Below are 72,089 nucleotides of genomic sequence, written 5' to 3' on the forward strand. Positions count from 1 at the left end.
CTAAGAGTAATCCCCAGGGGTGTTAAAATACAAACAGATTGTGGCCCCTATAATTAGACGTAAATTCCTGGAAATGTGCTATCATTTTAGGATTAACTGATAATGGTACCTTCTGTATGGAAAATAGTTATAAGTCCACGACATTTTTATCCATCACAAATGATCTTTCTGGACTACCAGCACTCTTATTTAACATCATCTACTAGTGGGTCTATGCTATACTAAAATCATTGTCATAAATTTTTGGCAGGTGTCTTTCAGCACATAACAAGGTTATGGTTAAGAATGCCATGTAGAAAACTAACTTTTTATTTGCTTACCGAGATGAATATTTTCCATGTACTCTTTCATTTTAAAAATACAAGAGAACATTACATTGATCACAGGCTCATGTTTTATGGACACTTGAATGAGAATTATTAATGTCTGAATTTGTTGTTTTAGTACACCAGTTTTATTACACTTCTAGAATAAATTCATTTCCCAATGCTTTATAACATAGAAATCAAGGGTGTTAGCATTCCATGTGTCTTAACTTCAAAGTAAACTCACAATGTATTTTTAGTACCTGATTATTCTATGGAATAAAAACATCAACTAGTTGTAGTCTCGGTGCTTGTCAGGTATATAGTCTAATTACTCTCTCCCAGTGCTTTTCAACAGCACTTCTGAGAGAACTAGTCTTTATAGAGGCTTACCTGAAACATTAAATCTAATTATTTTTTCTGATACTCTAAAATCTATTGCTAGATTCATCCAAGTCTTTTGAAACAGTATTTAGCCTGATTTTTATTGACTTTTGGTTTAATTACTTTGGCTGAACTATACTTTGAAGCTGTAGCTGATACTGTCATACACCTACATATTAAAGCATGGTGATTTTTTTTTAAAAGTCGACATTGTTATTTACAAGAATGCTTATAGAGATATACTGAATATGGTACACCTTTCAATCTCAACCTTTCAATACTCATAAAAATGTTTCCAACAACTTATTTTCATTATGAATAATATACCCTTGTGCAAGTACTATCATTTTTACTTGACTGAAATTTTAGGGTACCACAGACACAGGCAATAGTATGGTGATTGCCATAGACAAAAGGGCATGCATGGGAAGGTAGAAGGGGGTACAGGGGTGCTAAATGTTAATGGGAGGAGGCTTGACTTGCAGTGGTGAACATACAATACAATATGTATAGATGATGTATTATAGAATTCTACACTTAAAACCTATATAATTTTATTACCAATGAAACCCAAACAATTCAATACTTATTTATTTATTTTTAAAGACATATTTAAAAAATTATTTATTTTTAGAGAGATGGGAAGGGAGGGAGAGAGAGAGTGAGTGAAACATAAATGTGTGGTTGCCTCTTGCACACCTCCTACTGGGGACCTGACACGCAACCCAGTCATGTGCCCTAGACTGGGAATCAGCCAGTGACCCTTTGGTTCGAAGGCCGAGGCACTCAATCCACTGAGCCACACCAGGCAGATCTCAATACTTTAAAAAAAATAGATAAAAATGCTATGTTTGTGAATTGAATAATCTAAAAATCTTGAATATATATCTTTTCAGGTAGCTTTTGGGAGATATAAAGTCTTTTACCTATCATATGCTAATTTGACACATACACCCATCTTATTTTTTTCCTTTATTAGATTTATTGGGGTGACATCAATTAATGAAATTATATAGGCTTCAAGTCTCAATTCTATGACATATCCTCTGTATACTTCATTGCAGTTTTGCCTACCACCCAAAGTCAAGTCTTTTTCTGTCACCATATATTTGACCCTGTTTACCTTCTACTACCCTTTTCGTCTCGCTTCCCCCTGATAACATCATATTGTTGTCTTTTTCTATGAGTTTTTTGTTCATTTGTTGCTTTCATTTTTATATATCCTATATGAATGACATTATATGATTCTTGACTTTTTCTGTCTGACTTATTTCAGTTAGCATTATATTCTCAAGTTTCATTTGTGTTGTTGCAAATGACAGTATTTCATCTTTACTTATGGCTGAGTAGTCATATTCCACTATATATAGATACCACATAGTCTTCATCCAATCATCTATCAAAAGAGATTTAAGTTGTTTTCATGTCTTGCAGCATTATTCACCATGAATAATGCTGCATATATCTTTGCTAATAAATATTTTCAATTTTTTCAGGTAGATACCCAGAAGAGTGTTTGCTGGGTCATATGACAGCTCTAATCTTAATTTATACAAGTTTGCATTGGCTACACAAGTTTACATTCCTACCAGCAGTTAATGAGGGTTCTTTTTTCTCAACAACCTGTACACTTGTTACAATTACACTTGTGTTGATAATTGCCATTCTAACAAGTTTAGCTGATATTGTAGGATTGATTTGCACTTCTTTAAATACTACTTTTTGAATACATATTGTTTTCTTTGTAACTATTTTAAAACTATGTAGGAAACCATCTTACATTATTTTAAGAGAATATATAAGAAAATAAATTACATTTTTATATTTGCAATAAACTATTTTAGAGTCATATCTTATGTTTTAATATTAATATATTAGTTTATACTTACATAACATATTCTTATTCAACCATTCAGTCATTATTTCAATAAATATCAATGAGCAACCAACTGTGCATTATGTAGGATGATGAAATACAAAGTTGAAAAATATACTCTTCTCAGATCTTAAAACTTCTATATAGTTGAAATAATACGCACATAGATAACACAAAGTAAATGTAGATGTTGCAGTGATAGAAACCTGAAAAAGATTATTAGTGGAATAAGCAATCAAATAAATATTTAGTTATGCTATATTTTTATTTCAGAGGTTAAATACATATCATTTTTTGCTCACTTGTTTTTTTGCTCTAAAATGGATGTGTACCTAAACTACTTTATCCAATAGAAATTTATTTTATTTTATTACATTAATTACATTTAAATATATAAATCATTTCTATATCTATATGTTGGTCACCTTAACAATTGTATCAATATGAATGTTAATGTTTATTTTTTATTTTTTACATAACAGCTTTAGACTTAGAATTATTGCAATGATAACACACAATTTCTGTATATTCACATTGTTTTGCTTATTTTTAACAACTTACTTTGACATGATACATTTGTCAAAGCTAGTAAAAACAATTATTCTCATTAAGGAAAGGTGATGCATTATTTAAATCCTTGGTTTTTCCTTAGTGTCTTATCTGTTTCGACATCCCACTGAGGGTACTATATACATTTACTACCCATATCTTCTTAGAATTCTCTTAGCTGTGAGAGTTGGCTGACATTCCTTGCTTTTGATGCTACTTTATTGCTCAAGTCAATCAGATTTGGCGTTGGGACTCCTTTAGGTAGCTTCTGTATCTTTTTATATACCTCAATTAATATAAGGCATTTTATTTTCCTTCGTTTTGTACACATGCTGGCACTATCAGATATTCCACACTGATTCTATATATGTCCAGCTACAGTCCTAGAATCATTCATTCCTTTTTATAGGAAATGGTGTAAAAAAAAAAACCTGATGTCCTGGTGATAGATATGCTCAAAGCTATTGGAATATTGTTATTTCAATGCCCCTCACTGACAAGGCAAGGGCATGTGTGTCTACTAATCTGTGTTTCATCTCTTACATAAATATATCTACTAATGTATCTTAATGTAACCATCTATATCAATATTAAGCTAAATATGGATTCACATTGAATCTTCTACTCAAGTCTTATACCACAAGAATTAATCTAGTTTCCCTTACCTATGTGCAACATTACACTCTTAATAGTGAAAATCCTGGTACCCAGCATGTTTCATTCATTTATTATTATATCTGTTACACACGTATAGTAGTTTTAAGATTATAAACCTCTGCACCCATGGTGATGTTGGGGTGGGAGGCTTTATCAATGAAAGTACGGTGCCTGTGTCCAATCCTTTTGCCTTTGAGCACACAGGCTCCACTCATTTTGAAATTTACTTGTTATTGTTTTATTTGGTTATTCCCTTCACTGAAGTGGTTTCATACATTTTTTAAATACTTAGATTATTTTGTCACATCTACATTTCATCTGAAAATCCTCTGGCTTCCTACATGATATTTTTATTTGTTTGCATGCTTAGAATTTACTGTTTGAACTATTAAAATCTGTGGATTTTGAAAAATGTTTAATGCCTTGTATTTACCATTTAATAATATACAGAATATTTTACTATGCTGAAAGAAACAAAAACTATGTTTCATCTATCCATTCTGCCTAACCCTGCACCAAACCCTTGGCAGCCACTGATTGAACATCTCTAGAGGTTCTTTCCAGAATGCCATGTAAGTGTCATCATTATAGTATATAGCTTTTTTACACTGACTTCTTTGACATAAAGATGTATGATTCATACATGCATTTTTGTTACTTGTGACATAATTTTTTATCACTGAATAATATTCCATTGTATGCATGCACACATTTTATTTGTTCATTTACCTATTGATATCTTAATTCTTTTCAGTTTGGTTGATTCTGAATAAGATTTTATAAATATTCACTCATATGTTTTTGAGTGGATATAAGTTTTAAAATCTAGCTAGGATTGTAATTGCTGAATCATATGGGAAAATGAAGTTTAATTTTGAAAAAAAAATATCTTACATAGTGACTGTACCATTTGTGTTACCATCTACAAAGAATAATACTTCTTCTTGTTCAATCTTCATAACCAGTTGGTCCTGTCAGGTTTTGGTTTTGGCCATAGCATTTCATTATTTTTATTTGCAGACTACTAATGATAGCATTTCTTTATATGTTTGTTTTCTATTAATATACCTTTTCAGTGAAATATTAGTTCAAATTTTTGCTAATTTTTAAAGTGAGTTCTTTGTTTACTTAAGGTTGAGTTTTAAGTGTGTTTTGTGTATTTTGGATTACTACCCTATGAGATATACATTTTTGAATATTTTCCCAGTTTATAGTTTTTTTTCTTTTTATTCTCTTACTAGTGTATTTTCCAGAAGGTTTTAATTTTAATACAGTGAAATAATATATTTTTTCTTTCATGAATAATGTTATTATCATTATGTGAATGGTTTTCAGGAACAACTATAAAGGACCCATGGACAAAACCAATGGGGGTGGAGTCGGGAGGGAGGTAGGGATGGATGGGGTCGGGGGGAGAGGTGGAGTGAAAAGGCAGACAACTATACTTGAAAAATAACAAAATTAAGAAAAATGAAAAAAAGAACAATAACTTATCACCAAACTTAAAATCTTACAGATTTTGTTCTATGTTTTCTTCTTATAGGTTTTTAGTTTTGCATTTTATTAGATCTAAATATATTTTGAGTTAATTGCTGTGTAAGGTAAAAGGGCTATATCTAGATTCATTTTTTGGTATATATGATGTCCATTTTCACAGCATGATTTTTTGAAAAGATTATCCTTTTTCCAATCAATTGCCTTTGTTCCTTTGCCAAAAATCACTTTTATAATATTTATTTTTCTTATTTTATTTTAAATATTTTTTAAGATTTTATTTATTTATTTTTAGAGAGGGAAGGGAGGGAGATAGAGAGAGAGAGAGAGAAATCAATGTGCAGTTGCTTGGGGTCATGGCCTGTAACCCAGGCATGTACCCTGACTGGGAATCGAACCTGCGATACTTTGGTTCGCAGCCTGTGCTCAATCCACTGAGCTACGCCAGCCAGGGCCTATTTTTCTTATTTTAAATCTCTACATTCTATTTCTTTGATCAACATGTCTGTTTTTTCACCAATACTAGCCTCTCTTGGTTACTATAGCCCTCGAGTAAGTCTTAAAACAGGTAGCATCTTCAATGTTGCATCTCTCAATATTGTTTTGGTTGTCCTGGTGCACTGTTAAGTAGAAGTGGTGAGAGACAAAATCCCTACCCTTTTCTAGATCTTAGTGAAAAAGTGGCCATTTTCTCACCATTAATCATAAAGTTAGCTGTATTTTTGTAGAGGTTTTTTTAGCAAGTTGAAGATGTTCCCCTACATGACTAGTTTGCTGAAAGTGTTGATTAGAAATGGAGTCCTATTTTATCAAATGCTTTTTCTGAATCAATTTATAACATCATATGATTTTTTTCTTCTTTGATTTCCTGATGTGGTGGATGACAATGATTTATTTTTAAGAGTTGAACCCAACTTGCAAAATGAAACAGAGCCTACCAGTTCAGGATGTATAAGTATTTCTATATATTCTTGGATTTGAGCTGCTATTATTTGTTTGTGGGTTTTTATACTTACATCCAAGAGAGATATTCATTTATCATTTTTCTATAACTTCTATAATAATTTTTTTGGTTTTGGCATCTTTGACTGTAAACAAACTGTCAATATCCTTTGGCAGCCTACTTATAAAAGTTTAGGGGTTGTCAAATAGAATGAAGAAAAGAGAACTTTGTAGTAAAAATGAGTTTCTATCTAGGGTAGGTTTTGTTATTCACTATCTGGTTTTGTATATTTGCCTAATATCTCCATCATTTTTAATGACAGTGATAAAATATACCTTAGTATTTTTATATTAAGAGTAAAAAATAAATATAGTTTGGTATGTAAAACATCTAGCATAATATCTGAAACAGAGTAAACACTTACTGAAGCATTTATTTTTACCTTTCATATGACACAGAGGAAATTGGAGGTAGCTACTATAAGGTAACTTGAATATATTTAAATCTTTTTGTTATGCTAAACTGAACACTTCTTAATAGTAGTGGAAGATTCTGATCTCAGTTAAAATTGCACTTGTTTATAGAGCACTAATTCTATTAACACTACATGAAATATTAGAATGCCTATAGTTTGTACATTATCAAAAAACCAATTATATATAGGTTTGACACAAGTTTCTTAGTGGTAATGAAACTAAAACTAAATTATTCCACAGAATTATTAAGATATTTGATATGAATGTGTTGTTCCAAAAACATTCCAGTTATTTGAGATGCCAAAAAAGCATAATAGAAGATGCACTCTTATTCATTATTCCACCAAGGGTAATTTTGTATTAGGTAATATATAGAAGAGTTAAAATAAACCAATAAGTATGCCTGAGTTATGTTTAAATCTCATTTAGTTAAAGAAATCTAGATATGCCATTTAAAAAGATTTTTTAACTGTTCATTAAGTTAGAGAAATGCTCTATGTTACAGAGCATCATAACTAGTTTTCTATATTTAGTAGTTCTCCTGAGGAACATAGAAGTATTCCTATTTAGAGTCATCATATGAAATTTGGCTCCAAGATCATTTGTTATACGTAAACAGCTTCTAATATATTACTTTAAAAAACCTTAAAGCTAAATTAAAAAAACACTAAAACATATTTTCTGAGATAAATGTTTGTAGACAACATTGTGATAACAGAAGTCTCATACACTGAATTTGATTTAGTGTCTATAAGGAAGTACACAGTGCATTCTTTTTTTCTTTTCTTTTTTCTTTTATTTATTAATTAATTTATTAAATATTTTATTGATTATGCTATTACACTTTTCCCAGTCTTTCCCCCTTTATCCCCCTCCAGCCTGCTCCCCCAGCCCTCCACCATTCCCCCACTTAGTTCATGTCCATGGGTTGTACATATAAGTTCTTTGAGGCCTCTGTTTCCTATACCATTTTTTATCTTTCCCCGTCTATTTTATACCTACTAATTATGGTTCTTCTTCCCTGTACCTTCCCCCCCTATTTCTCCCTTCCCACTCCCCACTGAAATACTTCCATGTGATGTCCATTTCTCTGATTCTGTTCCTGTTCTAGCTGTTTGCTTAGTTTTTGTTTTCATTGTTTTTCTTTTCTTTTAGGTTTGTTTGTTGATAGTTATGAGTTTGTTGTCATTTTATTGTTCATATTTTTTATCTTATTTTTTCTTAGATAAGTCCCTTTAACCTTTCATATAGTAAGGGCTTGGTGATGATGAACTCCTTTAATTTGACCTTATCTGGGAAGCACTTTATCTGCCCTTCCATTCTAAATTAAAACTTTGCTGGATAGAGTAATCTTGGATGTAGGTCCTTGCCTTTCATGACTTTGAATACTTCTTTCTAGCCCCTTCTTGCCTCTAAGATTTCTTTTGAGAAATCAGCTGACAGTCTGATGGGAACTCCTTTGTAGGTAACTGCCTCTTTTTTTTCTTGCTGCTTTTAGGATTTTCTCCTTGTCTTTAATCTTGGGTAACTTAATGATGATGTGCCTTGTTGTGTTCCTCTTTGGGTCCAACTTCTTTGGGACTCTCTGGCTTTCCTGGACTTCCTGGAAGTCTATTTCCTTCACCAGATTGGGGAAGTTTTTTTACATTGTTTGTTCAAATAAGTTTTCAATGTCTTGCTGTTGCTCTTTTCCTTCTGGCACCCCTATAATTCAGATGTTGGAACATTGCAGGTTGCCCCCGCAAGTCCTCAGCCTCTCTTCATTTTTTTTTCTGATTCTTGTTTCTTTGTCCTGCTCCAGTTGGATGTTTATTTCTTCCTTTTGTTCCAAACCATTGCTTTGAATCCTGGTTTTCTTCTTGTCACTGTTGGTTCCTTAATATTATGTTTTATTACATTTTGGGTATCTGTCATTTGTTCTTTCATTTTCAACCAAGCTCAATCAGTTCTGTGAGTATTTTGATTACCAGGGCTTTAAATCCTCCATCAGTTAGATTGACAATCTCCTCATTGCTTAATTCTGAGGTTTTGCTGTGTTCCTGCATTTAGGCCCTATTTCTTAGTCTTGGCACAGCTGATAGGTTGTAAGAGGGTGGGGCCTTAAGGATTCACCCAGGTAGGGCAATCCCCCTTGCTGTGCTGCCTGTGGGGGAGGGTCCAGAGAGGGAACAATGCAGTTCACCTGCTCATCTCTAGCACATTTTCCAACAGACTCTCACATTGGTCTGGAAATATGTCCCATTGTGGCAACCCCAGCCATAGCCCACAATCAGCTTTGAGTCTCAGATTCTCCACAGAGCTGGGCAGTCAGCCCTGCCCCTCAGCCACCTTGCTGGGTTTTTCTGAGTCACCCATCCTTCAGGGTCCACTTTACTAGTCTGGTTGTTCTGGTTGAGTTTTTCTTTAATTCTTTGGTTGTCAAACTACATTCCATGCAGTTTGGTTTTCTGGTGCTTCTGGTTATTTACTGATTTTAGATTGGTTGTTATCCTTCTTTTGGTTGTGAGAGGAAGAGAAGAGTTTCTACCTATGCCTCCATCTTGAGCAGAGCTCTGTTTATTTCCTCAGTGCATTCTTATAACTGAGAACTTGGTGATGACAACAAAACTACTTACAAAGATACTAAGTTGCCAAGAAAACATGAAAGTTTATTCAATTAGAAAATTTAGTATTTAAAACACTTGTAATGGTAAAGTTGAAAAACAAATTTGACACAGTAGATTACAATTAAAGTATTATAATTATACTATTAATGCAGGGTGGGGCAAAAGTAGGTTTACAGTTGTTTGTAAGGAGATAGTACAATAATTAATAAATAATAATACAAGAATAAACTCTGTGTTTTGCATACTCACAACTGTAAATCTACTTTTGCCTCAGCCTACACCTTTATTTAGAAAGGTGGAATAAAATTGTAACATTTTAAATTATTATCTGTTACCATTATAATAGTAATACAAATCAGTATATGTTGTGTGTATGTATACATACATTTATAACACAAATCTTACTAACTATAACTATCTTTCTCAACTCTCAGCACAGTTACACATCCAGGTAGTTTTTTTACATAGTCAGTTCGTACCTCCTTGGTGGCTAGAGAGTTCACTCTTAACATATATTTGGTTTTTGGTTTTATAGCTGAATCTCCCAGAGGGGATATCAATTAGTTAGAAACATCATGGTCATTTTTTAATGTGACCATCTGTCCACTTAAAACTTGAAATTGATAAAAACCTATTTCACACAGGCTGGTGCACAACTGCCAGATGGCACCAACTTGTGATCACCATGACCCAATCTATATTTAAAAAATAGAACCAGTCATAAAAACTGGCTCACTGAATTTATAAATGTCTCTTCAGGGTGAATTGTGATGATTATGGGCTTCTGACCAAAGGTCAATAGTCGGAGTTTAATTCTGAGTCATACAGTTTGATTTGTGCTGAGGAAGAACGATCATGTGTTCCCACATATAGGGGACCATTTGAGTGGTGTGGGAAATGTATCCCAACCCCCACTCCGAAAGACCAGTGGGGAGTGAGGTCCGGCACATGGGACTCACGCCAATGGATAGGTTCCCCTGTGGGGAATCAGGCCTGCATTGTACCTAGGCTTCAATGAGACTTGCTTTTGCTAAAACTCCCTCACCCTGAATTGAGGCAGCAAATGTTTACTGCATATCTTTAAAGTAACTTCCTAAAATCTGTGCTAAACCTCCCAAGGATGAATGTAACCAGTTCAACCACTTTCCCCTTTTCATTTGCAAATATCCTTCATCTTTGATGTAATTAGCAACATCCCTTCCTTTGTTTTCTATAAAAGGTAACCACCTAAAGCGAACCTGTGCGTGGTAAATGAGGACCATTCTTGATATAATGTGCCCAGAAAAGCAATAAGAGTCTATCCAGGCAAGGGTTGAGCCCTCTCTCTCACTTAGAGAATGGCCATGCCATCCCTTTTTCTCCACAGAACTTCTGTAGTTCGTGTGAATTTGTTTATCGCAGCCGTAACACACGGACCCCAGGGGCTGAGGTCCTCATCACCCACACACTGATTTTAATAACTGTAAGAACTTTAGCAGTTTTACATTCTTGATTTTTAATGTTTATAATATTGATATTCACATAATAATTTAGCTGTTGCATATTTTAAGATATTTGCTTTCCTTATAGAACAAAGGCTAGAAAGCACAAAGGCTATGTAAGTAGTACAGAAACAATAAAACACTTTATATTCTCTCTCTCTCTTGCTCTCTCTCTCTATGTGTGTATATAAAAGATTATACATGATAAACTTTTTAAAAAGTGTGATAGACATTTTTATTCACATTACATAATAAAAAATGCAGTTTGGGAGAAGTTAATGAACTTGTCCTAAAATATTCATTTACTAAAGTAAGTGCCAGATTAAGAAATTAAACCAGCTATCTCTCAAATCACACTATGCTTTTAAGTAAACATCCTGTCTCTTAATAGAAAAATAAACCAGTAATTATAATAATAAGCTGATTTGTTACACTTTGTTGGGAATAGATTATTGCCTAGCTTGATGATAATGATGATGATGATGATGATGATTTGTGCTCACTTAGTTTATAAGTTGAAGACTACATTTGCCATCTTTAATTCAATGTTTGAAACATCCCCTCAATATAAAAACTGATATTAACATCTATAATGTTCCATTGATTATAAGCAGATAATTAAATTAAATGCTATCTTTTGCTATTAAACAACTTACATGTCTTTGCATTGAGGACTTTGTTTTATTTAACTTGAGTATAAGTTTCATTGGTTCACGGTTGATGTCAACTCTAGAGCAAGCTTGATTCCCCAGACACCTCTTTTTTAAAGCTACTCATCAAGGAAAGCAATCACTGAACAAGCCCATGACCCAAACCAAAGTACAAAACTAAGGGCATGACAGTTTCAATGTTTCCTAGGTCATGGGTGTCCTTCCATTCAGCCATGAGCACCAAGTAAAACAGAAGAAAAATGTGCCTTTGCAAGTACACTGTTTATTTACTGTGGATTAATTTTTGACTTATATAGAAACATATCCTATATTAATCTCTTATATTTTTCTAGAAATTGTAGCTTGATTATAGCCCCTTTTACTAATAATAAGTAAACTCAGGCCTCACCATATTTTATTATTTGGAAAAAATGAAACACTTGTTTTAGTTTATTAATTAGAAAACACAGAAGAAATTGCTCTTATAATATTAACCAAATTAGTGATACTCCAGGATCATCACTGCCCATTTGATGGTGCCACCACTAGTGCAAACGGTAATAATGAGGTTGTAGTTGTCACTCGGTGTTTCAGTAGGTGGGAGGACAACTCTAACCTTGGCTTAGATCACTTTTGCAAACACAAACATATGAATATCCAGTCACCATCACCAAATTCTCTAATCCGGTATTTTTCCCAATGTGTTTCCTAAATCACACTTAATCCACAGTATTTGCACTATGCAATATGATAAAACTGTGCTTTTCTAGTAGAGTATATTTGTCTTCGAATCAATACAGTCCGATATTTATTTCTCTATGTCCAATGTTAACAAAACTTTCTTGCCAATATGAAAAGCATGTTATTGACTGTTCCCCATACTCCAGATGCAGAGGAAAGAAAATTGTATATACATTTTCTAAGTTCAGAAATATGGTATCTATTAAGACAAATAATAACAAATAATTTATATTGAGACATACATGGGTATGCAGTGATATAAGAAGCAGTATTTAGTCAAGATTTATAAGAAAGAGTGAAACCTAAAATTAGTCATGTAGCAAGCAAGGGAAGAAGAATATTTGAGGGGGGTTAAAGCTGGAAAAATGTATAATTAAAGACGAAGAAGTATAGTGTGACATGTATACCAGGATATGCAAATATTTGTTATAGGAATGGGCAAATATGAGTCAATGGACTAAGGAGGTCTTAAAAAAGATAGTTTAATAAATGTCTTGAATTTTATTTTATAACTTAAGGATTCTATAAACAATGGGGAAACCAATAAAGTATTTTTAGCAAAGGAAACAAAGTTTTTGGTTGCAAGTACAGAGTGTGTATTAAAAGAGAGAAAAACTGAATTTAAAAAAAAAGTTTGTCTTTATGACTTAACTCTTCAATAAGATAAATGGTTGAAATTTGGAGAGGATATATATTTATAAATATTTAGATCATAAAATACCAAAATATTTATAAGATTATTTGAAATATAAATGCTTGTTCTTGCTATTGGTTGAAAAAATATTTTACAGTCTGAATTTAATGACTTTTAATCCAATATTCCTTCAGTACTCGCCTCCTCTTGCACAGTCTTGAACTTGACGATGCCTTAAATTCCTCTGTTTTTATGCCTATTGTCCTTAATGTTAAGGTCTTTTTTGAGATCTCCAGTTTCAAAATGGCTGGAGAATAAAATATTTCCCTCTTCATCTCTTTGAACTAACACAAACAATAGAAATAGTAAAAAACTTCCAATTCTTCTCTGCAAAACTGACAGAAAAATATGTAATCCTGAAGGACAATTTACGAGAGCGGGCTTCCTCAATGTGTGTTGGTAAGCAGAGTGTGAGACAGCAGCAGCAGATCTCAAGCAAAGCAGACAGATCAAAGTGATCCAGAATAAAACAGCAGCAACAAAATACACACACACACACACACACACACTCACACACACACACACACATCTCTATTATCTACCTATCTAATCTACTATTCTACCATGTGTCTATCACCTATCTATTATTCTAACCGTCAAGAATATTTTTTAAGTTGCCTGATAGAACATGGATGAAGTTGAACATCTTTTCCTGTGCTTAGTTGACATCCACTTAAATACTTTTTAAAGTGTCTGTGGAAATTCTTAGCCCATTTTTAAAGAAAAAATGTTTCTTTTGTATTTTAAATTTATAATGTCCTTTATAGATTGTGGATACAAGTCCCTTATCATATTTATAGAATGCAAATATGTTCTGTGTGTATGTGCCCTATATTTTCATTCTTTTAACTGTCTTTCAAACACAGAAACTTTAAGTTTGACAATGTCCAATTTATGGATATTTTGCCTTCATAATCTATCCTTTTGTTATCATATATAAGATTTTTAATATAACTTAAGTCTACACATATTTTATCCTATGTGTTCCCTAGGGGTTAGATGGTGTTAAGTGTTACATTAATGTTCATGATTCATTAGAGGTATTAACACTTTAAATTTATTATATCTTGCTTTTTCAAGGAAGTTTCCCCATAACAAGATTGCCAGATAATTATTATCTATGGTTAGATTTGAAGAATCCCACATAGGATTTGCTGTGGAGTCAGAGTCTTCATTGGTAATAAATCAATTTGTATATATCTTAATATGCCTGAAAAAGCCCTTATTTTATATCTATATCTATATCATCTAACCTGTATCTATATTTCATTGGATATAGAATTTTAGTTTCACTATTTTTTTCAGCACTAAGTTATTGTTCCACTCTTTTGTAATGTGCAAAACTTCCCCTGGAAAGAAAGCTGTCATTTTTATCTTTGTTTATCTGTATATAATGTTTTTTTTCCTCTGAGTACTTTTAAGATTTTTCTTCATCACTGTTTTTTTAAACAATTTCATTATTTTGTACCTGGATTTTTTTATTCATAGTTTCTGTGATTAGATTTTATTGACATCCTTGGATCTCAGGGTTTATTGTTTTCTAGTAATCTGAAAAAAAAATCAGCTATTATTTCTTCATACATTTAGTGCATGTGAATATATATTTCATCTTTCTCTTTGGTAATACCAATTTAATATAAATGAAACCACTTGAAATATGCTACAAGTCGTTTGGGATCTACCAATTTTTCATTTCTTAATCTGTTTTCTTTTGCAAACTTCCTATTGCAATTGTATTTATTGACTAATCTTACATAATGGCCAACCTATTTTTCTCATTAAATACATTCTTTATCTCATATATTTAGTTCTAATTTCTAAAATTATTATGCTAATTTTTATAAGTTCCATATCTCTACTTAATTTTTTGAAATGTATGGAATACTATCTTAGTAATTACTTGAATTTTTGTTGCTCATTCTAATATGTGTGTCAGTCCTGGTTTGATTCAAATTGATTACTTTTTCCACTTCATTATGAGTCATATTTTTAGTTTCTTTATATGCTGATAAATTGTTAAATTACAGTTGTCCCACATTTTTTCCCATTGCTCTCCCCTGCCCCCTGCTCCCCACAGTCAATCCCCACCCTGTTATCCATTCCCATGGATCTTCTTCACATGTTCCTTTACTTGCCCCCTTCCCTATCTCCACCCATGATCCCCTCTCCCCTCCCCTCCAGTCACTGTCTGTTTTTTATTTCCATGTCTCTGATTATATTTTGCTTGTTTGTTTTGTTTGCTTAGGTTCCACTTATAAGTGAGATAAAATGGTTTATGCTGATAACTTTTATTGTATACAAAATATGGATTTCACCTTGTTGGATACTGGCTATTTTTGTGTTTTTACAAATATTCATGATGCCCTGGTTTATTTATTTGGGGATAGTGTTATTACTTTAGTTTACTTTAAGATATGAGTACTGTTTTACCTAGGACAGGGTTTCTTGTTCTCAACAGTACTGACATTTTCAGCCAGGCAACACTTTCTGGTGGAAGGGTGGTGGTGGGGAGGGCAGGCTGTTCTGTGCTATCAGATCATTTAGGACATCTAATCTGCGCCTACTAGATGCCTATAAAATAACCTTTCTCGATTGTGACAACCAAAAAATCTCTAGAAATTGCAAAATATCCTGTGGAATAAAGTAGTCCCTGCTTGAGAATAACTATTCTACAGTTCATTAGTCCCACTGCAGTGGCAACACTCTTCAAAATCATCTAACCAGTACCTCATCAATTATGGTGTTTCCTAGTTTGTGTGGTAGGAATAGGCATTCTTCTCAGCTTTGATGAGGTACGTTTTATGAGGTACTCATAAGGTACTGTTTTTTCTAATCTTTTTACAGTTGGTTATTTCCCTGATGTAGGATAGTTTTTGTTCCACATACATTTGCTCATCAGTACTCTTTGTTAAATACTTGAGAGACATGTACTGCAGAGTTCTTTCTCAGTGCAACTTCCTCCTGTACTCTGCCTTCCGCATTCAAATATCCAGGGGCTCCTCAGACTCTCTGTTTCATCTATTTAATAGACGGAACCCACTGAGCTACATCTGCCTTTCCCTTCCTCGAAATGCAGCCTGGAAGTGCTCTTCCTGCAGTAAGCTAAGATGTAGGTAGGGCTCAACACTTTTTTCCTGTGCCTCAAGTACCATTGTCTTTTATCTGATGCCTGTGTGTCGTATATTGAATGTTACAGACCTCTCTTATCCTCAGTTTTCTTTCTGCATTTTCAGTTACCCATGGTCTATTGTGGTCAGAAAATATTAAATGGAATATTCTAAAAATACACAATTCTTAAGTTTTAAGTTACACACCATTTTGGGTAGCATGATGAAATCTCCCAAAGTCCTGCTCAGTCCCATCTGGGCATGAACCATGCCTTTGTCCTGCATTTCCATGTTGTAGATTCTGCCCATTATTAGCTGCTGTCTCAGTTATCAGATTGGTTGTCTGGTCTTGCAGTGGTTATGTTCAAATAACCCTTATTTACTTAATTATGGCCCCAAAGTTCAAGAGTAGTGATGTTGACAATTGAGATATGCCAAATAGAAGCTGTGCAGTGGTCCCTTCAAATGTGAGTAAAATACAATAAGATATTTTGAGAGAGGAGATCACCTTTATGTAACTTTTATTACAGTGTATTGTTATAATTGTTCTATTTTAATATTATCTAATGTTATTAGTCCCTTACTGTGCCAAATTTATGTAAAACTTTATTATGGGTATGTGGATACAGATACAAATGTAGCATACATAGGGTTTGGTACTGTGAGCAGTTTCAGGCATCTACCGGAGTCTTGGAACATGTCCCTATGGATAAGCAGGGCCTGCTGTAAGTTTTCCTTTAGTTTTTTGTTTGTTTCAGGAGGGTGGTAAATCTGGTACAGTGTATGAAAATGAAAGTCCTACTTAATTTTGTTTTGAAAACAGAAATGAAAATGTCTCCAGAGAATAATATGCAATATAGAAAATAATATTTCCCAGCATTTATGTACTAGGTGTCACTGGGGTGTGGAATAAAAGTTCTGGAACTAATAATTATGTTCATTACTTCAGATGAAGTATGAGAAAATCCAAAAATCCTGACATTTACTTTGCAATTCTAGAGCACACTCACTGGGGGCATATGTCTTATAGCCATGTTTCACTTCTTTCATTAAAGAAATAAACAAAAAATGTACAAGTGTTATTGAACCCAATCAGTGGAACTGGGGTACCTACAGCTCACCACCTACCAGGGAAAACTCCAGCCCCTAAGAGCCCAGAAGGAAAGATCCAAAAAGAGAGAAGCAGCATTTCCATTCACTCCTTTTAAATGATCCCCCCAAAATCCCTTGCATGGTCCAGCATGTGTCTCCCAGGGTGACTCAGGTTCAGCTCTACCCCTCCCCCATTTCTTGGAGCAGGGTCCCCTAGTACACAAGAAGTTATGTCCTTACTCTAAGTTTTTGTTGAAATGCATTTTAGAATATAACCTATATAATTGATATGGTTGCTTTTATAAAAATAACAAATGAAAGAGATTACTTATAATATCAGTAATATAGTAGTTAGTGCGCCTAAAAGCTTTTCTGTCACTGAGAAGTTTGCTAGAAATCCGATATTGAACTTAAACTGAAGTTGTTTTTCTTTTATAGAAAACACATTTCTAAATTTGCTGACATTTGAAGTCATAATAACTCTCAGCAGATGCAGCCTAGCAGATTTTTTTAATGATGAACAAGGTGTACCTTTAAGCTAATGAGACTTAATAAAAAGAGTTCAGCTGCTTTCAAAACAAAGACACTGTTGTATATATGCAGCATGTTGAAATGTGTGCTTTAAAGTACACTCTTCAGAAATGTCCCTTCTTCCTTTGTATCTGTGTATCTGTGTATCTTTGTTTGTTCTGATCACCATTAAAACGAACTATCAAAATAATAGAAGTTAAAATTAGACTTTGATTTGTTCTACCTACAAAGAGTTAAATTCAGAATTTCAGAAATAATGTACCTATAATACATTGCTCAAGTAAAATTACAATAATTAGCCCTGGGTGGTATAGCTCAATGGATTGAGTACTGGCCTGTGAACCAAAAGGTTACTGGTTCGATTCCCAGTCAGGGCACTGGGTGCCCAGTGGAGGATACTCAAGAGGCAACTACACACTGATGTTTCTTTTACTCCCTTCCACTCTCTCTAAAAATAAATAAACACAATGTTATAAAACATTAAATTAAAATAATTAATAGAAGTAAAATAATAAGTGTAAAATAATTATAATGTATTTTCTTCATCCTCATCTTTACCTTTTTTATGAGTGTTCTTTAGAATACATGTACAGTGTAAATACAGAAAATAAATAATTTATAAATACATGCATGTACAAAATTATATCATGGTACCAACTCACTCTTTAAGTATATGAGATAAAAATAATGTAGATCACGGCTCTATGAGAGTTACTTATTTTTGTTTCATAAAAGGAATAAATCTTTTTGAGAACAAAGTGTTTCTGTTCATTACAGTTGCCACAATTACAACTGTGACTTTTTAATCAACTCTAAAATTCAGAAGTACTACTGCTTTTACAAAGAGTATTTTGAATTTCCATTAAAAAAGAACTATAAGCCATAGACATAGGCAATAGTGTGATGATAGCCAGAGGGAGGGTAGAGTAATGAGGGAGGGAGGTGGTCAAAGAGGAGGGGAATGGGGATATTTGTAATAATGTAAATGGTAAATAATGAAAAAAAAGAATTAAGGCATACTTATTTTATATGTCTGATATTTCTGTTTATCTGCTGTTTCACATTAGATAATATAGTTTTGATAGAGATATTTTATCTGTAGAGAGCTAGACTTGATGATATGTCTACATAATGTTCGATACCTATATAACCTAAAAAATAAAATCTTTGCCCTGGCTGTTGTAGCTCAGTGAATTGAGTGCAGCCTACGAACCAAAGTGGCACTGGATCAGTCCCCAGTCAGGGCACATGCCTGGGTTGCAGGCCAGGTCCCCAGTAGGGGGCACATGAGAGGCAACCACACATTGATGTTTATTTCCTTCTCTTTCTCCTTCCATTCCCCGCTCTCTAAAAATAAATAAATAAAATCTTTAAAAAAAGAAAATTAAATTTAAAAAATATTTTAAAAATAAAATAAAATCCTCAGTGTTTGATGGTACCTTAACACTCAATATTTTTATCAGTTTCAAATTATACATTTAAGTACTGGTAATTTTCAGTATATCTTTTTGTACTCACTGTTTAGTTCTACCATGTGAAATAACTGGGTAACATTTTGAGGAGATTTTGCCAATGTAAAATAAAACCAAAACAACTCATTTTATACTTATCCAGTATTTCAAGGGAACATGAGCATATACTTGAGTCACTTAAATGTATGCACTTTCTGTTTCTTTTATTGTTCTTTATGGATTATTTTTATTATCATAAAGTTAGTGCAGACATTTAACTGCTTTCCTCAGAGCTCTCATATGTAGAAGAGAAACCTATTATGTTCTTAATAACAAAAAACACCAGCATGAACTCACCTGTACTTTAAATGCTTTATAAATTAATAGCATAAAAGCAAAAGTGGCTGTTTCGAGAAAGGCTGTAAGCCATCATTGTGGGATCTGCAAATGCTGCTGTAAGCAATGGCTTACTGACAAGAAATGCATACCTAACTAGAAAGAAGTCAGGCTTTTTCTGGTGAAATTTGAAGAGAACCTTACTGGGATTTTGCTCATTATTATATGTAGTCACATATGTATGATTCAAAACATATGCCTGGATACAAGTTCATTTAGCAAATGCTATAAAACAATATGTTGTTGTATCTTAGTGTCTACAGGCCATTATTACATACTCATATTAAATTTTAAAGGCAGATATAATCCTGCTTAATTTTCCATTTTCATCATTAAGAAACTGAGTCGTAAAGCCATTAAGCCAAATTCCTTAAGTAAACAAGCTCAAATGAGGAAAAACAATGCCTTTTTTTTTCTGGTCTCATATCCATGTTATTTCTCTCTTCACCACTTCATTACACAGTTTTGAAAGCAAAACAACATATAGCCAGTCCAAGACATCACTATCATACAAATCACATGAAGGTAACTGAGTGTAGCTAACAGTGCTGGGCATCCAAACTGAATAATCAAGAATCATTTCTCAGAATTCTGTTCTTAATTCTTTCTTTTAATTTCAGCATCATGACCCATTAGTATTTAGTCATGTAGGTTGAAATAAGTTCAGAATTGACATAGGCATGGAGAGAAAAGACTGTTTTTCTGCTCTGTTTTGAAGCATATTTGTTAACTGGTGAAGACTTACAGATATAGCACCATTAACTTTATAAACTACATTAATTTGTATAAAGAGAGAAGAGGTGGGAGGAAGCCCAAATAAAGGTAAATTTTCCTATCAGAGGGAACTAAGAATAAAACAAGAGGATAAACCATGTGGATAAAAAGAATTCAATTAGTAAATTGATTAAAAGTATAGTGCAATAGGGCATCTTCCTACTTTGTGCCACTCTACACTATATATTACAAATATATACTCATATAAATTCTGCATTAGATTGCATTTAAATAAATGTAAAACTGCACAATTTATATATTTTTCTTATAGTATAAGATTCCTATTTTTTAATTGCAAGGAAAATATCTATATATATTGAGGTATATAAATATCTAATATTTGTCAAAGTTTACATAAAAACAGGAAATGATACATACCTTTGTCTTTGAACAAATTAGCCTCTCTTTGCCTTTCTCCTTCCTCTCTGGTTTCTCCTGAGGCAGTCTTTGCTAAGTAACCCTCACACTTCTTTTTTGTGCTTTGTTGAGCCATAAACTCAGTCAACTTCTCTATCAACACTCACTTCCTAGGCCCACTCACCTAAGCCAGTAAGTTCAAATACTATTTGTACAAAGATGATCTCCCTATTTTTATCTTTCAATTTTAAACTTTCTCTATGATCTCAAAACTCATATAATCTTAATGTGACAAAATCTAATTCTCAATCCCAATCTCAAATCTGCTCTATAACCAATGTTTCCAAATTTAGTGTTACCTTCATTAACTCAGATCCCTAAACTTGGAGTCACCTTTAACTCTTCATTTTCTGTCACTTTTCACATTCCTTTCGACAATAATTCTGTCTGCCCCACCTATAACATGAATGCTTTGTTCTGTCAGTTTTTACCCCTTCTGTTAATATTCTGGTCAAAACAACCATCATCCCTCACCTACACTACTAAAATACTCTAACAACTTGGCCACAGTCATTATTTTAAAATATGTATGTAATTACCTCACATCTCCACTTAAGGGTTTTCAAAGGCTTTTTATTATAGTTTGAGTAATAATCCCAATTACTTACAGAGAAATTTCTCAAAGGTCTTTGTGACCTCTTGACATCACTCAATTAACACATAAGAAAGGCCTTATGTGAACCCTCAATGTAATATACAAGCTTGAACCAGATGAGGATGCCAATATTCATCTGTTTCAGATTTAATGCCTGTTTAACCTATGCTAATCTCCACTCTTTATCTTTTTCTGTTACCTCCCATGTGTTTTTATTGATTTTGTAGCACCTAATAATTACCTAACCTCATAGTGATTTTTTACTTGTTTATCTGTCCACCATCTGTCTCTTCCCACTGGATATGTATATAAGCTGCATAAGAACAAGCCTTTGTTTTATTCACTTTGACAGTACCCAGCACAGGAAATTATCAATGAATTGTCAATATATGGATAAATTCCTACTTTATAGATTAAAATAATAATTTGATTATCTTATTTCATGGAGGAAAAATGAGATGATCTGTGATAAAACCACTCATTTCTATAATCCTAGACTTTATGCTGTATTCTAATTTTAATATGTTTCATATTTGGTTTTATTTCAGTTTTTATAGTGGCAAAAAATTAGCATTTGACCATAAAGTTAATTTTTATTCTGTGATGTGTAGTAGAGAAGCATAGCAACTCTAGCTATGAACAGTTATGTGTTTCCAGGGTATCTTAATAAATTATTCTGTGTGTACAGAACATTGTACGAGACCTGGGTGAAAAAAAAATAACCCTTTTTATTTTTTCATCTAGGGAAAGCATCTTCTTAGCATTTCAAAAGCTGTATGAGAGTAATAATCTGAAATTCTCAATCCAGGAATAAAGCAGAGAGTGTCAAAGGTCATTTATCTAGTATTTCGGAAACCTTCAAATAAAGCAGTAACACACATTCTCCTATTTTCACTTCCTACTCTGTTTCACTATTTCCAATTTGTTTTCTGCATTTATTTTTCTCTCTCTGTTTCCATGGCTATAGTATTGCTATTTAAAATTCAAAGTTAAAGTTGATATGTAAATTATAAATGAAGTTTTATATTAATAAAAAATCTAATGATTTACTCTAATATGCATATATATGATATTCCTCAATTAATATCTTTAAATTATACAAGAGGATTTATTATTTGTAATTAAACTGAAGAAGCAAAACACAAAAGAGATCATGGGGTATTTCTAATAGAATAACATGGCTTGACTTAGTTAAAAATGCATATATCATTTAAAAATGGAATGTTTTACATGTGTTTATATTCCCAAATAATGGTCATTGTCAATTTTCTCTTCCTCACTTAATGTTAATTTCCCACTAGTAACAGTTTCCCAGGCTTGTTCAGTGCTGTCAATGTTTCCTTTGCTTATACTTGCCTCAAACTTATGTCCTCCAAATCCTCTGTTTATTGTTATTTTTATTTTATTTATTTATTTTGAACTCTTGGCATAGTGTTAAAATAATGTGAGTATATTATTCATTTAACACAATTTGTTAAAAAATTACATTTTATTAATTATACTACTATAGTTGTCCTGATTCCTTCCCACCCCTTGCACTTCTTCACCTAACATTCCCAGCTCCTTTGGGCAATCTCCCCATTACATTCACTTATGCCCATGGGCGATGTATAGTTCTTTGGCTACTCCATTTCCTTTACTGTACTTTATACCCCTATGGATATTTGGTAACTACCTATTAATATATCTTCATTTTTAATTAAACTTCAAATTTTTACTGTTCTTCTATTACAGTTGTCCCAATTTTTCCCTGTTGCTCTCTCCTACCCCACCCACCCCTTGTTCCCACAGCCAATCTCCACTAGCTGTCCATATCCATGGGTCATCCATACCTGTTCCCTCACTAGATCTTTCCCTTTCTTTCCTCCCTTTCCCATTCTCTCCTCCTCTCTGGCCACTATCAGTCACTTCCTTGTTTCCATGCCTCTGGTTCTATTTTTCTAGTTTGTTTTGTTCGTTAGGTTCCTCTTATAGGTGAAATCATGTGGTATCTGTCTTTCAATATTTTCACCAATAGGTCCCCTAGAGCAAGGGACATAAAGGAAAGAATAAGTAAATGGGACTACATCAAATTTAAAAGCTCCTTCACAGCTAAAAAAAAATCAGCAAAATGAAAAGAACTAACCATATGGGAAAATGTATTTGCCAATGATACCTCAGACAAAGATTTGATCTCTAAAATATATAAAGAACTCATATGACTTCACATCAAGAAGATAAACAATCCAATTAAAAAATGGGCAAAGCACCTAAGCAGCCACTTCTCCAAGAAAGACATACAGAGGGCCCAGAGACATATGAAAGGATGCTCAGTGTCAGTAGGCAGCCGAGAGATGCAAATTAAAACCACAGTGACATACCACTTCATACCAGTCAGAATGGCCATAATAAACAAATCAACAAATAACAAGTGCTGGAGAAGTTGCGGAGAAAAGGGAACCCTAGTATACTATTGATGGCAATGCCGACTGGTACAACCAAGGTGCAAAACAGTGTGGAATTTCCTCAGAAAACAACAAATGGAACTGTGTTTTGGTTCAGCAATTCCACTGCTAGGACTATAGCCCAAGAATCCTGATGCACCCCAATGTTCATAGCAGCACAATTTATAATACCCAAGTGCTGCAAACAGCCTAAGTGACCATCAGCAAATAATGGGATAAAAAAACTGTGGTTCATTTTGCAATGGAATACCATGCAGCCAAAAGAAAAAAAATAACTCCTACCCTTCGTGACAGCATGGATTGAACTAGAGAGTATTATGCTAAGTGAAGTAAGCGAGGCAGTGAAGGACAAATACCATATGATCTCACCTATAATTGTAATCTAATGAACAAAACAAACAAGTCAGCAAAATAGAACCAGAGACATGGAAATAAAGAACAAACTGACCATGACCAGAGGTCAGGGAGGAGGGGGATAAGTGGGGGAAGAAGGGGAAGGGTTGTCAGGAAGAGGTACAAAGGACACATGGACAAAGCTAACAGTTGGGGAGAAGACTGAATGTGGGAGGTGGATGTGGGTAGGGCAGGGTAGAGTAATGGGAGAAAATGGGGTAACTGTAATTGAACAATTATACACACACACACACACACACACATAGGTTGTTTAGTTAAAAAAATGATTATGAAATATTAGCACAAATTGCCATTTCATATCACAATTGATGTAAAATACGATCTGTTAAAATTTGGTATATGTTCTGGAAATAAAGGACAAAAGAACAAAATTATAGAAACAAACAAAAAACCTTTAGAAGTAATGGGAGAAAGGTATGAGGAGAACATCTCACCAAACAGGGTATAGAAAGAATGAAACAAAATGTATTGAAAGCTATATATGTTAAGCCTATAGCTAATATATTCAAGGGTAAAGTACTAAAAGTTTTTTCTTTAAGATCAAGAACTAAACAAAGATGCTCGCACTCACCACCCTCAGTCAACATGGTGTTGGGATACTTAGTCAGATAATTAAGAAAAATAAATCAGTAAATAATTAAGTAAATAAAGTAAAGTACAGTAAAATAAATATATAAAAGAGATCCAAATAGGAAAGTTGGAAGTAAAACTTTCTGTATGTAAAGATAATATGAAATTAAGTACAGAAAACTCTAAAGACTCTACCAAAAAACTGGTAGAGCTAATAAACTAATTCAGTAAAGCTTCAGGATACAAAATCAATTTATATGAATTATTTGTGTTTCTATATACTAATAGGAAGCTATCAGAAGGGTAAAAAAAAATCCATGTTTAATTACATTAAAAATACCTAAGAGTAAATTTAACCAAGGAAGTTAAAGATCTGTACACTGAAGAATATAAGACATTTATGAAAGAAGTCAAAGAAGATACAAACAAATGGAAAAATATCCCATGCTTATAGATTGAAACAATTGATATTGTTAAAACATTCACACTACCTAAAACAATCTGCAGATTCTTATAAAAATTTAGATAACATTTTTACAGAAATAGAATGAGCAATTCTAAAATTTCTAAAGATTGACAAAATACCCTGAATAGACAAAGCAAATCTTGAGAAAGAAAAACAAACCCAGAGGCATCACACTTGCTGATTGTAAGCTATATTACGAAACTATAGTAATCAAAGCAGTAACACATTTTCATAAAAAAAGACACATGGATAATTGGAACCAAACACAGAGCCCAGAAATAAACATGCACTTATATGGTCAATTAATTTGCCACAATGGAGCCAAGAATATAGAACGGGGAAGGGTGGTCTTGCCAAGAAATGGTGTTGAGAAAACTGGATGGCCACATGCAAAAGAATGAAACTTGTCTCCTATCTTATACCATAATAAAATTCCACTCAAAATGAATCAGAGAATTGAATGTAAGACCTGAAACTATAAAATGTCTAGGAGATAACAAGGCCCATAAAGCCCTTGACATTGGTTTCCTCAGGGATGTTTTGGATTAGATGCCAAAAGTGAAGGTGATAAAATAAAAAATAAAGATGTAAGGCTTACTTAAACGAAGAACCTTCCTGCACAGCAATAGAAACCATCAACACATTAAAAAGGCAAACTACTGAATGGGAGGAAATATTTACAAATTATGTACCTGATAAGGAGTTAATATCCAAACTACATTTTAAAAAACTCATATACCAATAGAAAAAATAAAGCAATACTTGTATTTTTGTGCAAATTAATAGTCTTTTTTCCAAAGAAGATATACACATAGCTATCAGATACATGAAAAGGTATGCAGCATAACTGATCATGAGGGAAATGCAAATCAAATCCACAGGGAAATGTCACTTCATACCTGTTACAATGGCTGTTATCAAAAAGACAAGAGATAGTAAGCGTTGGCAAGGGTGTGGAGAAAAGGGAACCCTCGTGCATTGCTAATGTAAATGTAAATTGATGTAGCCAGTGATGAGTAGTCAGGTTATGTCTTTATCTTGGCTATTGTGAATAATGTCAATGAGCTTGGAAGTACCAATAGCTCTTCAATATCCTGCTTTCATTTTCTTTGGATATATGTCCAGACACGAGATTGCTGGATCTTTCGGTAGTTGCAGTTTTAATTTGTTGAGGCATTCCTCAACAATCTTGTGTCTGGACAAAATCTTTAAAAAAATGAAATAAAAAAACAAGGAATAAATGTCTCTTTAGGATGCAGAGAAATTGTCTCGTGTCTGGACATATATATACAAAGAAAATGAAAGCAGGATACTGAAGAGCTATTGGTACTTCCAAGCTCATTGGCATTATTCACAATAGCCAAGATAAAGACATAACCTGACTGCTCATCACTGAATGAATGGACAAAGATGATTTAAGGGATATATATAATAAAATATTATTTGGTTTTGAGAAAGAAAGAAATATTACCATTTGTGACAACATGAATGGACGCCGGGGACACTATGATAAGTGAAATAAGTCAGAGAGAAAAAATTCCACATGATTTCACTTACATGTGCTCTCTAAAAAAGAAACTCAGAAACATAGTAGAAAAGTGGTTATCAGGGACTGCAAGGTGGGGGAAATATGGAGAAGCAGGAAAAAAGTACACATACACGCATGTATACTCACATACCAAAAGCTATCAAGCAGCATCACACTCAATTGTAAAAAACAAAAATTGTTTTCATTAAATTAAGACAAATACACTATTCTTCACAAACTTTCACATTGGGTATAGACTACAACACACAAAGAACAAGAATATATGCCATTTGTATTTAAAAAGCAATTCTTATAATTTTAATAGGGAACAATATAAAGTAATGAATAATTATGATAGTGGATTTGCTGGGAGAGGGCCACAATCAGTGTATTAATGTTATTAAGTAGCTAACCCTTCTTCCCTAGTGTGGGAAAATTTATGAACAAATAAATTCTCTCTCTTTCTTTCTCTCTCTCTCCTCTCCCCCCCGCCCCTTAAAAGAAGAAAAAATAATGTTGTAATGTGCAGCCTGATCTTTACAGCTGGGAGATGTGTAGGTGTCTTTACACTTTACATGCCATGCTATCAGAGTTCTTGCAGCTATAAATGAAACTGTGGAATGACAGCATTTGATGGAGACACACCTTCATGGTCTTGGTGGCTCTCTCTGAACATACTGTGATCTGTACTCTGATTATAAATCATTATTACAGGGAAAATAATGGTACAGTGTGGACAAAAGAGAAATAACTTGAAATTCAAATTCTACATTTTAAGGAGAAATGCGCACAATACTAAAGAACTGTTATGAACAGAAATGCACTTGTGAAATGTTAAAAGAAGAAATAAAAGAGATAGTGTTGCCAATTTGAACACTATTTCACATTCAGCTGTGATCACAATATCTCAATACACATTAAGATGAATGTCAGTTTTATAGTGGATGCCTTTTTCTGAAATCATCAAAACTGTTATGATGTCTTTGTAGGCTCAATAACAATAAAAGAGAAATTAAAAAAGGGGTAACAGCAAAGCTTACTACTAGCTTCAAAGCTAAATAAGTAATTAAAAATAAGTAAAATGAAACAAAACAAAGGAAAAACAGACAAACAAAATCTCTGCAAAACCTATTTAAGAAGTTCATGGTAGTCGAAAAAAATTGATATTCAGCTACAAAACTATTTGCACAATGTCATAAATGTTGGGAAAAGGAAGTTCAGTAATCCTTAAATGTAACTATCCTACCTTGAAAATGTCACATATATAATGAGGGGTACTTAAAGTAAAATATAATTATGTATTTCTCAATATCATTCATTTTTATGTACATTTGAATACATACATTTTAAATTCACAATAGTAATTTTCCTACTGTCTCAAGAAAGTAAGTGTTCAACTTCGTTTTTTCATATCAAAAGTTCCAGTAATCTTGTGTCTGGATAACATATTTATTTCTGCAATATTCTTTTTAGTGTTTTGCTCAATCACCTTATTTAGTGTTCTTTTGCACCAGGAAGACTGAAATAGTGTAGAAGATAGTTTTATGACTTCCATTTGATCAAATAATGTTATTAACTATTTCTTTAAAAACTGCATTAACTAGCACCCTCCACATAATTTTATTCCATTGTTGTAGAAATATTACTACACATACAAAAAGTTATAATTTCAGTAGCTGGATCCAATTTCTTAAAGAGGGATACCTTGTTTAGGAAGACAGCTTTCATGAAATGTACTGAAATTGTAGTAAACAGTGAGAGCCTTATGACAATAACAAATTCAATGCCAAAGCCTTTCTCTTTCATGAGTTCTAATTTGTACCTTCTTGGACTAGAGAAAAAAACAGGAAGGGGAAAAATATAAGAGAGGAGAGACATTGGGATGAAGGGGTGATTAAAAAAAACTGTTTTATACATTCTCATGCCTAGTAGTCTTCATTTTAACTGCAGTGGCTAAAGCTCTGTTACATGTCTCTAGTGTTTCCCTAATAGTTAACATAATGGCCCTTAGAACTAAGATATATATGTAAAAGCATTTTTATATTTATATACATGAAATCACATTGCAATAGCAGTCTGTATTTCTATTTATTGAGTTTTTATCAAGAATGACTATTGGCTATATTAAAGGACTTATCAAGCTTTATGAAAATAATTTTATGAATTGTTTTCTTAGGTTTATTACATGGTATATGATATTAGTGGATTTCTTAATATTAAAGGAACATTGCATTTCCAGGATAAAGTCTACTTTTTTTTTTCTTTTCTTTCTGAGGCAGTGGTATCACTTAGTTATTTATGGGAAATTGTCTCCCCTGACTTTCTACAAAAACTCTCTGGATTTTACTTTCTTCTTCCTATTTGTGATATTGAGATATTTTATAAGATTTCTATTTCTACTGTTTTTTTTGCAGTTTTAACATTCTCATTTATCACAAGTTGTTGAGGGTATAATTTTACATAGAGATTTAACAGCGATGAAGCAATTTTCTATCATTGTTTAAGGATAGCTAGAATTTTCATAATATCATTATTTTACAGACCAAATTTGCTTGTCTATATTATTGTCCATACTCCCAATACACACACACATAGACACACATTATAGTGTAAGATTCAGCAGGCACTGATTTTAATTTGTCTTGTTCACTAATGTATCCCTGATGCCTAGAAGAGCCTGCTTGAAGTATGTATATAGGCAACATGGTGAGAATAGTGTTTTGGTCTATTAAATGGACCTTTTCTTTTGGGGATCCATTTCTCCCACTGGAAAGGCCCAACCGTAACCATCACCTGCAATTAGGGAGACACACACACACAACAGAAACAGAACAGTAAACAAAGCTTCCATAAAATATCATCGAGAGATAATAACAAGGATGGTTTCTCTTTCTTTTGGGTTGCTAGTTGGGGGTGGGATACAGAACCGTCCTAGGACTTGTCAACAGCTATCCCGTGTACCTCATGTGTGAGTCTGTCTACAGTAGAATGGAAAATAGGCAAGCCAAGATAAATGTATAAGTTGCAAGTGAGGGAGACAAAAAAGAAGGGGCTATGGGATGGAAAAATTGGTTATTGTTGAACACATGGTAACAAGCAGATGTAAAGTCAGGTGATTCCAGGGCCTTTGATTTATCTTCTTTTTTTTAATTCTATTTTTTCAGTTACAGTTTACATTCAATACTATTTTGTATTAGTTTCAGTTATATAGCATTATAATTAGACAATCATATACTTTATAAAATGATCCCCTGATATTTCTGAGGAGAGGATAGATATTGAATCAATCCCCAATGACCACTGATTTAATTATACGGATGTAATGAAGCCTATGTAAAAACCCTAAGGGAAAGGATGAGGAGAATTCTGAGTTGAACACATGGAGATTTGGGGAGAGAACATGGAAGCTTCTTTTCCTTTTTTCATATCTTGCCCTATACATCTCTTCAACGGACTGTTTCTGAGTTACATTATTTCATAATAAACTGGTAATGTAGTAAGTGAAGTGTTTCTCTGAGTTCTGTGGTCACATAACAAATAAACCCAAGGATGAGGTCATTGGAACCTCCAATCTATAGCCAGCTGGTCGAAGCACAGGTGACAGGCTAGGCTTGCAACTGGCATCTGAAGTATGGGGGTAGACAGTCTTGTGGAACTGAGTCCTTCATTTGTGGGATCTGATGCTATCTCTGGGCAGACAGTGTCACAACTTAGTTGAATTATAGGATGCCCAGCTGATATCTAAAAATTATTTTGAAGTGATGAGAAACCCCTCCATACCTACATTGGAATTTGGTGCACATTCCAAAATATGTAGCAATATTCTGTTAACAGAAAAAAATAGTTAAATACACATGGACAAAATAAATTTTACCTTAATGAAACAAAATTATTTTAAAATATAATTCATGCCATCATAATCAAGTGGGATATTCCCTTGTACCAGTAATCATGGACATAGAAAATACACTATTTATATTGTATTTGGCAAAAAAATATTGAGGTTACATAAAATTTGAATATTTAATACTAATGTAAGTTTAAAAAGTAAATATCTTTAGGGGAAAATAGAGCAGTATCAATTCCCTGACTAGTGCTAAACACATTAGCAATTGAGAGGATGCTAGAAAATACAAAGTAAATGGGTCTTAGTTCTGGCTGGGTGGTTCAGTTGGGATTGAGCATTATCTCAATGTGCCAAAGTTGGTTGTTCGGTCCTTGCTTAGGGTACACATAAGAATCAACCAATGAATGCACAAATAAGTGGAACAATAAATCTCTCTCTCTCCCTTTTACTCTCTCTCTCAAAAATCAATAAAAAAGAAAAAAAGTTAATAGGTCCTTCTTAAATAGAGTATTACAAAGATTCATTCAATTTTAAGTAAGATTTTAATTTTTCAATGCTTTTAAAGTAGAAAATACTTCAAAAATGATTTTAGGATGTTTTACATATCCATAAATTATTTTATTTTTTTCACTTTTTATCAACGAATTGAATGAAGTAATATACAGAGAATGTTAAGTATATTTTGCCAGACTATTGATATGAAACCCAACTGTAAAATGTCATGCATGATTGAATTAAAAATCTACCCCCTAGGAAAGTAGGGTAATGGTATAATGGAACTTAAGATGAGGCCTGGGCAAGAGAAAGACCTGGATTACTTGCCCATGTTATGAGGTAATTTTCTGTGCATCTTCTACATTTCCATATGTCTTTTTAAAAAATATTTTATTTATTTATTTTAGAGAGGGGAAGGGAGGAAGAAAGAGGAGAGAAGCATCTGTGTGCTGTTGCCTCTCCTATACCCCTTGTTGGAGACCTGGCCTGCAACCCAGGTATGTGCTCTGACTGGGAATCGAACCAGGGATCTTTTGGTTTGCAGGCCAGTGCTCAATCCACTGACTCACACCATCCAGGGCCATTTCTGTATGTCTTATGAAGAGAGTCTCTGACTATCTTTGTTATGAACTGTCTTGTCAAATATATTTGTATAGTTAATAGTTTTAGAAAGGAGAAACAAATTCTACTTTTAGTGAAAAGGACAGATCCATTTACAGTTCAGAATAATAAATACAGTGCCAGCCTCCAGGTCAAAAGTTAGGCATACTTTCTACTTATTGTCTTTTATAAAAGATTCAGCTCATGCTCAGGGTTCCTCTCCTATAATGCACTTAGGTGTTATAGGAGACATGGGCAGACATAACCTTTTCTTCTTCATGTTGTCTTGTGGGAACTGGAGCTCCAGAAACTGGTAGAAATACTAACACTATCTGCTGTTATTGCCATAAGTTAGTTGTAAAGTCTTTTGGTTTTACCCAGATATCTGGGGTACTTTGTCAGTATCCATGAAACTACAGAAGGCTAATTTATCCATGCTTGAGAGCCAAAGCTGCCCTTAATTACAAAATTAGGTAGCACCAAGGACAAGTAGAAAAAGAAAGAGGTAGAAATAGTGATGATTTTGGTGGATTTCTGAGGTCAGTCTGCTTGATAACAGGGTGATTCACTGCATAAGGGAACATTCTGATGAACTGTAGATGAAACCCACCCTCATAATTAGAAAATGAAATAAAGATAACTTTCAGCTACTCTTCATCATAAGGTGATTGGCAAGAGTTCTAAAATGTATAACTTTCAAGATCATATCTAGGAAAAGAACAAAAGTCTGTCTGTCTGCATTCTCAACAAAAAATTTGACTCAATAAATTTCATGTTGCATACTCTTAATTAGATTGGGCTCCTATAACACAGTACTTTAGACTGAATGGCTTATGAACAACAGAAATTCATTTATCTTAGTTCTAGAGGCCTGAGGTTAGGTTACGAGTATGGTTGAGTTCTGGTGAGGATCTTCCTTCATGTTGCAGACTGCCAAATTCTTGTAAACTCAACATGGCTAGCTTCTTGGTCTCTTCTCATTTAGGGCTCTACCTTAATCACCTAATTACTTCCCAAAAGCCCCTCCTCCTAATAGTATTTCATTGGGGCTTAGATTCTAACATATGAATTTTAGGGGGGAGATACAAATATTCTGTTCATAATATATGCCCACTTTTGCAATAGTTGTTTGTCCTGCTAAAAAAAAAAATCATTGTTTGTCTTAACTTAGCTAAATGGATGAACCTAAGAGTGAAAATTCCATAACAAATCAGTGAGATGCCCCAAAATAAATTTGAGATTAGTAGGAGGGATAAATTAAAAACAAATGTCTAATGAAGAAGCAAATAACCTAATGATTACTATAATGCTACTAGAAATTCAAGGTGAACTAATTATGCTTTCTGATTTTACAGGTTATCTCTGAAGACTTACAAGATGTTTTTGAATATATGTATATACAAGGACACTTACCTAAATTGCATTAATCAAATTGTGCAATTGAGAAAGATTGACAAAAGCTTTACCTAAATAGTCCTAGAAAAATAATGAACTACATACATACCTTTTAATGCTGGGACCCCTAGCTCTTATGAAATATGACCCAATAAATATGAGATTCTGTCCAAACACATTAGACACAGGGTAGGAGAAGAATACAAGGATGATGAAAAAGGAGTTTGGGCAAAGCATCCAGAATTAAAATATCATTGGAGGTGTTACTGAAGGATATAGGATTATTCTATGGCATCACAGGAAATGCATGTCAGGGCTACATACACAGGAGGATTTCAAATATATTGGTAAGGTTTATTGGAGTGAAAACAGAGGAAGAGGTTAAGCAATCTTTCATCCATGACCAGGTGGTTCAGCTTTGTCTTGCTGTGGAAGAAGTCCAGATTCTGGGGCTGCAGGCCTGTACTTGGGCCAGTCAAGCCCCGAAAGAGTGCCAGGACCCAGAGCAGACCTGCCATTTTTCCATCATCCAATGCTCCAATAGTCTAGTTGAGTATTTGTTCCTACCTGGTAATGATCTGCCCTTTGCTTTGGTCCATGCAGCTGCTGAAGAGAGAGAGTGCCTCTGGCCTTTATTAAGATTTGATTATATTTCTTTCAGCTTGAGTGGGAGTAGGCTTTCTTTCTAACTATCTAATACCTTCCCTGGATCTTCTGGGTTTTGAACCGTATCCTATCCAGTTTTTTCTCCGGATTTACTCAGGCTAGTCTCCTCCCCTTTATGGTTGACATTTTGTCTTCTACTGCACATGCCTCATAAGTTTGCTTATGTACATGAACTTATTAGAAAGACTTGCCCCTGCACCACCTTAGCTTCGACAGTGCATGTGCCCAGCAAAGGAATTTCCTCCTCAGTGTTTATCCCTTTCCCCCGCCTACCCCATTAATCTAGGGAAAAGGGCCGGTTGTTTCCTGGGGAGATTGGAAAACTGGTCTTTCCAGCCTACTCAGAGATGAATGTCCATTTGGTGGAGGATGTAGCTGATCCCTAGAGTGTGTTTGAAGCTACAATTTCTTTTTGGTTAATATATAACCAGCAGCCTACTGTAACAGAGGCAAGAACTGGCATATCAAAACAAAATGTGTATGGTTCTTCCATAGGTGGGGACAATAGGGATGATTGTCTGTAGAGAACTGAAAAATTACTTTTTTATTAGCTTTGTGTGCTGGGAATTTTTTATAACATTTCCCTTTGTTAAGCAACTGAAAGAAAAAATATTAATTATTTCCAGATGTTCAGTCTTTTTATTTTAACTGTAACATTCAGCTAACTAATCTATTGCCAGTCTGAGAGTGTGTGGCATTTGGCCCTGGAAGATGAAAAATTATGTATCCTTCTTGAACTGTAAAGTCTGAGATGTTTTCATCAGGCACGGACAAAGATAACTCAGCATCCCCAGAATCGTTTCAAATTCTAAAAATAATGTATTCTAATCTTCCAAAAATTCAGAGAATAATTGAAGAATTTAAAATATAGTAATGTATATATTTCACTATATAGATCTCATTCCCACAGACCATTGAATAAAATACAATTCCACTAGCTATTATAGTTATCCTTGTTTCTTACCTTAATATAATGTTATTTGATGGAAAGATGATAAACTAGTAGGGAAACCGAGATGAAAATATTATTTTTAATTCATCACCAATTTAATCAGTATGAGAGTCCTTGAACATTTACCAACTTTAATTATTTGGGAGGATTCACTTAACAAGAATTTGCAGAACTGGACTATCCCATTTCCAGGGGCAAATTTCACTTAATTATATCATTCTCTCCCTTAGAGAGTAAAACAGTCTTCCTACGTTTCCAAAATTTATTGTGCAGTAGTACTTTTCTCCAGATCTTCCCAGAGGGTCCTTTATTTCATACAGGCAAATGTGTTTTTAAACATCTTTATTTTTTTTTTAATTTCTCTATGTGCTCCTCTTGGTTCCTGCTATTCTCTCTGTATTGCACTATCCACAAAAACCTTCCAAAATTGTTTTAACCCTACGTCACAGCACAGCTTCCTGACTTGGCACCTCTTTGGTTTATGAAATCTGCCTACTGGATGATGTTTTTCGTTTTCCTTCATACGCTTCTGGAAAATGACCCAACAGACTCCTGAACTAACATTGTTATTGATATGTTTTTGTTTTCAATTCTATACCCTTTAGGGCACAGTAAGAACCCAGTATGCACTTTAACATGTGGAACTACACAAAAGTATGCCTTTGATGCTTATACATTTTTCATGCTTTCAGTATTGATGGCAGGAATAATCCCCCTTTTTAATATACCCTCCTGTTGTATTGGGATATGATTCTCCTCACTCTCTCTCACTCTCTCTGTCTCTTCCCTTCTTTCAGAATGTAACTGATTCTTTAACAATGGTAAATCTGGCCCTATTGTTTGTTTTCTAAATCATATTTTTATTATTTTTGTCTTGTTAGACAGGTTATCTCCCATACATTTCATATATTTTAAGGAGACCCAAGCATTTCTTTTCCTAGACTATTATCAATGTGCTAAATTACCAAGTACATTCTAAACACCTTCCACTAGTGATCTGAGAAATGTCATCCCTCTTCTGCCTCATAAAGGCCTGTATTCTCAGTGTTCAAGCTATTTTGGATCTACCTTCTAAAAGTCCCTATTTTTATTAACGTTGCTTTTAATTATAAATGTATACATTTCTAGCATGTTTCCTCAGAGCATGTGTCAGGCTTACTTCTCCTATAATAACTTAGTTGCAATAAAATTTGCCAACTGAAGAGTCATATATATGGAATCCATGCCTAAGTAGATTTCTCTCTCACACTATCTACGACAGCTTGGGTCAGAGGCATGTATTGTAAATGTGGGGGTTTTATCTCTGATTATTACATGGCTAATCCCTAGTTGCTACTGTCCTTTATTCCTCTTACTTTTAGGGGGTGGATTTTATTTCAGAGTCAATGAAGAAGGAAGAAAGCACTTTCCTTTCTTTTGTATTGATTCTCCTTACTCCAGCCTTCATCCACTCCAAAAGGGACATTGATACTACACTGCTAGTAACTTTTCAGTGATGGTTTGGCACTGCTAATAAACATTTATGTGCATTTTCCAGTGTCCAAGAATAAATTACTATTTATTTCTTAGATTTCTCTAGAGTTACCTAATCTCAGCAAATGACCCAGGTCATTAATCCAAAAACCTCTTTGTCATCTTCCCACTATCATTAGACTCTTGATTGAAGGTTCTTTTTGTTAGTGGTCACCATTAAATGAAACATTGTTAAAAATCTCTAACTGGGCTTTATGGTTACATGTGAATTTCTTTTTCTGTCTCTTATGCAAGCCGCGGAGCTTTTTGCTTAAAATCCTCTCTACTTATTCCTTTTCCCCAAAACAATTTCAGCTATGTGAAGACATTTATTAGCAACCAAAAAAAAGTGACTATATATATATATATACACACATACATTTGTATATACACACAAATATATACATATATTTGTGCAAATATATATGTGTGTGTTCATAGATATAGATATAGATATAGATATATAGATATATAGACATATAGATATATAGCCTATTCTCCCTATCCTACATTATCCAATTTTTCAATTCCTTGGAAAATAGCCTGGGTCATCAACATTCCACTGATAAGATATATTCTTATTAGTCCATTGTTTTCATTCTCAATTATTAGCAGCATTTGGTGCCTTAATAAATCAATCTGTTTTAGCCCTGGCTGGTGTAGCTCGGTGGATTGAGCACGGGCTGGGAATCAAAGTGTCCCAGGTTCGATTCCCAGCCAGGGTACATGCCTGGGTTGCAGGCCATAACCCCCAGCAACCGCATATTGATGTTTCTCTCTCTCTCTCTCTATCTCCCTCCCTTCCCTCTCTAAAAATAAATAAATAAAATCTTAAAAAAAATCAATCTGTTTCAAGGCTAGAAATGTTTAATCAACTCAATTTTTGTTGGTATGTGTTTGTCATCTGATGCTTTGGGAAGTTTGTCCTTTTTATTTTTAACCACTTGGTGGGAACTAATCTGGAATTTGCATAATCAATACAAAAATGCTGAAGAGTGATGCAGATATATTCTATCTTATCAGCATACCATAAGTATATAAACTATCAGCTAACATTTTAAATGTCTCAAAAGACTACTTTAATTAAAATTTTCAGAATATTCTTTCTAACTGACATATCCTCTGATGATTTTTTTCATACAATACAGTTATTATTAAAATTTAGCTATCACTTACTAAAATAATCTTGATAAATTAAAATGGAATATATATTATTAAATCTAAAAACAAAGACTTTGCAAGCATTAAAGAATGCCACCTGTTTTAACCACACACCATTGCCTTTGTTTATTTCTATGCTTTAGTTCTTTCATCTCTTATTACTTCCTTTCTTCAAACTTTCTTCTAAGTACTATTTTTTCAAGCTCTGAAGTTACCTCTTAATGGGAAAAATAAAACAACCAAAACCAAAACATTGACTAGTAAACCACCCCAAAACTAGATGAAATATTCCTACTCTTTGTTCCCATATGGCATTGTACATACATGGATTTCAGCATTCATTGCAATTAATAACTTGGGTTTTTAAACTTCATTTGTTTTTTATCACTAAAACATGATAAAAAATCCCTTAAGTAGTCCCTTTTCTGTCTCTGCATTCCTAAAACCTAACCAGGTACCTCTCTGGTGGTAAAAGCTCAAAGACTATTACTTGAATGAATATGTCCAAATAAATTTAATCTTATGAATAGCAGATGCCATTCAAGTGTCTTATAAGCATTCTAGAGATGGGAACTGTCTTATGTATGCAGTGTATAATAAACGAGGTAAAACCATTGAGGTTCTTATTGCTACATAAACTTAACATTGAATCTGACCATTGGTGTGCCTTTTATTATAATGTGAAGAAATGAAAACATTAGTTTATATTACAATGTGATATACACATTCATTGGTATATACTGAAATACTACAAGGAAAATATTAAAAAGACTCAGAGTTGTTTCTGTGTTTTAAACATAAAACAAAACATTGAAATAATTATAACCATAATAGTTTTGAAATTTCTGCTGTAATTTAGAGAACTGAAGAGTAATCATTTTCCTTTTACTAGTGTCCAGTCAATGTTATTTTTTAAAATATTACTTTAATATTTAGTCTATTTTGTTTTATGTAACTATGTTTGGAGGAATTAAGGTATGAGGAGGCATAGTAGTAAGGATAGTGAGGAGCAGGGTGGGGGTGGGAAGAGGTAAATATGCAAGACCTGAAGGATGAACAGTGTTGGCTCTCATGTTAGTTCTGCTTCTTGCAGAAGAAATAACCTCTAAGACAGGGTAGACTGAGTAAAAGAAACATACCTCTATAAAGTTTTTAACATTCCTGTAATATATACATTTGAGTCTGTGATTGTTATGGACTTGCATAACTAACCTTTTTGGGATGATTTATATTTCCTCACAATTAACTATACTCATTGGCAATCTACTTGGGCATGCTGCTTCTTGCTCCTCTAATTAAACCTATTTTTGCCCAGGTTTAAATTAAAGCATTTAAAAGATAATGCTCTCTCTATTTCCAATTAAATTAAAATTTGAATGATTAAATTAAAGCAATTATAAGCAATAAGAAATATATATAGGAAGCAAAATGATGGCAGAAGGTTGAGTTAATTATATTTCCTAATTCACAGCGTATTATCACCTAAAACATTAAGACAAGATGATTATCCGTGTTTTGAATATAATAAGTCTATATAACTTCTTAAATATTTTTAAGTATTTAATATTGTTAATACTAAATAAGTAATATTAGTAAATTACATTTACTAAATAAGTACTCAAGTTGCCACAGAAAATATACTTGTGATCTGCCAAAAAATATCTGAAAAAAATGTTTGTACTTTCACAAGTTTAAGAACTATATGAAGGATACCTGGCTGGCGTAGCTCAGTGGATTGAGCACGGGCTGCGAACCAAAGTGTCTCAGGTTCGATTCCCAGTCAGAGTACATGCCTGGGTTGCAGGCCGTGACCCTCAGCAACCGCAAATTGATGTTTCTCTCTCTCTCTCTCTCTCTCTCCCTCCCTTCCCTCTCTAAAAATAAATAAATTTTTAAAAATCTTAAAAAAAGAATAAATTTTAAAAAAGAACTATATGAAGGATAAAATACATATTAATCCACCATCTAATTACACATCATTTTTCTTTTCAGTTCTCTCTATATATACTCCATCTTCATTCAGCTTTCCCTTAGAATCCTAATTCCATATAATTCTTGCCCATGTTTTTTCAGGGTACAAAAATATTTCAATAATTCTTGTAACTCCCCCCCTCAAAAAGTGTAACTATAATGCTTATCAAGCAAATTTTGGGTTAAATTGTAATTGATATAGGGTGAAGCCAAGAGGGGGGCCCCAAATAGGGATTTGGAATGGGGTCCAGAACTCAAGGTGTCTAGGAAATATTAGAAAGATATATAGGATGTACTCACCCCTTCCCCTGCACAGGTGTAAGTTGGGGGAAGGGACATGGAGCAGGGTCATTGAGAGCTGTTTTGCATAACAACAGCTTTTCAGTTAACCTCTGACATGGTCATTTAACATATCTGTAACCTTTAACTGACTGACTAGATATGTTAAATAGCTGTGGCCATGATTTGAGCCAGGCCGATGGAAGTGACTTCCACCCAAGACATAACTGGGAGGCAACTCCCCCTGATTACAGCGCCTGCATGAAAGCTTGGAGATGATTGGCTCCATGCCATTGGGCCATGTCTGCCCGGACCCACTATGGCAGCCCAGTAAAGCTGGAAGGATATGAGATTCCTGGCAGGTGTAGCCAGCTATAGGAAGAGTCAGAAATGAGGCTGCAGAGGAGGATTGATGCAGGGCTTTAAACCTGGATGTGGCAGCCATTAAGGAAAGAACTATGTGGTTTTGGCAGAGTGGAGACCCCCTCACAGCTTTTCCAAGGAGAAGCATGCAGTTTTGGCAGAGTGGGGACTCCCACATGAGGGAGAATCACCATGCAGCAGAGAGAATTATGCAGCTTTAGCAGAGAACCATCTTGCAGCTTTGGCCAGGATGGAGACTCCTACAGCTTTGCAGAGGAGAGCCATGTGGCTTGATCCTGGCCCACAGCACAGCTGATGGTTCTGGGAGCCTGAATCTACTTCTTTTACTGAGATATGGTACCCCAAATTAGGGCAGAAGGGAAGAAAGGACTGTGTGTGTGTGTGTGTGTGTGTGTCTGTGGGTATCCTAAAGGACTTTGATATTTTAATGAAGACATTAAGTCACTACTTTAAGTCTGTATAGCTTTAAATAAACATTTCCTTTCCTTTTCACAAATCTCTGGCATTGAGAGACATCTTTCCTTTGGCGGCAGACAATGAGAACTTAGTAGGTGTCCTTTTGGTAATAGTATATCATACCCCCACCCCCACTCCCGGCCCTGTTCTGTAACATAATGATATTCCCATTTTTCCCTGCAATTCTTCTCATTTGATCATTTTAATTTTTTAGATATAATCTTATTGCTTTTCCTCTGAATTTTTCAGTTCTTGCTTGAACAGACCACTTCTCTCTAATTCCCTGCCTCATGGTTCCCTATGAGTGAGTCATTGCACTAAGCTCTCTGAGACTATATATTTCTCCCTCACTCTGATTTTCTTAAACCCCATCAGTTTCATTCTAATAACATCTAAGTCAGGTTTCCTCTTTTTCTGTTACCTTCTTAACAGTAGTGACATTTGGGAATATTTTGTTTTTACCATTTATGTATTTTTTTCATGACATTTCAGATCTCATTTTTCCCTTCGCATTTGAGGAACATCTACTACAAGATAAAATTCATTATCTCAAGGAAAGAATAATATATTTTCTTCCAGCTTAATTAGTTTCCCATTTTAAATGTTATATTTGTTCTATAACTGAATTCAGGGGTGTCAAACCCATTTTCACCGGGGGGCCACATCAGCCTTGCTACTGCCTCAATAGGCCCTAATGTAACTTTAAGACTGTATAAGTGTAACTACTACTCAGCAGTTAAGCGAGAGCTCAGTGCTGCCACCAGGTAGAAACAAAGTGCCAGGCCAGATAAAACAAGGTGGAGGGCCAGATTTGGCCTTTTGGGCCTTGTGTTTGCCACTTCTGGAATAGGTTATCAACCTATTCCATGTCCTCCTTAGATTCCTACAGGCAGGTTATTCCAAACAGAGATTGTAAACTACCAAAAACAGAAGAAAACATGGGATACAACATTTTCTCTTCTCTCTAGGTCTAGCACAAAACTTAAAATCAAAGGTTACAGGCTTATACTCTTTACCTCACGTGGGACATACTTGTATTTTAAAATTTAAGTATGGAAGACCTAAATACTAGACCTGAAACCATAACAATTCTAGAAGAAAGCATAAGCAGTAAAACCTAGGACACTGCTTATAGCAATATTTTATCTGATATATCTCCCTAGGCAAGGAAAACAAAAGAACAAAAATAACAAATGGGACAACCTCAAACTAAAATGATTTTGCACAGCAAAAGAAACCATCAACAAAATGAAAAAACACAAGGAATGGGAGAACATATTTGCTGATACATCTGATAAGGGGTTAATATCCAGAATTTCTAGAGAGCTTATAAAACTCTACACCAAACAAATACACAAATAAGCAAAAAACAAACAATTAAATTAAAAATCAGGCAAAGGACCTGAACAGACATTTCTCCAAAGAGGACATACAGATAGCTAATAGATATATGAAAATATGCTCAGCATCACTATCAGAAAAATGCAAATTAAAATCACAATGAGATATCACCTCACATCAACAAACAACAAGATCTAACAAGGATATGGAGAAAGGAGAATGCTGTTGCAGCGTTGGGAAGGGAGATTAGTGAAGTCACTGTGGAATACAGTATGGAGATACCTCAAAAATTACAAATGGAACTGCCTAATGATCCAGTGATTCCACTTCTGAGAATTTATCCAATTAAACCTGAAATACTAATTTAAAAGAACATAAGCACCCTTAGGTTCACTGCAGCATTATTTACAATCACCAAGATATGGAAGCAGCTCAAATGTGCATCAGTAGATGAGTGGTTAAAATAAATATAGAATTCTTGCACAACGGAATACTACTCAGCTATAAGAAAGTGAAAATGTTTCCTTTTTGACGGCATAGATGGACCTGGAGAACATTATGCTAAATGGAATAAGCCAGTCAGACTTTTCTTGCAAGGAACCACATTTATGTGGAAGCAAGAATACTCTTTACACTAGGACCAGTAGCTTTTTAACATGTCCATTCTAAGACTGTTGGATACATTAGTCCCTTCAGCAGAACCTGCCTTAGGCACTGAGCTTTCATAGCTCAGGTGATTAGAAGATGGTGGCTAGTGGGCAAAATTGTCTACTTGCTATAGCACCCAAATCAGATTCTCAGCTGATTTTCTGACAAAAGTCCAAAATAATCAATGGAATCTTAGCTGATATGAAGTTTTCATCCAAGGGGTACATAAAATACCTCATAACAGGTACATACAAGATGTGGCAAGGGTTGTGACTCCCAGTCAGCCAGCTGGAGGAGAGAACCCACCAATGAGTGAGCCAACAATAATTAAAGACATGTACAAGAGATAAAACATAAACTGAATAAAGGGCATCCCTCGAGCATCCAGATAAAAAAAAAATCAAAGAGACTTCACCACTGAATCCCACAGAACTCCTACCACAAAAGGCCACCACACAAAACCAGGCAGTCAAATCAGAGTAATCTGACATGCAGAAACAAACAAAAATAATCACCTAAAATGGTGAGAAAAAGAAATAACCCCCAATAGAAAAGAAAGGAGGAATCCCCAGAAAAATAGTTAAATGAAATACAAGCAAGGAATCAATGAGGCATATAATTCAAAATAATGCTTATAAGAATGATCAAGGAACTCAGTGAGAACTACAAAGAGCTTTGTGGGAGCTACAAAGAACTTAGTGGGAACTGCAGTTGCATGAAAAAGGACATAGAAACTGAATAACAACCAAGAAATAAAGAATACAATATCTGAAATGAAGAATACATTAGAAGGAATAAAACACAGGCTAATGAAGCAGAGGACCAAATCAGTGAGTTGGAAGAAAAGGTAGATAAAAATACCTAGTCAGAGAAGGAAAATTAAAAAAAAAGACTCAAAAAGAGAATAAAATATCTTAAAGGAGACTAAGGACAACATGAAACATAATAATAATCACATCATAAGAATATCACAAGTAGAAGAAAAATGCAAGAGATAGAAACACTGTTTGAAAAAATGACAGAAAACATCCCTAACTTGCTGAGGGAAAACATCATACAAGTCCAGGAAGCACAGAGGATCTCAATAAAAATGAAGCTAAAGAAGCCCACTCCAAGACATGTCATGATTAAGTGGCAAAATTTGAAAACAAAGAGAGAATCTTAAAGACAAGGAGAGAGAAACAGCTTAGTAACATATAAGGAGACTCTAATAAGGCTATCATCTGATTTCCCAATAGAAACACCACAAGCCAGAAGGGACTGGCATGAAATAATCCAAGGACTGAACAGCAATGACCAACAACAAAAACTACTCTATCCAGAAAGGTTCTCATTTAACATAGAAAGTGAAATAAAGAGATTCTCAGACAAAACAAAGCTAAAGGGGTACATCTCCACCAAGCAAACACTGCAAGACATGCTAAAGGGACTGCAATAAGGAGAAGAAATGAGAGGTGGTTGCAGGAGGGGAGATATGGAGGGAGGGAAAAGGACACAGGTTGGGAATAATGGCAATAAATAAGTACCTATAAATAATAACTATAAATGTGTACATTGATCACATGCTCCAATCAAAATATGTATCGTAGCTGAATAGATAAGAAAGATAACCTTCATATATGCTATCTACCAGATATCCACCTCAGAACAAAAGAGCTACACAGGCAGACAGTGAAAGGATAGAAAAAAATATTCCAAATAAAAGGACACAAAAAGAAAGCAAGTGTAGCAATACTTATATCAGACAAAATAGACTTCAAAACAAAAGCCATAAAAAGAGAAAAAGAAGGTCACTACCTAATATTTAAAGGAACCATCCAAAAGCAGGATATAACCCTTGTGAACATTTTACATCCAACACAGGAGCACCTAAATATATAAAGGAAATCTTGGAGGACTTTAAGAAAGATATTGACAGCAACACAGTCATTACATGGGATTTTAACACCACCCCACTGTCAACAATGTAAAGATCCTCCAAACAAAGAATCAACAAGGATATTTTTGCACTGAATGACACTGTAGGTCAAGTGGACTTAACTGATATATACAGAAAATTTCACCCCAAAGAAGCAAAATATACATTCATTTCAAACCCAGATGGAACATTTTCAAAGACAAACTTCATGGTAGGACACAACACAAACCTCAATCAAATCAAGGGACTTGAAATCATATCAAGTATGTGATCAAATCACAATGGATTGGAACTAGAAACCAACCTCAAGAAAAAAACTCAAAAACATTCACATACATGTAAACAGAGTAACGTGTTATTAAATAATGAATGGGTCAACAATGAGATCAAGGGAGAAGTCAAAATTTTCTGGAAACAAAAGGAGATACAAAAATCTCAAACAAACAACCTAATCCTACATGTAAAATAACTAAATAAACTATAACAGACAACATTGAGAGTGAGAAGAAAGGAGGAAATAGTCAAGATCAGGGCAGAATTAAATGACACAGAGACTAAAAGAACAATTAAAAGGACCAATAAATCCAGGAGCTGATTCTTTGAAAAACTAAACAAAATTGACAAACTTTAACCAGACTCATCAAGAAAAGGAGATGACCCAAATAAATAAAATCAGAAATGAAAGAAAAGTTACATTAAATATGCAGAAATAAAAAGGATCATAACAAATTACCATGAAAAACTAAATATATTCCAAGGAACTGGACAACCTGGGGGAAATGGACAGATTTCTAGAAAAATACAATCTGCCAAAACTGAATAAAGAAGAAACAGAAAGCCTGAACAGGCTAATAACAATGAGTGAAATTGAAGCAGTAATCAAAAAATTCCCAACACACAAAGGCCTGGGCCTGATGGCTTCACAGGTGAATTTTACCAAACACTTAGTGAAGAACTAACTCCTATCCTTCTCAAACTGTTCCACAAAAATCCGAGAAGAAGGAAGACTCCCAAACTCCTTCTACAAGGCCAGTATCATCCAAATTTTAAAACCAGATAAAAATAAAACAAAGAGAGAAAACTGCAGTCCAATATATCTGATGAACATAGATGCTAAATTCCTCAACAAAATATTGACAATCCCAATTCAGAAATACATTAAATAAATAATACACCAAGATAAAGTGAGATTCATTTTAGGAATGCAAGATTGGTACAATATTTTCAGATCAAAAAACATGATACACCACATAAACAAAATGAAAGACAAAAAACATATGATCATATCAATAGATAATGAAAATGTATTTGATAAAATCCAGCACCAATTCATGACAAAAATAATCAGCAAAGTGGAAATAGAGGCAGCATGTGTCAACATAATAACATCCATGCACAAGAAACCTACAGCCCACATTATACTCAACAGGAAAAAAACTGAAAGCTTTCCCCTAAAGATCAGAAGCAAGACAAGGGTGCCTGCTCTCCCCACGCTTATTCAAAGTATTCCCGGAAGTTCTGGCCACAGCAATCAGATAAGAAAAAGAAATAAAAGGCATCAAAATTTGAAAGAAGAAACAAAAATGGTCATTATTTGAAGACAACATAATAGTGTACATAGAAAGCCCTATAATCTCCACAAAAAACTACTTGACTTAATAAGTGAATTTGGCAAAACAGTAAGATACAAAGTCAATATTCAGAAATCAATGGCACTTTGTACACCAATGAAATATCAGAAAGAGAAACTGGAAAAAATTCCCATTTACTGTAACAACAAGAAAAAAAAAGGTACTGTGACTAAATTTAATCAAGGAAGACCTGTACTCAGAAAACTATAGGATGCTGAAGAGAGAAATTAAGGAAGATACAAACAAATGGAAGCATATGCTGTGTTCCTGGATTGGAAGAATTAACATCATTAATATATCCATACTATACAAAGCAATCTATAGATTCATACTAATTCCTATTAAAATACCAATGGTATATTTCACAGATGTAGAAAAATACATAAAAATTTATATGGAACCAAAAAAGACTGCAGATAGCCTCAGCAGTCTTAAGAAAGAAAAACAAAGTAGAAAGGATCACAATACCTGAGTTCAAACTCTACTACAAGGCCACTATAATCAAAACAGTCTGGTACTGGAATAGGAACAGACATAGATCAATGGAACCAAATAGCGTAGAAATTAACCCATGTCTCTAAGGTCAATTAATATTTGACAATGGAGGCATGGACATACAATGGAATAATAATAGCCTCTTCAATAAATGGTGTTATGAGAAATAGACTAGTCATGAAAAAAACGAAACTAGACCACCAACTTACACTATACACCCAAATAAACTCAAATGGAGAAAAGACTTAAATATAATTTGTGACACCATTAAAGTCCTAGAAGAAAACATAGGCAGAAAAATTTCAGATATCCCTCATAACAATATTTTTCAGATATATCTCTTAAGGCAAAGTTAAAAAAATAAACCAATGGGATGACATCAAACTAAAAAGCTTCTACACTTTAAAGAAACCATCACCATAATGAAAAGGGAACTGACTGTATGGGAGAACATATTAGGCAATGATATATTAGACAAGGTTTTGATCTCCAAAATTTTAAAGAATTTATATGACTCAACACCAGGAAGACAAACAACCCAATTAAAAATTGGGCAAAGGATATGAATAGACACTTTTGCAAAGAGGATATACAGGAAGCCCATGGGCATATGAAAAGATGCTCAACATCACTATCAGAGAGATGCAAATTAAAAGCACATTGAATTATCACCTCACACCCATCAGAATGTCATCAGTAATAAATTAACAAATAAGTGCTGGCAAGGATGGAAAGAAAAGGGAACTCAAATTCACTCTTGGTGGGAATGCAGAATCATGCAGCCACTGTGGAAAACAATATGGAATTTTCTTAAAAAATTAAAAATGGACCTGCCTTTTGACCCAGGTATTTCCCTGCTGAGAATATACCCTAAGAATCCTGTTTCACCAATTCAAAAGAACTTATGCACTTCTATGTTCATAGCAGTGCTATTTATAATATAGCCAAGTGCTAGAAACAGCCTAAGTACCTATCAGTAAATGAGGGGATCAGAAAACTGTGGTACAGTTACATAATAGCATACTAAGCATCAGAAAGAAAAAACTCCTACCTTTTGCTACAGCATGTATAGAACAGGAGAATATTATGCTATGTGAAATAAGCCAGTTGGTGAAAGACAAATACCATATGATCTCATCTATCACTAGAATCTAATGAACAAAATAAACTAATGAACAAAACAGAACTACACGCATGGAAACATGAGGCTTACTTAAAGTGACCAGAAGGGAACTATGAGGAGGATAATAGTGGAACAAAGGGAAAGGGAATAGACACAGAATGTGTGTGAATGACACACAGACATGGACAACCATGTGGAAATTGACTGTGGTACAAGGGGTGGGATGGGCAGAGGAGGAAAAAAGGGGAAAATTGAGACAGCTGTAATAGAATAACAGCAAAAATAATTTAAAAGTAAATATAAATATAGTATAAATATATAATATATAAAATAAAAATAAAGCAAATAAAATGTTAATAGACAATATTTTGTTTAAATTATTTTGAATGGTAGACTTCATGCCAATAGTTAATAGGGAACTACTTCATTTTCCCAATTTCATAATCAATATATAAATATAGAATTAAAAGGGAGAATTGAGAATATATGGAAGTTAATATGGTGATAAAATAGATAGAATGGAGCATATATAATGGTTAAAAGAAACAAAATCAGGTGGAGTATAAAAGACATAGAAGAAGCCACTGAAAATGGAAATCTTTGGAAAAAGACAAGAATAAATTATCTTTAGTATTAATGTTCTATTATAAGAAAAAAGTAATTTGACTTGTTTTCCATAACTTTAGGTGCCATGAATAATTGGAAAAATTTGACTGCAAGGGAAATGTCCATCCCTTTAACACTTTATCCTAATTCAATAAAGTTTATGAAGAAATTTAGAAAATTTCATCACATATATGCAAATTAGAACTACAAATAATAGGGGTATTGATACATTGGCATTGGACATGTATATTACATTAATTTATAAAGAACATTAAAAACAAATTTCTTGCAAAACTTCATTTGTATTAAAATTTAATATTATATTTGGTGATCATTTTATTTAAATTAAAGCTCTGCCCTCTTCTCAGACACTTGCCATCATCTTTTTGCTTTTCAGTCTCTACACAACAGCCAAACCAAGCTTATTCTACTCTCTAGACATTTTCATTCTTTCTGTGGCTTCCAGACCCTTCATCAAAGGGAGGATATTTCTCTCTTAGAGCAACAACCTTTACTCCCACTCTGTTTTTGCAAGCCTAAATTTGTTCTCTTCTGCTAGTCCACAAACACTATGAGAATAATTAACATCTCTCTGTTGTCTTCCTTTTATATTCCCTATAACTAAGGATAAGCTATAATGAATGATATTTTCTGAAAAAAATCACATCTAAATTAATACACTCTTATTTGAATGTTCATAATTATAGCATACTGTAACATTCTGCCCTTCAGTATATATGAGCAATATGTGCCTGTTTTACAGAATTATGTAGTTTTCATTTTAGTTGGCTATATTATTATAGTAAAATATATTCAGTGGTTTTAAGTACTTGTTCTTTTTATAAAATGTTGGAATATGATATTTATCCATTGATATCAATTGGCTATTAAATATTTACTGAGCGCACTTTATGTTTAATAGGACACTTTCAAGCCACTGTTTCCAATAATATAAAATGATTAAGTATAGAATGAGCTATTAAAATTATAATTAGCTATGATAATATATAAAAGGCAAATCTTTTTAAAATCCTAATTATTAGTTCACCTTGAATATTAGATTTATATTTCCATGTCTTCTCATTAGTAAAATTTTATATATTTAATTTATATTAATATAAATTTAGATAAACTATTCATTCCAATCAATTTTTATTTATAGTTCTCTTCTATATTGACAATGAAATTATTTATATATAAAAATTATTTTTATATAGCATTATCAATTAAAAAATTATACATAGTAATTATACTATGGGATATAGAAATCAGTGAGTGATCACTAAGACTGAGAATATAACATGTAATTCATTATAGAATTTAACTGAAATTTTATGAGATAATTTAATCAACACAAATTAATAAGAAACAAACTTTTATTTGGGAGGAAATAATAACAGCATGTCAGTGTTACAATAAAGGGAATTTAATATATTCAATGTCAGTCAAATACTTCAAAAGTATTATTTAGGAGCAGGTATACCGTAGTTAATAGTCAGAAAACATTTCCATATATTTATGTACAAAAGCTTTCTAATTGGTTTTCTTTATATTTCAAGATTATCTTTCACATATGACTATTAATATTACTGTTTTTATTGTTCAAAAATTTTAGCTTTTAATATTATCATGAATAACTTTAAGTTCTTAAATATTTTAGAAGAATTTTTTCAAGAAAAGTTTACTTATGCTTTTGACAGTTTTAAAATTGATATCATAAAATTAATTCCTAAATATTAAATATCAAGGTAAAATCATTATTAAAATATTGAAAATTAAAATTTTAATTGAAAATCCTAACTTTTAACTATAATGATTTTTTAATATTCACTACATTTTTTTCTAGTTCTACATTCTAAATTTTATTTAAAGTCACCTTAAGCAGTCAATCACTTCTCAGAAAACTTTTAAAGATACATGGAGAACAAATATCCTCTAGAAAATATAATTAATGTTTTACTACATTGAAGTGGATATAAATAAATTATTAGCTTTATTTAAACTGGGATGGAGATATGTGAGGAGTCTGCTAATTTATATCAGTGTGTGCATGCAGAAATGGAAAAGAGATTCGGAAAAGAATAGTTAAAAAGATGTAGCTGCTGTACATAGAATTATAATTATAAAGCTATATTACTTCACATTATATTGAAAGTGTAAGTAAAAACAAAAATCATATGTGTATAGTTACATTTAAAACTAACAATTGCATTTTAATGAAGGAGATAATCAAATATTTGTTAATGTAAACTGACTATAGAGTTTTATGTTTCATATGTACTTTCTAAACACTATGTAGATAAGTAAACATTCATTTGCATATACAGGGCAGGTAGAATATTGACTGCTTATTGTTATAGGCATATTTCAAAGTATAAGTAAATGAGTTAAATGTTTCTAGGAAAAATTAAAACAAAACAAAATTAATTAACCCTTATCCTTATCTCTATTCTCAACTTACTCGAATCTCATACTTGTGGATTTCTTTCTACTAAAAAGCTTTTTCCTTTTGCCCTATTTTGAGATCATATATCTCTACCTATGCCTGCCAGTACACAATTTTTATATGAAGGTCACAAGTTATGTAGAGTCTTGCCGATTCAATTATACACAGTCCATATATTCAGTTTTGCTCTCTCTTAGGTAATTAGTCTTAAAATGTTTCTTAGACTGCTTGAAGCCAAGGCCCAGCATTTCCAATGCCCACTCATTTTCTAGGTACAACCCTTGAAATTAAAGTGAACAGATTTGCCCTGGCCAAGTGGCTCAGTTGGTTGGAGCATTGTCCCATGCACCAAAAGTTTGTGGGTTCTGATTCCCAGTTAGGGCATATACCTAGGTTGTGAGTTCCATCCCCAACTGAGGCACAGAAAGGAGGCAACTGATTGGTGTTTCTGCCTCACACATCAATCTTTCTGTGTGTGTGTGTGTGTGTGTGTGTGTGTGTGAAATCAATAAACATACCCTTGAGTGAGGATTAGAAAAATAGATGATAGATAGATAGATAGATAGATAGATAATAAAATGAACAGATTTTACTTCACCTTAATGAGGTCTTCATACTATACTTTTAAAGGAAAATAAGCATTTAAAACAATACATATGAAAATATATCTGGAGACCCTGATAACATAATTTAATTTTTTAAATAAATAAAAGTTAAAATGAAGTATTTGGAAAATGCCTGACAATGGTTATTACTAATTTTTTTCTTCACTGGTTGGGTAACTAGTAAAATCACGTAACATCTAAAACTTCATTAATAATCTGTATAATGATCTTAATTGAGATAATCCATCTAAAGTGCTCAGCTCACTGCGTATCACATACTTTCCTACAAAATAACTTTTAAAAATATGAACTAACTGAACCAATAAGATACATATGATAAAAGTTATTTTGTTTCTCTTTGAATGATTTTTTAAATTTTTATTGACATATAATATTACATTAGGTTTGGGTGTGCAACACAGTGATTAGACATTTATGACTTAACTAAATGATCACCCTATTCAATCTAGAACCCATCTAACAACATACATAGTTAAGACAATATTTTTTACTATATTTTCTATGCTGTCTTTTTCATCTCCATAACTCTTCTGTAACTACCAACTCATACTTTTTATTTCCTTCACATTTTTTCCCATTCTACCAACTCCCTTCTCATCTTACAGGAAACTCTTTAATACTCTTGTAATACTAGTTTGTTGGTGATGAACTCCTTTAGCTTTTTCTTGTCTGGGAAGATCTTCATTTGTACTTGATTGTGAATGATAGTTTTTTGGGGTAGAATAATCTTGGTTGTATCCTTGCTTTTCATTATTTTGAATATTTCTTGCCAATCTCTTTTGGACTGCAAAGTTTCTGCTGAGACATCACCTCACAATGTTATTGAAACTTCCTTGTAGGTAACTGCTTTTCTTTTGTTGCTTTTAAGATTCTCTGTCTCTAGCATTTGGCATTTTAATTATGATGTGCTTTGGTGTGTCCCTCTTTGCATTCATCTTGTTTGAGACTCAGTGCTTTCTAAATTTCTATTTTCTTTACTAGGTTAGGAAGTTATTCATCATCTTTTTACACAGGTTTTCAATTCCTTGATCTTTCTCTCTTCCTTCTGGCACCCCCAAGATGCTACATCGGTATGCTTGAAGTTGTCCTAGAGGCTCCTTATATTACTTTCATTTTTTTTTGGGGGGGGGTATTTATTTTCTTTTTGCTGTTCTGATTAGGTGTTTTCTGCTTCCTTATCTTCCAAATCTCTGACTTGACACTCTGTTTCATTTACTCTATTGTTTGTTCCCTGTAATATATTATTTATTTTAATGCATTTTTGTCTCCATTTTGTTTAGTTCTTCTTCTGGAGTTTTTTTCTATTCTTTCCTTTGGGGCATGTTTCTTTTCCTCATTTTGTCAGCCTCCCTGGGTTTGTTTCTATGTATTAGGTAGAACTGCTAGACCTCCCAGCTTGGTAAAATGGACTTTTATGATAGGTGTCCTATAGGGTCCAGTGATACAGCCTCCCCCATTACCTGAGCTGAGCACTCCAGGCATGCCCCACATGGGCTGTGCACACTCTTGTGTTACAATGGAATCTTGAATACCATTGTCCCCTCAATAGGAGAGATTTACCCCAAGGCCAATTAGCTTCGAGAACTGGCTGTGGGCACAGTGGGAGATCACTGGTGCATGGCTGACTCCTCAGAACAGGACTTACTTCAGCAGAGCTTTGGTGCTTGCTATATTCACCCTTTGAGTGTGTCCTTTGTGGAGGAGTTTAGGTGGTGCTTTGATGTGATTTGAAATTTTCTAATAGGTGTACTTGTTTTGGGGCCTCCCAGGAGGGATAAGCTAAGGTTGTTCCACACCTATACCCTGCCTGGGGCCTCATGACATGAGCTACAAAGCAATCTGCAGATAACTACTACTTCTGCTGGGCCTGGGTTTAACCAGGCAGGACCAATCAGCAAACCAAGACCAACTGCCTCTAGTGCTGTGCCTGGGCCACTTAATAAGATGATGCTTATTTAAGGTATTTTTAGAAAAATCAGAAGCATGAGCCAAAACAGGCTGTTTGTGTGGAAAAGCCACTGAAAATGGCTCAAGTTGTGCTCTAAGTTAGGTAATGCTCTGTGTGGGTGGGCCAAGAAAAGCACTTCTTTCTGGGAGAAAGCTGTCCCTCCAGCTCTTGCTCCAGTGTCAGACAACTCAGTTCCTCCCTGTATGTCCCTGGTGCCCCTGCACTGGAACTCAGAGTATGTGAATCCAATTAAGTCTGTGTGGGCCCCTTAAGAGGGATGCCTGGGCCTCCACCCATGCTTCATCTCAGACATAATCTGAGCTGGTTACAGTGACTTCTTTGTTGGCACTGGCATTCTGAGCTGGGGAGCCTGGTGTGGGGCTGGGGCTTTTTGCTCCTCAAGGGGTGACCTCCACAGCCAAGATGTCCTCCCTCCATTTTTATCTGCCACATGTGTGTGGGACCCACCCATTCTCCATCTCCCCAACTCCTACCTGTCTCAATGTGACTTCTTTATTTCCTTATTTGTAGGACTTTTGTTCTGCTAGATTTCAGGTGGTTCTGAATGATGGTTGTTCTGTAGTTGTAATTTGTGCATAGTTGTGGGAGGATTCGAGTATACATTAACTTATGCTGCCATCTTGACTAGAACCTCTAAGTTTATTTTATATAATTCATAAAAAATATCACATAACCTTTAACAAAAAACAGTATTTTGCTGCAAGAACTATAAATATACATAGCAAGTCAAATAAACTTAAAAGTGAAAGAAATGCTGCAAATAACTGCTTGCTATCTTTATCTTACATTATTTTGAATTAAAACAGAAGCCAAACAGTCCTGTGATTTTGTCGAAGTAAAGGAATTAATAAAAACAGGAGCAAAAAAAAATGAAAGAAGGAAAAGAAAAAAGAAAGGTGGGAGGGAAGAAGGAAGACAGGAAATAAACCTCTGATATATTTCATCAAGGATACAATTTTGCCTCTCTTTAAATAGTAAACATGGTGCAGCTTTATATAATAAACATGAAAATAACACTTACAAGATGACAATCACCTGAATCTATGGCTCAGAGGAAGTGAAACTGAATTGGCAGATTCAATTTATCAGTAACTAAATACTTGCTTACTTGATTCAATTCATTATCAACTCAATGGGCAGGATTCATTAAGTTGAAAGCCAAATGAAGAGATACTATTAGAGCTAAAAATAATAGGTAAAAAAATAAAAATAATAATAATAAAGCATAAGCATTATATCACATCATTGTCTTTGGGCCAGAGAATCAAAAATCCTTCACATTACCTCTTTTTATCACTAAGGTAGGGAGTAGGGAGCAGAGCATAGGGAGATAGACTTCTCTAAGGATGTAATTATGATAGCGCATGAATGGTGAATGATTGACTTAAACAGAACATTGCAGTCTTGTAGTCCAAGATCTCCAATCATATCCTTTTAGCATTATATAATAGTTTTAATTTATCCATTATTAATTGAAGCAAAAATAATATAATACAGTCAATCATTATTCATATACCACAATAAAATAGGATGCATGATAAAATTATAGTGTTTCTTATTAAATTTTATTCCTAGTAAGAAAATGTCATAATTTTATTATTATACTTTTAGTCTCATGACCACAAATGACAAGATAGTGAATATTTTAAAATCTATAAATTATATATGCAATTCTAACTTATGTATATAAAATTATATTTATAGTAATTTGTGCTTTACTTGAATTCATGGATGATTAGGTGATTCAAAACAGAAATCTATGCATCTTTAATATATATATTATTTTAAAAATAAATTTATGTGGATAAAAATTTTTATATTTTCATATTTAAGCTACAATTATCATTGCTAGTCAAGAAGTTAATCTCAATTTATTTCAAAACACAAACACTACTTCAATGAATTAAGGGTAAAATACATACGCTATGGGAAGAAATCTGGCTTGCAGAATCCTCCTGTCCACCATGGATGGTAAATAAGTCATTCCAGGCACAATCTTGCTGTTCTGGCAGGAAAAGGGGTAGCAATTCCCTCTAGTGGAGAATGTCTAAGTGGTTTTTATTGGGAATGGTATGTATAGGTGGATACATGCATAGTTCATCAATCAATGTCAAAAGGCTATAGTCATACAAAAACAGGTATTATCTATAGATAGCAATAGAAGGAACACAGAGATTTGTCATAGGACAGGGTGTTTTTTAGTCATGCTGACATCAGAAAATGTATTTCATGAGATAAGGAGTTTACTCCTTATTCCTTGAACTTAAACATCTGGTTTATATCACCAGGGATATGCAAAACAAGGCAGAACAAGCTTCAAAGGATCAATGTATTTATCAGGCTTGATTCCCATGGGAAACCCTCAGTGTTAGAGTGGAGTCATGCTTGCCACTGGCATCTTTACCTGGTTTTTCAGGGAGACTTTAGCCTCTTTCAGGGCTTGCTCTAGCAGGGCTACAGTCTCAGAAACCACACAGAGAGGTCCCCAACAGTAAGCTCAATAGGCTTTTCAGGAAAAAAATAGGTATATAAACAATGAAGAAAATATCTATAGCATTGAGGCATCAGGCATACAACAGATATGTGCCCTGCAAATAACTTGTGCTGTCTTTAGGTTTGAAATATAGTTTATTGAATGCAAAAGCAGACACAGCTATTATAGGAGATCATTACTAAATATCATGAAGCACTGGGTTAAAGTTTGTGGGACATGATAAATACTTTCACTCTTCATGCATTAAAATCTTAAACCAATCACAGGTGATTACTTCAGAGACCTTTTAAGCCTTTTTGCAAAGAAGCTTTAAGTCCTTAGCAGAAAGTTTATATATTTTTCTACCTTGTCTGCCTTTTAATTGACCCTTTAATTTCTTGAACCAAGTAAATATGCAGATAGAGCAAAAAAATTCTCCAATTTCAAAATTGGCTTGGATTAATGTTTTTGTATATTTTATTTTTAATAGTTCAGTAGAGAAAAGAAATTAATATTCCTTAGAGAAAATTGCCTAACAAATTGTGAGCAAACTTCAGTCAAACTTGTTTTATGAATAAGAAGTGTATATCAACATTCTTTTATGGGAATTCAAGAAAGAAAATAATTCAGGTTTAATAAAATTTATCTTCTACCTAATGATTTAAAGTTTGAGACAAACAGTAAAGTTAATTCTCAATGGAAATAGCACTACGCCTTCCATTAGAAATTAGATGTCATAGATATGTGTGTACATATGTACACACACACACATAGTTGATGCTGTTGTTATAGATACAAGGTAAAGTTTCATCAAGAGAATATCCCTTGATGAAAAAAAATGCATCTGGCAAATTATAAATAACTTTTGCAAAATGCAGTCCAACTGACATGACCCCTCCCTGCAGTATCAGGGTATAAATGCAGTATAGCATTTTACACAGAGTCTGGCAGAAGTAACGCCTACTTGAGTGTGGTTCGTATGATAATAGTATGGGTGTAATAATTTACATTTTCAACATTTCACCTAAAATGGCATATAATGTGCTTGAGTGTGATATTGTTGTGTTAAAGAATTACATGATTATGATTTTATAATAAAAGATTTTGCAATAAAAAAGTGCCATTATTTATGCTGGACCCTATATTTTGACAAACCCATATTTATTGAAGAGCTACAATATTGAAGATTATCAGGAATCTTAAGTTTTCCTTTTATAGCTTGCATCCCCTGCTCAAATTATTATTCTTTTTATTATTTTTATTATTATAAAATGCTGAGCAGGTGCTCAACTTGGATGTAGTAACACTTCAATTCCCATGACCAAGCCCCGGGGAGCCCAGTTCTCATTCATACATTCCTGTCCGTGATATTACTAGCGCAGACTTTTCCTGGGGTCTACTCATCCTTTGTCCCAAGGTGCTGACCAAGATGGTTTTAATGTTCCATTAAACTTGACTAAAATGTAGACAGGTTTCTTTCTAACTGTAAACCCATGAACTTCCTTTGTTATAGTGCACATTTAGAAAATTTGAAATTGGAAAACCTTTTTCTGGCCCTTGAGATCTAACTCTCCCAGCCTCTTGCTAGTTGTACAACCCAGGAATATCTTTCTCAAGGACATGGGGAGCATTCCTTTGAAATTTAATCATCAGGAAAAAGAGAGAGTTCCTATTGCCCAGTTTCCTTGTGAAGATAGGAGACTAATTTCAATAAGTACCGTTTAGCAAACACAGATGGTCTAATTAAGTTAACCAACTTCCCCTCTAATGTCCTCTGGTGCTTTTCCACTATTTTACTCAGACGCTTGAAAAACCTCCCATCATTTGTTTTTAGTTTTGAGCTCTGATTTGTATGGAAGCTTTGCTCCCCAACTACAGTAATTTGAATAAAATAGGTCTTATCTTTTTTTTTTACAAGTGCTCTTTGAAATATTTCTTTGGCATATCTATTTTTATGTTATGCCCACCTATCAGATTATTTTTAAGAAACTTTAAGAGCTTTGGCAGTTAGGATAGAATTTACATACACATGGAAAACATGGATACAATTTTGTAAAGAAAAGCTTGACAGATTGCTTTATGTCTTTGAGTTTATGGCTTTTTTATGTTATTTTTTTTTCAAAGTACATTGTATGTTCACTGGGTTAATTATCACTGGGGAAGAAAAGGAAATTCTGACACTGAAATGTGTTTTAGTAGCAAGTGATGCAGGGAGGTGCTATTATTAGTGAAAGGAGCTCAGTGAAATATATATTAGAAAATCATGTACCTGCATTTCTCTCATATCTCAAGTAGTATCAATGAGAAATGTGTAGTTTAAAGTCAGCCAGAAAAAGGGAATTAGACACTATCTTTCAGATTGAGAAAAGAGTATCTCTTAAGAATATATATTCTGCCAGCTTCTTTACACTCATGTACTTGAAAGGGTAAACTGGTTATAGAAAACTTCTTAATCAGAGCAATTTTATTAATTGATAATATTAAAGGAAATTATGAAGCAGAATATATAGCATTTGATAGTATACATATGATACCACATATGATAATGATAACAACAATAATAATGTGTTAATGATTATGATAAACATGATGTCCATCACTTACTAATTGCAGAATACTCTCACCTAGCAGGAGAAGCCTGTACTATAAGGCACTCACCTTCTAGAAGTTAATTATGGAGGGTTCTCCTGCTTTGTAGGCATATGTTGTCCCATTAATCCTTCATATCTAAAGCCTATCATCAATCTAGCTTTAGATCTAAAGAAATGCAATGTTCAGACTTCTCTGAGTGAAAATCTCTCTTGATCTCCAGAATGACAAATTGTCATATATTATCTGGAGTGTTTCTTAGTACAATGAAATTATTGACATGTGTTTCTGTTTTGTATATTAACCTGTTATGGACTGTATGTAATTATGCTTCAATTTGTTGTTAGGAGAATACAATTTTAGCTACATAAACTTTTTCTTATTGCTTTAAGTAAGTTAATGGTTTTATTAAACTTTACTGGAAATAAGATATAATAATAAAGAGTAAACAAAAAAACTTAAAACAACTGCATATTAAAGAATGTTTATACCTATCATGTTTTTGCTATATTTAAACACAATTTGTAGGTGTTGTTTTGTTTATTATTTTTAAATAATTTATTATTTTTGTTATATAGTATTTTATTGTTATTCCAATATGGATATCTTTGATACCCATATTTTAATAATACTAAAAATACTAAAATAAAGTAAATGTATTTTATGTGCATTTCCAGGATGATTAGTGATGTTCAGCACCTTTTTCTATACCTTTTGGTCTATTGTATATTTTTTTTGGAAAAATGTCTATTCAGGTCTTTGGCCATTTTTCAATTGGTTATTTTTTACTTTGCTATTGGATTATATAAATTCTTCATGTATCCGCATATTAATCGGATATATTGGATGTGTTATTTGAGAATATGTTCTATCATTTCAGAGGTTGCCTTTTTATTTTGTTGATGATTAACTTTGGTGTACAGAAGATTTTTTTAAAAAAGATTTTATTTATTTATTTTTATAGAGGGAAGGGAGGGAGAAAGAGAGAGAGAGAGAAACATCAATGTGTGGTTGCTGGGGGCCGTGGCCTGCCACCCAGGCATGTGCCCTGACTGGGAATCAAATCCGCGACACTTTGGTTCGCAGCCCACACTCAATTCACTGAACTATGCCAGCCAGGTACAGAAGCTTTTAAGATTGAAGTGATTCCATTTGTTTATTTTTGCTTTGATTTTAGTGTCAAGTACAAAAATTACTGCCAAGACCAGTGGCAAGGAACTAACTTCTTGTGTTTTCTTCTAGGAATTTTATGGTTTCAGATATTTTGTACAAGCCTTGAATCCATTTTGACTTGACCTGTGTGTGTGGTGTGGGACAGGGTCCAGCTTCAGTGTTTGGACATGGCTGTCTGTCTTCCCAACACCTTATTTGGATGAGACTATCCTATCCCGACTGAATATTACTGGCTTTTCTGAAATAAAATAATTATTAATATATGCACAGGTTTATTTCTGGGCTCTCTTATTTCTATGCCCCCATGTTTACTGCAGCTTTATTCTTAGTAGCCAAAGTACAGAAACAGTCTAAGTGTGTGTAGATGAATGAATGAAGAAAATGTGATGTGTATATAATGGAATGTTGTCTAGTCTTACAAAAGAAAAAAATCCTATCATTTGTGACATGAATGAAACTGGAGGCAATATTCTAAGTGAGTTATACCAGACAAAGAAAGGTAAATGCATATCACTTATATGTAGAATTAAAAATATCAAACTCGTAAAAACAGTAGAAAGTAATTACAAGGGGCTGTGGGATGAGCAAAATACAGAGAGATTAGTTCACCATACAACTTTCAGTTATAAGATAAATAAGGTCTCAGCATATAATATATAGCATGGTGACTATAGTTGATAATACTGCATTGCATAACTTAAATCTTCCAAGACTAGAACTTAATTGTACTCACCAGTAAAAAGGTAAATATGTAAGATGATGGATGTGTTCATTAACTCGAGAGGAGTCCTTTCATGATGCAAACATATATTAAATCATCACGTTGTGCACTTTAAATATCTTACAATTTTATTTGTAAATTATACCTCAATTTTACTATAATAAGCAAAAACATAATTACATATTACTTCCTAATTAAATGGTGAAAGATGACATTTATCTTTCTACCAAAAAAGTGTGTAGGGGAAATTATTCTGTAAACAGTAAAAACACTAAAAAGTTCTAGTTGTAATATCTATAGTAAAATAAAATTACTAATTTTAACCTTTTCTTATTATTTTAAAACTCTATATTTAAAATTATTGTTTGTTTTAAAAATTATTATAGAATAAAACTGCTCTTTTCTTTCGGTGTAAAGTAGCTTTATAAAATTTGACAAACATTAATTATTTTAAATGCAACCATAATCAGATAGAGAAGAGTTGCATTGCCCCAACAAACTTTCTTGTGCTATTTCTTTTGAGTGATACCCTGACCTCAAACCTAACACTTGGCAATCACTGATGTCTGACATTATGTACTTTTACACACTACAGCTTTTTTTTTTCTTTTCAGTAACAGCATACAAGCAACATCATAAAATCTGAAGCTGTAGGAGGGTGCAGCCAAAGGGAACCCAAAAGGAGGATTTGTAATGGAGTTCAGAACTCAAGGCGTCCAGGAAATATTAGAAAAATATATAGAATGTCCTCACCCTCCACCCCAGGGAAGGGACAAATGAAGCAGGGCCATTGAGAGCTGTTTTGCATAGCAACAGCCTTGCACCTACCCTCTGGCAGTTTGGTCATTTAGCATATCTATAATCTTTAACTGGTTGCATAGATATGTTAAATAGCTGTGACCAGCTGTGAGCCAGGGGAATGGAAGTAACTTCCCCACCGAGACGTAACTGGGGGTCAGGTCCCCCGAGTTACAGCGCCTTCTTGGGATCTCAGAGACGACTGGTTCCAGGACATGGGGTCATGCCTGCCCAGACTCATGATGGCAGCGCAGTAAAGCTTTGAGAGTTCTGGCATGTGAAGCCGAGTGTGGGAGGAGTCGGAAATGGGGCTGCAGAGGAAGATTGGCACGTGGATTTAAAACCCAGACTTGGCGGCCATTGAGAAGAGAACCATGCAGCTGTGGCAGTGCAGGGAGGACAGCAGCCACTGAGGAGAGAGAACCATGTGACTTTAGCAGAGTGGGGACTCCCACAGCTGTGCAGACACCGTCTTTGATGCAGCCGCCTGAGGCTCCTCTACCGCCCGGCTCCAAGCCCCAGCCGGCTCTATAGCCATGGCTGCGAGAAGGGGCCACCAGTAAGTGACTCCAGTAAGTGACTCGGGAGCACCGGGTCACTGCCCGGCCGCCGCAGCCACCGCCAGGCCTCCACACGCTGCCCCCGCACTCTCACCACTCAGTCTCAGCCAACCTTGCAGCCACCTGCTCTGTCCAGGACACGGTGAGCTCCACACAAGCCCTCTCGGTGCTGCTGCTGCTGCTGTCGCTCTCCCAGAAAGGGGGATCACCCACCCCCTGTAGCCATGAGAAGAATCACCGCGAGGCTTTAGCTGAAGATCCTGGCAACACAACCAATGGAGCTGGGAACTAAGGAAGGCCTGCCAGCTGAACACAAATTACTAGGAAAAACCGAAAGCTGCCTAAGCCAAGGACTTCTATTTCTTTTCCTGAGATACGGTACCCCAGACTGGGCAAAGGGGGGAAGGAAGGACTGTGTGTGTTTGTGGGTGTTTCAAGGGACTTTGGGATTTTGGCGAAGTCATTAGGTCATTACTTTTAGTCTGTATAGCTTGAATAAATAACTCTTTTCTTTTTCACCAATCTCTAGCATGGAGAGCTATAATTCTCTGGCTTAGGGAAAGGTGAACCTAGTACAGGGGGACCCCAGAATAAACGGGGATTAATTCCGTAGCATTGTGGGAACCTCTTCCCTGGTGCCCAATCGGGGAGGATCATAGGAAACCACATGCGCAGTAGCTTTAATGTAATGCAACTACTTCTATATACTCAGTAAAGTCCAACAAAATTAGCCAGGAAGAATCTTCCCTGTAAGCATAAAGTCCCTCCAGCCCATGAGGTCAATCTCTGCTTGGAGTTGGCCTGCTCCCATGTTCTCTTCTATGAACTCTGGGTGTTCGGTTCAATTCTTTGTCCCAATCACTAAGAACCTGGTTACCTGTGCCCACCTGTGATAAAGCCACTTGGCTGGTCTCTTTCATTCAATATAATTCTTTGAGATTTATCCCAATTTTTGTATATATAAATAGTCTATTTCTTATTATCAATGAGTAATATACTATTGCTTGGATGTATCACAACTTGTTTATATTTTCAGCCATTGAAAACGTGTTAGACCCAGTTTTGGCAATTATGGATTAGTGCTTACAAAATGATTATGTCTATATTTTTATGAATACCCAATTTTTTTAAATAGAGTAAATAGCCTGAAATAGAATTGTTGGGTTATTTTATAAGTGTATATTTAATTTCATAAGAAACTACCAAGTTGTTTTCATAGAGGCTAATCACCATCCTACTTTCTCACCAGCAATGCATTAAGGATTCCAGTTACTTTACATCCTAAATTACTGTTTAAATTGTTTTTAACCCAAGTAAAGTTGCCACTTATAAATAAAAAAATCTTATTGCTTACCTGTAAATATCCTTTTTTAATTGGCTATTTTATTAATATTTAAAAACATGGGTCATATTATGAAGAGACTATTCTTACTGCTCTAGCTATTAAAAATGCTAGAATTTTTAAAAAGATTTTATTTTTTTAAAGAGAAGGAAAGGGAGGAAGAAGTAGAGCAAGAGAAATATCCATGTGTGAGTTGCCCCTTACACACCCCTCACTGGAACCTTGTCTGCAACCCAGTCATGTGCCCTGACTGGGAATTGAATCCACAATCTTTAAGTTTGCAGGCCGGCATGCAACCCATTGATCCACACCAGTCAAGGCCGCTATAAATATGTTTGTCATTTAAACATTGGTTAAATTTCAAATTCCCACTTGAATGGTATAATAATTTTCCAAAATAAAAAATATAGTTGTTTTTGTAGTCTATCACCTCTGATTTTGTAGAAATCAATATTATACTAAAAAAGTTAACAATTCTGGTGAATGGTCATACTCCTAAAAATATAAAATTTACCAATTATAAAGTTATAATACAAAGAGGTAGTTTCAGTAGTATATCTAGGACAAAAATTGAATCATATATTAAAAATCATTTGACAAAGACATACCAGTCTCATCTTGTTGTTGGTGTCATCAGGGGATTCTTCTAAATATTTAATTTTATCCTTAGTTCAGTTCTATTTACAGTCATCCAAAGAACAATAAATTAATATGTTACTTCTAAATTTGCTGAGACCTAACATAAATTTGACTCTGTCTCATATCATGTCAGTGTGCTAAAAGAAAGAATTGAGAGGTTTGCTTCGGAGTAAGATCTGGTTTCTGACTCTGTTCTGTCACTTACTGGCTGTGACCAAAAGCAAGACCTTTTACCTTTGGAAGATAGTGTCTTCAAATATTTATTTTATGTTGGATAAATATATGTTAAAATATATACACATATATACAGGGTCAAGTGGAAATAACACCTGCTAGAATGTGGTTGGTGTGTTAATGATATGGATGTTAAAATTTACAGTTTTAATTTAAATATTTCACCTAAAATGTCATATGGTGTGCTTGAGTGTGATATTGTTATGTTACAGAATTACATGCCTATGATTTGGTAATAAAATATTTTGCAACACAAAACGGGCATTATTTGTGCTGAACCTTGTATTACAGAAGCAGAGACAGGGAGATAGATACACAGAGAAATAGAAATGGAGAAACAGTGATGGTAACACAATACTTGGCACATGCTAAGCTTGTTTACAAGGTAGCGGTATTAATAATAATGCATTTGGTAAGTAAACATACATGGGGGAGCTTTGTCCACAGAGCCCCCCGTCCACCACAGATGAGAATATATCTACCAAGATATCTGCTTGGGGAGGAAAGGTGGCCGATCTCTCACAGGAGAAGGACCAAGAGCTTATTCCTCCATGGGCTTTTATTGGGTTTGTGTACACAAGAATTCAGGTAAAGCTCATTAATCATTGTCAGGCAGTAAGGATCAAACAATAGGTAACAAAGAACTCTGAGGGCCTGTTTTGAGTCAGGGTCAGATAGCTAAAGAGCTGTAAAACTTTGAGGAACAAACTTCTTGTTTGGACCCTTATCATTTAATTGAGAGCATTCTAAACAAAGCAGGTTTCACAGTTTTTTACATATTCTTTCTTAGGCCTAATTGCCCAGGGAACCTGCCCTTTCCAGCACAGGGCTACACCACCCTCTGTCATTGTTTCAGGCAAGGTGGAGCAAGGGAAGTAAGGCAGCCAAGAGATTAGGAGATTTCTTGCAGACAATGAGGACTCAGGCATTGTCAAAGCCAAGGGGCAAGGGTGCATCACTCCCTTTTGCTGTAGCCCCCAAAGTCCTTCCTTGGGGACCTCCCACGTGATAGTGCCTGTAGGTCGTTCCCCCTTTGGGGAATCTTACCCATCATTTGCTAATCGACCAAGCATTGGAAGCCAGTTATGGATGAAGTAAAAGGAGCAGAAGCAGCGCTCCTGCCAGAGAGATAAGCTTTTGTCTCCTTGGTGGATTACGGTCCAAGGTCAATCCCTCAGCCTTAGCCTTAGTAGGGTTACAGCTTCTGAAACCAGGCAGGGTGGTTCCCAACAAACATATTTAACACTTATTATTTAACATTGTTTTTAAATTAAAATTATATCTAAACAGAAGAAAAATTTTACTTTTTAATTAGTTTCTAAAAAGCATCTCCATTTTGTTTATGTTTAATAAAAGCCATAGCCTTTTTTGGGTAAATAATTTGAACATCTTTTAAAAGATTTATTTATTTATTTATTTATTTATTTAGGGGGGAGAAGTGAAAGGAAGGAGAAAGAGGGGGAGAGAAACGTCAATATGTGGTTGCCCCTCACATGCTCCCAACGGAGAAGTTGCTTGCAACCCAGGCTTGTGCCCTGACTGGGAACTGAACCAGTGACCCTTTGATTTGCAGGCCCACACTCAATCTACTGAGCTATATCAGCCAGGGTTGAACATTTTTTTGATAATAATTTTATGTTATTTTGTCCTCTTATTTAAATCTCCAGAATCTGTATTTCCAAATTAGGAATATAATATTACATTCTTTAAATAATAAATTACTCCATTTTCAAAGTTACAGAATTCTGATTGTTGTGTATTTTGCTTGTCATTTTTCTCCAATCTTAAGTGATCATCTGTTCCTTGTGCCGTTTCACATTTATTTTGTTAACAATATTGTCTTTCAGACTGTCTCAGTCCCATTTGGTTGCTCTAACAGAATACCGTAAACTAGGGGACCTATAGACAATAAACATTTATTTCCTCCAGTTCTGAAGTCTGGAAAGTTTCTGGTTATGAGGCTGACACTGGCAAATTCAGAGTGAAGGCTCTTATGGGCCCACTTCTTGGTTCATACATGGTGCTGTGTCCTCACATAGTGAATGGGGGCACTAATCCCATTTAACAGGGATCTGCCACCATAACCAAATCAGCATCCAAAGTCTCAACCTCCTAATACCATCATCTGGTGGAGTGTGTGGTATTGACATGATTTTTAGTGGGAAACGTTCAGACTGTTACAGAACACAACAAGGGGGGCCTGAGACAATATACTATTATTGAAAGAAGGCCCCGGGTCCGTTATGTCCGCCGCCAGAGGAAAGACGTCTTTCAATGCCAGAGATTCGTGAAAAGGAAAGGAAATGTTTATTTAATGCTATACAAACTTAAAGTAGTGACCTAATGTCTTTATCAAAAATCCTAAAGTCCCTTAAAACACCCACAAACAGACACAGTCCTTCCTTCCTTCCCCCCTTTGCCCAGTCCAGAGTACTGTATCTCAGGAAAGGAAATAGAAGTCCATGGCTCAGGCAGTCCTCTAGTTCTTCCCAGTTAGTCCTCCATCTCGACTGGGAGACCTCCCTGGGTACCCGGCACCCTCGGCTGAGTCACCAGGATCTCTACTAAAACCAGGTGGTGGTTCCCCTTCTAAAGCTGTGGGGGTCCCTGCTCTGTCACAGGCACGTGGTTCTCTCCTCCTCAGGGCTGCGGGAGTCTCCACTCCGTCAAAGCCGCGTGGTTCTCCTCTCTCAGGGCTGCGCATGGCTCTCCTTCCTAAAGCAGCATGGTTCTCTCCTCTCAGTGGCTGAGGTCCTCCCTATTCTGCTAAAGCCGCATGGTTCTCTCTCCGAATGGCCACCAAGTCTGGGTTTTAAATCCCCGCGGCCAATCTTCCTCTGCAGCCTCATTTCCAACTCCTCCCATACTCGGCTTCACTTGCCAGAATTCATATCCTTCCAGCTTTACTGGGCTGCCATCATGAGTCTGGGCAGGTGTGGCCCAGGTCCTGGAGCCAATCTTCTCTGAGCTCCCACGCAGGTGCTGTAGCTTGGGGGATCTGCCCCAGTCACGTGTTGGTGGGGAAGTTACTTCCATCCCCCTGGCTCAGAGATGATCACAGCTATTTAACATATCTAAGCGACCAGCCAAAGGCTATAGATATGTTAAATGACCATGCCAGAGGGTAGGTGCAAGGCTGTTGCTATGCAAAACAGCTCTCAATGGCCTTGCTCCATTTGTCCCTTCCCCCAACCCACACCGTGGGGGGCAGGGGGTGGAGACATCTTAAAATCTCCTGGACACCTTAAGTTCTGGACCCCATTTCAAATGCCTATTTGGGGTCCCCCCTCTTGGCTGCACCCTGTAACAAGACCATAGCTCAGACACATCAACCATAATGGCTTAATTACTTTCTGGCAAAAAATGAAGAAACATAATGAGGATTTGACTGCAGAATGACTGCGTGCTCATTCCCTAAACAAAATGTCAATGACTTAATGCAGATTATGGATAATAAGTTGTTGAAAAGGAAGTTGTATGAAATGAAACACAAGGTAAATAGTAAAGAAAACATTCTATTCCCTAATATTTGTTAAGAGTCTTGGTAAAAAAAAAAATATACTTCTAAAAGAAAAGGCTATAGTAGTTCCAGAAAAATGTTTTCTCTGTACTTCTCCTTAAGTATTCGCTACATGGGCAGTTCTTATATTACTCACAGGTAACTCAATTGAAACTATTTAAAATAAATGGATACTCATAAAAATATATAGATGGAAGCTGTGGTTACATGGCTATGGAATGCAAAAAGTATCTTCCTATATTTAAGACCTTTCATGGAGAAATGGTAGCAATAACAATTAGGAGAGCATATTGCTAATTCTAGATACTGTTGAGTGAAAAGGATTATCTAAACTGATGGTAGGTCCCCAGGTGGCTATTCAATTTAATAAACAGACATTTAATGTAGCATAAGGTGAAGGACGGACTCTGGGAAGATCTATCCTGACAGTGGAAACTTCTCCATTCCTTCATTGACTCAAAAATTGAATTTCTTTTTTTTTTAAATCTATGGAAAGGTGGAGCAAAAACAGATCCAGATTGCCCTAGACTAGCTGTGTAGTGACTAATGTATCACAGCTATTTTGATGCTCATTATGAAGATGGTGCTAGGTAATTGCAGAGCTTGTAGACACAATGACCAAGGTAGACCTATCTGCTACCATTTTTACACTTTATGATGTCATTTCAGTAAAACAACCTTACTCATATTAACTCAATGTGAATGTTTTCACCTTTTTGTTGAGCTCAGATTTCACATAATTTCTCACTAATTCTTCTGAGATTGTGATTTTCTTTTTTTCTTTTTTTTTCTGCTATTTTTGCTAGTGGAAGTGGGGTTCTAGTTGTGTTTCAAGAAAAACATTCCAGGGGAGATACACAAGGGAGGATGAAGTCTGGTGATGAAGTTTATTTGTAATGTCAGATGTAAAATTTAAAAAGTGTCCCTCTTGGGTTCCCATGGTCTGTATCACCATGAAATCATCAAGGCTAGAAACATGGCCATTGTCCAGAGATTCTGTATGATATTAAAATGTAGTCCTTTGGAGCCTGCAAGTGGCCACTAAGTGATCTCAATCTCTGTCCAAGTGGCTCAATGGCATTTCTCCCTATAATCCCTTGCTGTACTGCAGCACTTGGGCTCCCTCCTGAAGCCTGTGGCTGGAGTCATGGGGCTGCCTGACTCACATGGCTGCTGAACAGAGAACACAAGAAGGCATGGGGATAAGTGCATTCCTGGGTGACAGAGTGTCTTGCAACCATTCAAGGCTGGGCAGATTTACACGGGATTCAGACAGGGGAAGAAAACTCCTGGAGCTGTTGGGATATCTGACATGCTTTTATTCTGAGGTGGGGCAATCCATGCATGCTGTAAGCCACATGTTGCACCAAGTGTCCCCCTATGAGGAAGTCCTGACTCTCTTGTATAACTAAGTACACACAAAGTGGGCAGGGTACCAATATTGACCTTCAGGTTATATAACGGAGTTTCATTCTGCTCATTAAGGCCTCAACTAAAGGTCACATGAACACTGTCAAGCCACAGTCACCTGAACATCTGGGTGAGGGAGATTGATTGTCACCATTTTTCCTACAATCCAACTTGTCAGGATTCCTCACTATACAATCTATGCAAAGGTGTCTTCCTTGAAAGTCCCTTGGTGAGAAAGACAGAGCCCTGTACCCAGGTGCCACAGCAGCAGTACCAGCTGCAGCAACAAGCAACAAATTACAGCCACCCCTAGGTACAGCAGCCAGTCCAAATCCCAGTAAGAAAGGCCACCCTTGTGAGTCACACACCCAGAGGACTTCTACAGGAACTGCAGCTCACGCACCACCGCACGCCTCCCAGCAATGCTTAAGAGCATGTGTCTGACACAGACCCACAGAAGTTCAGCCCACCTGGGCCTGTTCCTTGAGGCTTTCAACACAGAGGGATTCTGGTCCAGCCAACTCCACATTCTCAGCAGTGAGCCACCCCTAATCATCCTACATGGAGTAGCTGACCGCTGGCCTGGGCTGGTCATAGTACTGGTCACCCCAGTGTAGATGTCCAAATCACATTCCATTAGGAATGAATACTGTTCCACTGGTTCTGCAACCAAGTCCAATTTGAAACAGAAGCTGGAGAGATGTGACATTAGAGGTCAGCTGATGTGCTCAGGGGGATTTCAGTGCAGACCCAGCATGTTGCTTGGTTAGCCACTGAGGCATAGGTATGTACCCAGTCCAATATGGTGTTACTTCACACCCTAGGGGCAAAAAGACAAAGCAGTTATAGGCACCAACAATGGCAAATTATGACCCTCAGGCAATATACAAGTTTCTGGTCTATCAATAAGACAATCACACAGTGGATGGCAGAATGGGCCTTTCTGGGCATGAATACCCAATTACCCAGGGTACAATTTGCAAGTTTCTCTCCATCCCTTGCCCCGAAGGGCAATAACGGCCACCCACCGCACGTTGAGGGGTTTATATCCCAAAGCCACATCCAAGTAGCCATCGACACTCACCCCAGGCTCTCAGGTGCGAGCAAGAGAATATTTCCTTGTTTCCCCTTGCCTGCTTTCAGCAAAGTGTGCCCTTTGACCACTTTCAATGATTAGGTTTTACCCATAGGCAGCACACAGGTGCTTCAGTACATCGACCCCAACCTTTGATCCAAATGTCATGTGCCCACACACATGACGGCATACTTATACCCCTTTGAATTAGACAGGGGCCTGATCACTCTACACCATTGGGTCAGTGGTACTTGTCCTCCCACCACCCACCCTGTGTCCCACACAGGCCTCTGGGGATGCTCTGGCAAGCAGACAATATAGGTATTACAAGATTTCTGTACGTTCCTTAAGGTGACAGGTAACCCCAAGCTTTTATGGTAGACCACATGGTCTTCTGCCCAGTGTGTAAGAGGCAACAGTGTAGCCACTGGGCTACTTTGTTTCCTGCCTTGCTGGCAGGCACCATTTCCAGCCACCAAACCTTTGCTAGTGTGTCAGTCTCATCATTCCCAGGGAAAGCAAGGGGTGCATCCCAGTCACATAATATACAGTGATTTGCTTCTGGTGGCCTAATTCCCATAAGTCTTGCCATAATTCCTGTTCCCATAATAGCCTATGCATACCCATCCATTTATTTGCACGCCATGTAAAGATCCATAATGTTATCCCCACAGTCCACTGCCCAACTATCTTCACAAATAGGGGCAGAGCTTCATTTGCAGCCATGAGCTTGCAGGTCTGCCCACTGTCTACTCTGACCTACTTCAGAATTAAGCCAGATTGTGTCTGTTTAACTGCCATCACCCTTCATGGGGACCGCAAATGAATGGGGAGATTCTCAGCATACTCCAGCAAAGAGCCTCAACAGGCCCCTACAAGGGGCCTGGGATACATTGAGGAATGGGGGGCACCTAAGCAATATATTCATGGGTGAGGCAAATGCCCAATACTTAGAGCAAGACATATGGCCCTCACCTTTACACCACAGCCCCCATGATTATCAGAACAAGCCTCAGGCCTGGGAAACTTGTCTGAGTTTCCATACAGGATAGTCCATTTTGCCCCTGTGTCTACTAAAGCCAGGACCTGCTGGACATTTGTATGGGACCAATGGATAGCCAATTCCACATGTGACCTCTGGTCCTCTTCCATCTCTTGTGCATGGGTTCCTTGGCCCTTCCCTTATTTGAATAGCCAAAAGACATCTCCTCCCTCTTCTCGGGAGGTCAGCACAGCCGTATGGTCCTCCAGATGCACAGGATGGGCCTCTCTGGGTACATCCCCAGGTTTCCCCATCACCTTTTTATTCTTTTGGGTCATAGCCACCCACATAGGTACACTTTTTGTCTGAGGGACAGAGGAGGCTTAAGACACCATCCCTTTCTCCTGCTACTTCATCCCCAGGGTCACCCTGTTGCTGCTGCCACTGCCTCCATGGCTCCAGCAGCAGCCATGGGCTCTGCCACTGCTGCCTGCTCCACCATGGATACCTCACCCCATAAGTGAGCCTGGAGTGGAGCTTTCCAGGCACTGGTGTCACCGTCACCAGAACACTTAACCTGGGACTCAATCCTCCAGCTATCACTCTCAGCAACTTTATTCCATGTCTGTGCAGGGCAGGGAAAGGGAAGGGGAAGGGGGCCACAGGCTACCCAGATATGGATTTTCCCGAAGCCACCATAGGCTACTGCAATTTCATCCTTTGTTTCCCTACTAGGTGAGCCCTCAGGGAACTCAGTTCCTTTCCTCTTTCCTTCCCCCAACCATTCGCTAGGATAGGTGAGGAGGTTTACCACTGCTCCATGGTTCAGAGGTCTTCCTCCAAGGCACAGATTCTGGCCTCCAAGGCTTCCTCTCTGCCTCAGAGTTCAGATACCTATGGCCTGCCACAAAGTTCAGTCTCCTCTCTCTCAGCATCCAAGTCTTCTGCTTCCCCATGGAGCTCTCCTAGCTTCCCTGCCTCTGGAAGTACAGTCCCCCCTCCTCCACCCAGCTCACAAAGCTGTAAGAAACAACCAGCCCATGGTTCCCATTGCTCCCTGAGGAACTCTATTTCTCCAGGGTCTCCCCAGCCACCTGCAAGGCCTTATCCGCCATGTTGGGTATACCAATAACACTGTACCAGTCCTGGGGGGCAGCCCAAGCCTCCAGGAGCCCTGCCACCAAGTATTACATGCTGGTGGCCAGCCACCCCAACAAGCCTTCCTCTGGGGATGCCAGCTTCATCTCATTCTTCAAGAATTCTGCTGACTATGCCAAGTGTCTTGCCATTGATCAAGGCAAGGCAGATTCACTCGGGATTTGGACAGATGGGAGAAAATTCATGGAGCCATGGGGAAATCTGGCATGCCTTTATTCTGAGTTGGGGTGATCTACACACACCACAAATTGCG

Source organism: Phyllostomus hastatus, unplaced genomic scaffold (assembly GCF_019186645.2).
Source record: "Phyllostomus hastatus isolate PE091 unplaced genomic scaffold, TTU_PhHast_1.1 phas_contig_29, whole genome shotgun sequence".
In the NCBI taxonomy this organism is placed as follows: Eukaryota; Metazoa; Chordata; class Mammalia; order Chiroptera; family Phyllostomidae; genus Phyllostomus; species Phyllostomus hastatus.